Source organism: Zingiber officinale, chromosome 8A, assembly GCF_018446385.1.
Source record: "Zingiber officinale cultivar Zhangliang chromosome 8A, Zo_v1.1, whole genome shotgun sequence".
In the NCBI taxonomy this organism is placed as follows: Eukaryota; Viridiplantae; Streptophyta; class Magnoliopsida; order Zingiberales; family Zingiberaceae; genus Zingiber; species Zingiber officinale.
The window spans coordinates 95,584,167-95,656,255 of record NC_056000.1 but is presented as its reverse complement, the minus strand read 5'-3'; the positions used below and the strand labels follow the sequence as shown (position 1 = coordinate 95,656,255).

Sequence of the window (72,089 nt, the reverse complement as noted above, 5' to 3'; positions counted from 1 at the left end):
ATCGATATTATCCTACCTTTATTCGCAAGGTATTCCCTGACCAATATTAGCCTATCTTTGTTCTGAAGATATGCACCGACCGATATTGGCCTGTCCTCCTTCGGCAAGGTATATCCCGACCGATATTAGCCTATCTTTGTTCTGAAGGCATGTCCCGGCCGATATTGGCTTATTTTCATCCATAAGGTATGTCCTGATCGATATTATCCTACCTTTATTCAGAAGGTATTCCCTGACCAATATTAGCCTATCTTTGTTCTGAAGATATGTACCGACCGATATTGGCCTGTCCTCCTTCGGCAAGGTATATCCCGACCGATATTAGCCTATCTTTGTTCTGAAGGCATGTCCTGGCCGATATTGGCTTATTTTCATCCAAAAGGTATGTCCTGATCGATATTATCCTACCTTTATTCGGAAGGTATTCCTTGACCAATATTAGTCTATCTTTGTTCTGAAGATATGTACCGGCCGATATTGGCCTGTCCTCCTTCGGCAAGGTATATCCCGACCGATATTAGCCTATCTTTGTTCTGAAGGCATGTCCCGGCCGATATTGGCATATTTTCATCCAAAAGGTATGTCCTGATCGATATTATCCTACCTTTATTCGGAAGGTATTCCCTGACCAATATTAGTCAATTTTTGTTCTGAAGATATGTACCGGCCGATATTGGCTTGTCCTCCTTCGACAAGGTATATCCCGACCGATATTAGCCTATCTTTGTTCTGAAGGCATGTGCCGGCCGATATTGTCTTATTTTCATCCATAAGGTATGTCCTGATCGATATTAGTCTATCTTTGTTCTAAAGGTATGTACCGGCCGATATTAGCCTGTCTCCTTTGATTCTTTCCTCCTTTTCTTTCCTCATCGGGAGACCCATAAAACCTAACCCGTATCAGTACCCAAAGATGATGTTTTGCAAATGGGAAGCTTTAGCTCTAGAGGGCTCATAAGATTGATCCAAACCAGTAATCGAATTCCAAAAATTATTCCAATTGAATCTAGAGTCAAACCTGTGAGGGCTACCGGTAGACAATCCAAAATAATTATTGAAATTACTAAATGTCCACTGAAATTCTTGAATCATTAATCTAAAAGTTATTTTGCCAATGTAATCATCTTCATTAGCAAAGTGAACATCTAATGAACTCAAAAATGCAAGTATAAATATGAGGATATGTAGGTAAATATGTGTACATGATATCATTCCAATCAAGGGAACCAATCATCCAATCAACATCATCTCTAATCCCTAAAGTATTTAAAATAGTTGGATCCATGTACCGTGTACATACAATCTTTCTATTGACAAGAATATCAAATCTAGATTTATGATCTTCATTTCTAAAAATGCTATTGAATTCATTGTCGTTACCTTCGTCTCATGAAAGCCTCATTCCTTTGCCCTTTGTGGCCTTTTCCTTTCCCTTTTCCTTTGTTGGCTCCCTTCCTCCGCCTGATCCACCGCTTCCCTTACGAAGTTTCTTCAAAATATTAGACATATTATCAAGTTCAAATAGGGAAAGGTGTTGTTTTGTTGGAAAAGCGTGATCTTGTAGGAATAGATCTTGAAAAGTAAGATATTTGGGAAAAGAAGTTATAGATCTTGAAAATAGGAGAGGAGAATTATTGTTAAGATTTTGATCTTGATGGAGTTTATAGAGAAAAAAATGAGTTTGGGATCTAGATCTGAGAGGTTGAGAAGAAAGGTTGAAGATGAGAAGAGTTAGGGAGAAAGAAGCAGCTTGGGGATGTGGCCGAAATAGCCTAAGCACGACCATGTCTTATAGACACAGCCAAGGTCGAGTTGCTTCACATGGCCGTATAGATCTACATGGCCCAAGGTTTCTCCTTCTTGGGCATGCCCACACAGCCGTGTCAATTGACACGAGCAGTGCAGCCTTCCTCTTGGGTATACTCACACAGCCGTGTGTGGTACACGACCGAGCAATTTTTCTTCTCTGAATACCATATTTGAGTTGCAAATACAAAATGCAATTATGAAAATAAACAAAATTTCTAAGTTGAGTTACAACTAGATTTTAGTCTAACTCAAATGATAATCTCTAATATTATAGATGTTGTCCCTCGCAACAACGACAAAAACATAGTACTCAACCACAAGTGCATGGTTTCATCATCAGTAATAAAAATATATCGTATCCATAGGGACGGGTTATAACCACAAAAGATATCTCAAAGCGAATTAGCAAAACAATAAACTAAGAATTACACGTACTAAAAAGCAACTAGAAAATAGAAATATAAAAGTAATGCAGAAACAATGTTTTATGAATGTTCTAGGAGATTTAGTTTCTTTGTGATACTTATCAATGTAATATGATTTTACCAATTATATCCTCAATTGTCATGCATTTGTATGAATTCTCCGGTTATCTCCTCCAGAAAACACCGGCAAGGGACTTATATCTACACCTTAAGAAATTAAATAGTCATGATCCCTATGAAGTCCATTAGCAGGGCAGTCCTGTCACGACGCTCCTCGATCATACAACATAGAAATACATCACTAATCAATTCACATCAAGATATAGGAACAACTCATCTATCTATCCCACTTCTTTGTAGATTCATGCTTCACCCTTCAAGGTGATCCCCTAGATGTCCATTAACGGGGCTACCCTGTCACAATACCCCTCGGTCATACAATCTAGAGAATTCCTCTATAAGATCCACAAGTAATACAAACATCCAATCAAGAATGGTAATTAAATCCAAACACAACAATCCATACAAGATTGAATTGATACAAAACATAACAATATCATTGAAACAAGAAGTTGGCAAATCATTGAAATCTTACATCAATTCACATCACAAATACTCCCTCTATCCTAGAACAAGAAGATCTACTCCATGAAACAAAGGAGAAGATCCAAAGACAAGAAGATCGTAAACATTTTGATCAAAATCAAGAAGATAGAAAAGAAATGCTTATCTAGAGATGACGAGTAATCTTCGGAACCAATCCTTGCTACCGGAGTCGAATCAAGAATGGAAACATCTTTAGATCACCAGATCGACACCCTAAAGATGGAGAAAAGTCTCCAGATTGGATCCCCCCAAAGGGAGAGCCTTCCCCTTTTCAAAGAGGAATAAACACTTTATATAGAGCAGGGGATTTTGGCGCCACACGGCCCGTGTCACCGCCATGTGGACCTCACACGACCTCGGTGTTGGTTGCTACTCGGAAAATCTAATGGTTCCACTGTACAAAAAATTTTGTACAAAGGTCTGAACCTTTTCGTAGCTACCATGTGTTCTTTTAAATTAAACTCGGATCGCCTGCGGAACTTAACACGTTTGATCCTAAGTTTAATTTATTTGTTCTTTTAGGTTTAGACTTGGATCTCCTACGGAAATTAACACGTTCGATCCAAATCACCTAGGTTATTAATTCCATTAAATATTAATTTCCAAAATTGGCTTCCAGGACTGCATGGCGAGGCACATGGCCTTCTTGGATATGGGAACAACCACCACCGCCTAGACAAAGCCTTTTAAGGAAAGCTAATATTTAATTTCCTTATATAACTTTAGGTCAACCAAAAGGAACAATCAAATCACAAGGAAAAGAAAAATAAAAGAAGACAACATTGAAAACTAATTCGAAATACTAGAATCGCATGCCTCTTGTATTTGGTATTTTTACATGGAGATAAAACTAACATGATGCGGAAAACAATATTAGTTATACCTAACTTAGTAGATAATGACCTCTTGATCTTCTACCGTATTACTCTTCTAATCTCGGACGTTGTTTGGGCAACGATCTTCCGAGACGAGGACCACCAAGGCACCTTCTTCTTCCTTCCTTCAAGTTTCGGCCAAGCATATCTTCTAAACGATGAAGAACTTTTTTCACCAACCAAGCTCCAAGGGATGCAAGCTTTCTCTCCTTCTTCCTCAAGCTAGATCCGGCCACCTCCTCCAAGATCCAAGAGATAAAGGATTTCGGCCACACAAGAGGAAGAGAGAAAAGAAGAAGGGTCGGCCACACCAAGGAAGAAAAGAGGGAAAAAATAGAATAGAGTCGTTCACCCATGAAGGCACTTCTACCCCCTCTTTTATAATCCTTGGTCTTGGCAAATAAGGAAATTTTAATAAAAACTTCCTTAATTCTTTTGCCATGAAAAGGAAAATTTAATTAATTAAAAATCAATTTTATTTTCTCAATTCATATGGCCGTCCATCACAAGCTATAAACAAGGAGAGTTTTATTTAATTAAAACTTCCTAATTTGTCTCCAGAAATTTATAAAAATTTCTCCAATAATTTTAATCCCTTCATGGTTAGTAAAAAGGAAAATTTATAAATTAAAATCTTTCTTTTAAATATGTGGATAAAAAGAAAGTTATCTCTAAAAATTAAAATCTCTTTTAATCTACAAATAAGGAAAGATATCAAATCTTTTCTTAATCTTTTGTAGAAACTTAAAAAAGAGAATAATTAATTTTTTAAACTCTCCTTTAAATCATGAACATGGTTAAAAAGGAAAGTTTTCTTAAAATTTAAAATCCACCTTTTAATCAACAAATAAGGAAAGATTTCAAATTTTAAACTCTCTTTTATACATGTGGATGATTTACAAATAAAGAAAGTTTTTACCAAAAATTAAAATCATCCTTTTAATCTACAAATAAGGAAAGAGATTAATCTCTTCTCTTAATCTTTTGTATAAAGCTATAAAAGGAAATTTTTAATTTTTTAAACTCTCTTTTAAAACCATGATATCCACATAAGAAATAATTTTAATAAAAATCTTTTTTAATATTCTAGTGGCCGACCACCTAAGCTTGGGACCCAAGCTTTGGCCGTCCACCAACTTGCCTCATCCACTTGGCCGGCCCTAGCTTGGGTTCCTAGCTAGCTTGGCCGACCGCATTGGATGGGTAAGAAGGTGGGTATGTGGTGCGTATAAATCTCTATATACAAGAGGCTACTATAGGGACCGAGAGGAGGAATTGGTTTTGGTCTCCCGATGGAATTAAGTATCCCGTGTTCGCCCCGAACACAACTTAATTTCATCAATAATAATTCATTCCACTAAAGAACTATTATTGAACTACCGCACCAATCCCAAATTACATTTTGGGCTCCTTCTTATTATGAGCGTGTCAATCTCCCTGTGTTTAAGATGTCGAATGTCTACTAATTAAGTGAGTTACTAACAACTCATTTAATTAATATCTAAGTCCAAGAGTAGTACCACTCAACCTTATCTTCATGTCAAACTAAGTCACCTACAGGGTTTAACATGACAATCCTTATGAGCTCCTCTTGGGGACATTCCCAACCTAGATTACTAGTACACAGTTCCCTTCTATAATCAACAACACACACTATAAGTGATATCATTTCCCAACTTATCGGGCTTATTGATTTATCGAACTAAATCTCGCCCATTGATAAATTAAAGAAATAAATATCAAATATATGTGCTTGTTATTATATTAGGATTAAGAGCACACACTTCCATAATAACTGAGGTCTTTGTTCCTTTATAAAGTCAGTATAAAAAGAAACGACCTCTAATGGTCATACTCAATACACTCTAAGTGTACTAGTGTAATTATATAGTTAAGATAAACTAATACTAATTACACTACGACCTTCCAATGATTTGTTCCTTTCAATCTTGGTCGTGAGCTACTGTTTATAATTTATAAGATACTAATAACATGATCCTCTGTGTGTGACACCACACACCATGTTATCTACAATATAAATTAATTGAACAACTACATTTATCATAAATGTAGACATTTGACCAATGTGATTCTTATTTCTAGATAAATGTTTATACTAAAAGCTAGACTTTTAGTATACATCCTAACACTCGACATCTTAGCTCTTTGTCAGAGTCACATGGCCATGTGAGATTCACATGGTCGTGCCATGCTTTATCTCTAGATGGCTCACACGACCGTGTGGCACACACGGGCGTGCCAATCTTAGCCTTTGAAAATGTTGCACGACCATGTGGCAAACACGGCTTGACAATGCTTGGCCTCTAGAAAGGTTGCACGGTCGTGTAGATCTACACGGCCGTGTTCTGATTCTGCTTCAAAAGTGACATGGCCGTGTGAAATGACACGACCATGTCAGCCCCCTCTTCTGTTGTTGCTACACACCCGGTCTGCTCCACATGGCCAAGAACAGTTTCCTTCTTGTTCCTTTGGCATGGTCGTGTGGCACACATGGCTGGCACTGACTTCCTTCGTTTGTTGATTAGATTCGCCATGAACATCATTTCCTCTCCAAATTTGACACCTGTAGATAGAAAATACACACGAGCAGATCTCTGAATAGAGATGAGTAAATATCCTAAAGGTAAAGCAAGGAGTATGAAAATGCATAGATAAAGCATGCATAAAATATAGGAATGTATGTCAAAACATGCTAAACAAGTGTATAAAACCTACGCACATCAACCAGGACTTCGCATTCCTATGTGTCCTGTAATTCCTCCAGCTGCTTCTTTATCAGAGGAGGTACCAACTACTCCTGCGGACCCATTGCCCCTTCTTCCAGCTTTACCTTCATCTTCCACCAAGCCCCGTGCTAAAAGAACTCCTTGCAAGAGATCAATTACTTTTAGGCCTATTATAACACCCATTGAATAGGATCCTTTGTTAACGAGCCTCTCATCTCCCGACCCATTTTTACAAGATTCTAAACATCCCCCTTCCTTTTCTTCACCATTTACAGATTCCCCCAGCTCTTCCATCTTATTCAAACAAGTCCATGGATTACCATCCCAGTTTGGTCAAACTTCTACCCCTACTTCGTATGGACTACTTCAACTAAAGGGGTCACTAGGTGAATCCTGGTTACAATCTCAGGTGCATATGGAAAGAAGCACCCTATCTAAGCGTGACGATGACCACAGTCGTCAAGCTACTGCAGTAAGTTTTTACTCTAACTTCCTTATTTTATACCTATAAAATGTAACCATGCTATCATTTTATCCAGCTATATGGTCCGAGTCTACATTTTGGCAAACTAGTTGGAGATTTGGAGAGGACTAATCACACTTTAAAAGATAAAATGGAGGAATTGCAAGCTGCTTCCAACCTCCCTAAAAATGAACTCATTCAGCTACGGGACAAGGTGAAGTCACAAGCTAAGTTTACTGTTAGCTTAGAAAAGGCTTTACAAGGCATCGACCAATTGCTACAATCCCGAGAGGAAGAAAATAGAAACTTAGAGCAACAATTACAAGGGCTTAATTCTACGCTTGATGTTAAAAATGCCTTAAAGGCTAAACCTCTCTCGGATGTTGCTCACAAAACTATTCTGCTAAACCAGTTACAGTAATCACATAGTTTGGGGTCCCATGAGTTAGCCCCAGAATTGGCTTCTAAAGACTTTGCCTTGATCCAACAACAAGAAAGATTGCCAACCCAAGATTTTCAAATAAGCTCGTTCTTAAAAGAACTAGTGGAGGCTAAGGCAGAGAAAACTACTTTTCAAGGGGAAAAGGATAACCTACAATCTGAATTTCAAGCATATAAGGTTGGCGAGGATGAGTGCAGATCCTATTTAGATTCTCTCGAGTTTGGTAAGGAATATGCTAAGCGCATTGTAGGAACTCTCACCCACTCTGTTGAAGGAGTAATCCAACAACTAAGAGAGGGAGGTTGCCTATCTGAAGATCCTCCTCCCCTATTTATGGATAATGGATGACATAACCAGGAACTTCCAAAAGACCTCCTAAGCAAATTTGAGTAATCTTCGGATTTGGTATCTATGGCTTTTCATAATTTCATGACAATTGTATACTACTTGTTGTTTATAAAATGTTAATGAAAATAGATACTTACCTGTCTTTCCTTGTGTGATTTCTTTATCTTGAGAACCACCCAAGTGTTTATATAAACGAACTTTTTCAATATGTTCACCATATGTAGAGAAATTCCATAAAGAAATTATACTTGAAGGAAGTAGACCTCATAATCATTTTTGGAGTGATATAATGTTGAATGAACCTTTTCTGGTGATCTCTGGATTTATATGATAAGTTAAATATCTTGCTTATATATGAAGAATTCCTGACTTGTTTGATGAACTAGTCGGATCTATATACCCGGGAGAGATTAAACATCTATAATATATAAATGCTCCTTTGGGGTTTTCCCGATTATATGAGGGATGGGTCGGATTTATATGCTCGAGTGAGATTAAATATCTGTAATATGTATGCTCCTTTGGGCTTTGCCCGACTGCATGACAGACCGATAAGATTGGTATGCCTGAGCAAAATTAAATATCTATCATGTAAATGCTTTTCCGTGCTTTCTCGACTGTATGAGGGATCAGTCGAATTTGTATGCCCGAGCTAGATTAAACATCTGTAATATATATGTTCCTTTGGGCTTTGCTCGACTGTATGATAGACCGATCAGATTGGTACGCCCGTGCAAAATTAAATATCTGCCATGTAAATGCTTCTCCGTGCTTTCTCGACAGTATTAGGGACCAGTCAGATTTGTATGACCGAACAAGAATAAACATCTGCACAATAAGTAATGTTGATGCTAAAACCTATGGTTGATCTTGGAGAAGGTTTAAAGTCTCCAACCCCCCTTAAGGAAGCCTTTCTGGTCACTCCTTAAGGTTCCTGATCGACTGTTCAATGATTTAAAGTCTCCGGTTCCCCTTAAGGAAACCAGGTCGGTCACTCCTTAAGGTCCTCGATCGATTGTTCAATGGTTTAATGTCTCCGACTCCCCCTAAGGAAGCTAGGCTGGTCACTCCTTAAGGTCCCTGATCGACTGTTCAAGGGTTTAAAGTCTTCACTCCCCCTAAGGAAGCCAGGTCGGTCACTCCTTAAGGTCCTCAATCGACTGTTATGGTTTAAAGTCTCCAGTTCGCCCTAAGGAAGCCTGGCCAGTCACTACTTAAGGTCTCCGATCGACTGTTAAAGTTTAAAGTCTCCGGTTACCCATAAGAAAGCCTGGCCGGTCACTCCTTATGATCCCTAATCGACTGTTATGGTTTAAAGTCTCTGGTTCCCCCTAAGGAAGCCTGGACGGTCACTCCTTAAGGTCCCCGATCGACTGTTATGGTTTAAAGTCTCTGATTCCCCCTAAGGAAGTTAGGCCAGTTATTCTTTAAGGTCCCTAATTGACTGTTCAATGGTTTAAAGTCTCCGGTTCTCCCTAAGGAAGGCAAGCCGGTCACTCCTTAAGGTCCCGATCGACTATTATGGTTTAAAGTCTCAGGTTCCCCGTAAGGAAGCTAGACCGATCACTCCTTAAGGTCCCTGATCGACTGATCAATGGTTTAAAGTCTCTGGTTCCCCCTAAGGAAGCCAAGTCGGTCACTCCTTAAGGTCCCCGATCAACTGTTCAATGGTTTAAAGTCTTCGGTTCCCCCCAAGGTTGTCAGGCAAGTCACTTCTTAAGGTCCCCGATCCACTATATGGAGGTTTAAAGAAGAGGATATTACCTCTCCAAATAAAATTGCCTGCACTTTATCTGTTATTCATATTAACAATGTTTGAACAAGATACATAAATGACTTACAGGCATATTTTCTAAGTTCTATATGGCTGCAAATGATTAGCACTCCAAGGTCGTTTGAGTTTTCTCCCTTCTGTATTTTGGAGGTAATAGGCGCCCGATATAAGTTTCTGTATGATTTTATAAGGTCCTTCCCATTGGGGTTCTAGCTTGTTAACATCTCCCACAGGCTTGATGCGCTTCTATACTAGATCACCTACTTAAAAGAACTTTGGAATAACTCTTTTGTTATAATTTTGTCTCATTCTTTACTGATAGGAAATAAGCCTTGTTGCTACTTTGTCCTGTGCTTCCTCTATTAAGTCAATCTCCATAAGGCGTCGATCTATGTTGTTGTCATCATAAAGCCTTCTTCGATCAGACTCTACTTCGACTTCAATTGGAATCACTGTTTCACCCCCATAAACTAGGTGAAAAGGAGTAATTCTTGTGGCTTCTTGTTAACCTCCGCAAGTGTACGGAAAGGTCGCAAGTACTATAAAAGATTATCGTATCCACAGGGACTGGAATAAGCACTAGAAATGCTTCAACACGAGTTAGCTAAATAACTAATCAATTGGTTTTCAAAAACTAAATGTAACTAATAAAAAGTAAACATATAAATGAAAGATCAACAAACAAGATTATGGGCTATGATAAAGGAATGTTCTAGGAGTTTTGGTTTCTTTGTAAGATTCCTCAATGTAAATGATCTACCAAATCCTATTTCTCAATTGTCCAATATTTATAGAAGGTTGCCGGTTCTCCCTTGCAATATACAACCGGCCTAGACTGAAATCTATACCTAAATGTGATCAATTAGATATGAATTTATGTTGTCCTTACACGGGCATGTTCCTGTCACGAAGATCTCTCGGATAATCAACACAAAGATCATACTTCTCAACCCATAAGATATAAAGATTAATCCCTAAATCTATCCTACCTTCTTGAATTATCCTAGTTTTCCCTAAATCTTATCCCTCAAACGTCCTTACACGGGCTTGCACCTTTCGCGTGCTTCCCTCAGAAAATCTAGTGGGAGACAATCTCTACAAGATCCATAGGACTTTCAAACAATCAATCTAAAATGAGAATTAGGTCCACATCACAACAATTCATTCAAGATTGAATTGATACAAACAAGACAATATCATAGAAATAAGGAAATGAAAAATCCACAAGAGTTTACATCAATTCATCATACAAATACTCCCTCCATCCTAAAACAAAGAGATCTACTCCATGAATCGAAGAGAGAAATTTGAAAATACAAAGATTACAAGCATTTCTTGATCCCCAATCCAAGAAGAGGAGAGAAAGAAAACTTATCTAAGATGAAGCTTGGTCTTCGGATCTAATCCACGCTCCCGGAGTCGAATCCGTTGAAGATTCTCCTTTAGAACGCCCAGAAATCCTCCCAAGATTGGAAGGAAAGACCCAAATCTCGCTCTCTCCCAAGAGAGAGAAGATGCCCTTTCAAATCTTGAAGAACGGTTTAAATAGAGGTGAAGTTTGGGTGCCACACGACCCCGTGGCACACCCGTGTGAGGTTCACACGGCCCTGCCCACTCTCCTCTCTGCCAGCCTTGCACGGCCATGTGTGAAACACGGCCGTGGCAAACATCCGCCAATGGCCCCTTTACATGATCGTGTAGATCTACAAGGCTTGAACTGCCTTAGCCTCTGGAAATCTGGCATGGTCGTGTGATGTACACGGCCTACTTCCTTCCCTGCCATTGAGAACCTCACACAGTCGTGTGAGACACACGGCCGAGGCTTCTCCAGTCTCTGGAAAACTCACATAGCCGTGTGATGCACATGGCCTAGGCTTCTTCTCATGTCTGGGTTCTTCAGATCCTTGCACGGTCGTGTCAGGTTCACACGGCCATGACCACTTCATTTCCTGCTGCAGCCTTCTGTCCCGTGATCTCCACATGGCTTGGGCAACCCCCCAGAGCAGGGCAGTGTGTGGTTCAGGTAGGGCACCTTCTTCCCTTGCTTTGCTCACAGATTTTGCTTTGAACATGAAATCTTCACCAATTTCGACTCCTGTATACAGAAAATGCACAAAAGTAGATCTCCGAACAAAGAGAGTAAATATGCTAAAAAGGAAAGCTGAAAGTACGAAAATGCATAGATTATGCATGCTCAAAGTATGTGAAAGTGAGTCAAAACATGCCAATAAGTGTATACAATCTACGCACATCACACCCCCAAACTTAAACCTTTGCTTGTCCTCAAGCAAAATGTTACAATCTACATTCATATGTTCTACAACACATTCATAAACCATAATGTACTTTCCTAACTCTGTCAAAAAGTTTCACTAACAAGCATGATCATGAAAACAAAGTCAAGTATGGCTCAAGCATAAGTATCTTGTGCTCAGTGCAAAAAGTACTTAAAACCCTTCAAGTTTCAATCTATGTTCTAGTCAAGTCGTCATCAAATTTGAATTCCTAATGTTTCCAGTGATAGACAAGTAACCAGTGATAGACACTTACTTGCCACACACTTGGTTCATATTTCTCAATCAACCTAATGTTTCAAAGGTGTGCTCAATCTCAAGAGAAGCTAAGCAGTCATTTCCCCAATAACCAAACTCGATCTCAAATGGGTGACTTGCTAGATTCCACTCACGACGACGGTTTTTTATATCCCATATTCACTTTTTTTTCATTGCTTTTTTTCAATTTTTTTTCATAAGCATTTGCATTGTGCAAATCTTATTTCACAAGTGTACTTTTAGCACAAATGTTGGGATATTTTGATTTTTCCAAATGAGCTTGCATGAGTTGAGCCTCATCTAATAACCAAAATGAAGTTTGAAAAAACACCATGGAAACCAAGTACTAAACAAACAAGATGAATCATGACTATTTCAATGATATCAACCATTCAAGCATCAAGTCAAGGTGTAGTGAAAGTAAGATCCTTAAGGTCAAGCCAAAACTAAAACTCTTCTCCATAAGATACTTAGCTTATTTTATGCTACTCAAGATAGAGAAAAGAGGTACACTAGGCATACTACTAGCTTCATTTACAACATCATGAATCTAGATAATAAACGTGCTAACATTTTTCTTGAAGACAAGAAAGCATATAAGTGAAGTTTTGATGTTCTCAAGATGTATGCCACAAGATTTCAAAAGATAGTTAAATGACTATCAAAACAAGCACTCAAGCTAGACAATCGAAATAGAATGCAAAAACAAAAACTAAACATGCAGAAAACAAGCAAAAACTGAAAACTAGAATGCAAAAAGAAATTAGGTTTGACACCACCCCCAGACTCAAACTTTTCATCGTCCCGATGAAATCAATATAGTGGAGGTGGAGGTAGATCAGGAAATTTAGGCAGAATAAAAGGGAAGTAATCAATAAACCACCTTACTTCATTTCTAACAAACATATGACACTCGAACAGTTTGTCAACATCATCTTGAAAAAAACTCATATACCCCCGAAAATCTTCATTAAACTCACAATGGGTTCTATAAGAATTCATAAATTGAGAAATCTTTTCACACAATTCCCTCTCACTTTTGAAACAATCTTGCAGTTTTTTAAATTGTTCTTCTTCCATGGGTTTATTATTAGAAAGAAATTTTTCAGTCACATTAAAATTATTATGAATATTATCCAGAGCAGAATGAAGTTCTTGAAAATTAAAGCTATGAACATCACGATTGACCAAAGGAACTCTTTTTGAAAATGAATTTGACAATATTTTCGAATGTTGAATTGCTAATTTCAAACACCAATTTTCCCTAACATGAATGGTAGTGAGGTCATGATTGGGTAGTCTTAAAGGGAAATTATTCTTAATAAGAAGACTATATCCATGTTCTTCACGTCTTATCATTTTTATTGCTAAACATGAGTTCAAGTCTAATCTACAAGAATTATCAATCATTTCCAATTCATTTAAATCACACCCTAACACCAAAGAAACTGAGTTAATAATCCACCAAAAATAATAGGTGTGGTAGAGTCAGATTTTCCAAGTTTCACTAAATGTTTAAGAAAGAAATAACCTGAATTAAAATCAACATTCTCAACCATTGCCCATAAACAGTACAAATCTACAAGTCTTACTAATCCCACTTTGTCTTCTCTCCCAAATATGGTATTCTTCATGACTAAATAAGCATATCTAAAAATGGGGTTAATAATGTGAAGAGCTCTAGAATTATGAGGGTTAAAATGTGACTGTTCAGAAATGTGTTGCCAAAAGCGTGAATTTTTGAACTGAAGTAAAATTGTACACAAATCATTCTTAGGCAACTCATAACAAGTATTAAAATCACTCAACACCCATTCATAATCCTCATTAAACAGTAAAAAATTTAGTCTACCCCCACCTTGAACATTATCAACCGTTATGGAACTCAAAAATTCAAAAACGATTCTAGGATAGGTAGGATATCTCATTGTCATTAAACCACTCCAGCCTATTCTTTCAAACAACCAATTTAAATCATCCTTAAACCCTAATGTTACCAAAGTTTCATCATCCATAAATTTGGTACTTACAAGAGGGCGTTTACATAAAGAAGAATACCTAAAACGTTGTTCCTCACTAGAGAAGACAATACCAAAATCATTAGAAATTCCTTTAAAACAAAAGTTTTTCTCCTTTGTTGCAACCATCTTCTCCTTCCCTTTCCTTGTAGAAGAGGATTCCTCCATCACATTTTCCATGGTGGAAGAGATTCGAGCCTTCAAAAGGAGAATGAGAGGAAGAAATTAGAAATGGTGGCTAAAATCCTAGAGATAAGAAAAATGAGAGAGAAGGAAGAAGAGGGAACGGGGTGTGCGGCCGTGTGCCGCCCACACCCCGTGCCCTAACTCCCTTTAAGGGTGTGGACTGGGTCGTGTATCATTACAAGGCCTAGTTCCTCTTTCTCTGCACGGTCGTGTCTAAGACACGACCATACTCATCTCCTTCTCGGCTTTCCTAGCAAGGTCGTGTTCGGAACACGGCCTCAATAACCTTCTTTTCTGAAATCAGTACACGGTCATGTCAGATGACACAGCCAGTGTAGGCTTTTGCACTGGTTCCTTCACACGGCCGTGTGGTAGACACGGCCGAGAAACTCTCCTCCTCTGGATTCTTCACACGGCCGTGTCAGATGGCACGACCAGTGCAGGCTTTTGCACTAGTTCCCTCACACGGTCGTGTGTGAGACACGACCGAGAAGCTTTCCTCCTCTGGATTCTTCACACGGTCGTGTCTGGTACACGGCCACCTACCTTTTCTTCTCTGGAGACTCCACACGGCTGTGTCATGTAGACACGGCCCAAGCATCTCCCCTTTCTGCACCGTAAGCCTGACCGTGTGCAGCACACGATCATGCTCTGTTTTGCTCCAATTGACACTTCTCCTCCATTCTAGCTCCTCCCACACTTCCATGGCCATGAAGAAATCATGGCCAGCTCATGGAAGTGAAATTTCAACCTAAAAACAAAACAAAAACCAAGTAAAACACTACTAATGAAGAATTGAAACCTAGAACATGACTTAACTAAAAAGTCAATCTGGAGGACAAGGTTCAGAAAAATACAACCTTTGTTTCTCTTCCAATTTCATACTGTGCACATATTCCTTCAACCGTTGGCCATTTACCTTAATCAATCCAAGATCTTTATTCCAAATATCTACCGCTCCAAAAGGATAAACCTTTCTAACCTCAAACGGACCTGTCCACTTTGATTTAAGCTTTCTTGGAAAAAGCTTTAGCCTTGAATTAAATAATAAAACTAGATCTCCTTCCTTGAAACTTTTTCAGAGAATGTGTTGATCATGCCGCTTCTTTATTCTTTCCTTATAAGATCTAGCATGTTCATAAGCATCCAATCTCAATTCATCAAGCTCATTCAACTGAAGCTTCCTTTTCTCCCCTGCTTCCTTGAGATTCATGTTTAGATTTGTAATTGCCCAATAGGCTTTATGTTCTAATTCTACTGGAAGATGACAAGGTTTTCCATAAACTAACCGAAATGGAGTCATCCCAATAGGAGTCTTGTAGGCAGTACGATATGCCCATAAGGCATCATCTAGCTTCCATGACCAATCCTTTCGCGAAGTTAATACTGTTTTCTCTAGTATGGCTTTAATTTCACGGTTGGAGATCTCAGCTTGCCCATTAGTTTGTGGATGATATGGCGTTGTTACTTTGTGGCTCACTCCATATTTTCTAAGTAAATTCTCAAACTGTGTTTCTATAAAGTGTGATCCCCCATCACTAATGACTGCCTTAGGCACGACAAATCTCGGAAAAATTATGCTTTTAAATAATTTGATAACTGTTCTCGCATCACTTGTAGGAGAGGCTATAGCTTCTACCCATTTGGACACATAATCCACTGCTACAAGGATAAACCTATTCCCATATGAAAAGGGAAATGGCCCCATGAAGTATATTCCCCATACATCAAATAATTCTACTTCAAGTATGTAATTCAATGTCGTTTCATTCCTCCTAGTAATATTTCCAGTCCTCTGACATTGATCACATGATTGTACAAATTTCTTGGCATCTTTGAATAAAGTGGGCCAATAAAAGCCTGCTTGAAGGATTTTTGCTCGGTCTTAGAGCTCCCCAAATGTCCTCCATAAGAAGAAGAATGACAATGAAATAGGATATCCTTGACTTCTTCCTCAGGTATACATCTTCGATAAATCACATCATTGCATTTCCTATAAAGGAGAGGTTCATCCCAAATATAATTCTTCACATTTGAACAAAAAATTTTCTTTTGTTGATTGGAGAAATATGGGGGTAGGACTTCGCTTGCCAGGAAATTTACAAAATCCACATACCAAGGTATTTTAGCACTCGATATGGATATAAGGTGCTCATCAGGAAAAATATCATCAATAGGTAAGTCAAAATCTGCATCCTTTTCCTTATTTTTCCAAACTCTGGATAAGTGGTCAGCTACTACGTTCTCCGCTCCCTTCTTATCTCTAATCTCGAGGTTGAACTCTTGAAGTAATAAAATTCATCTGATAAGTCGTGGTTTAGCATCTTTCTTGCTTAGTAAATATCGGATAGCTGCATGATCATTATAAACTATTACCTTTGAACCTACCAGATATGATCTAAACTTATCAAATGCAAATACTACGGCTAGAAGTTCTTTTTCAGTAGTGGAATAATTCACTTGAGCTGCATCAAGCGTTTGACTTGCATAATGTATAGCATGTAGAATCTTATTTTTTCTTTATCCTAACACTGCCCCTACTGCGAAGTCACTTGCATCACACATTATCTCAAAAGGAAGATTCCAATCCGGAGCTTGAATTACTGGGGCTGAAATAAGGGCACTTTTAATTTTACTAAAGGCCTCCATGCATTCTTTGTCAAAATAAAATTCAACATCCTTGATTAGCAAATTTGTTAAAGGCTTAGCAATTTTTGAAAAGCCCTTGATAAAACGCCTAGAGAATCCGGCATGCCCTAGGAAACTTCTCACTCCTTTTACATTAATTGGTGGGGGTAGTTTTTCTATCACTTTTACTTTTGCTTGATCCACTTCAATCCCACGTTCTGATATTTTATGCCCCAAAACAATTCCTTCTCTAACCATGAAATGACATTTCTCCCAGTTTAACACTAAATTCCTCTTTTCACATCTTTGAAGAACTGTAGAGAGATTAGATAAACAAGTGTCAAAGTCATTCCCGTATACTGAGAAATCATCCATGAATACCTCCATAATTTTCTCTATTAAATCTGAAAAAATTGCCATCATACATCTCTAGAAAGTGGTTGGAGCATTACAAAGCCCAAAAGGCATACGGCGATAAGCAAAAGTGTCATAGGGGCATGTGAAAGTAGTCTTCTCTTGAACTTGGGGATGAATTGGAATTTGAAAAAAATCCTAAATCCATCCAAGTAGCAAAAATACGAGTGCTTAGCCAATCTCTCAAGCATTTCATCAATAAAAGGTAAGGGAAAATGATCCTTCCTCGTTTCCTTGTTCAGCTTTCGATAATCAATACACATTCGCCACCCCGTTACTGTTCGTGTTGGAATCAATTTATTTTCCTCGTTTTTGATAACAGTCATTCCCCCTTTCTTTGGGACTACGTCACCCATTCACTGTCTGAAATTGGATAAATGATACCAACATCAAGAAGTTTGAGCACCTCTTTTTTTACTACCTCTTTCAGATTTGGATTCAACCTCCTCTGGTACTCAATTGAATTTTTATAGCCCTCCTCAAGTAAAATCCTATGCATGCAAAGGGAAGGACTAATCCCTTTTATATCATCAATAGTGTATCCAATTGCTTTTCTATGCAGCTTCAACTCTTCGACCAACCTCTGTGTTTCAGACTCAATTAGACTAGCATTGATTATAACTGGAAAAGTGGAATTTGGTCCGAGGAATTCATATTTTAGAGTTGATGGAAATGACTTAAGCTCAGGTTGGGGTGATACTATTTCTGGCACAGTTAGCTCTTGCTCTATCAACTTAATCTCTTCATCTTGGGATCCTTTCTCCAAATCTTCTTCATCTTCTAGAAAAGTATCATCCCCTTTCTTCTCCTCCATTGAAACTGCTTCTTCATTGAATATTTTTAAAAGAGACTCATAACACCAAGGCAATAATACTCGAAGATCATTCTGATTCAGAATAATTCCTTTCTCCCCATTTTCCTTTTCTTCCACTGTATTAACCGTTAGAATTGCGTCATTTTGTCCTGACCAATCATTAAAATTTGATGCGATCCTGTAGATTATCCCACAGGCTTTCTCTAAATTTTTCTTAAGAAAAGATCCTCCAGAAGCTATATCTAGTTGACTCTTATTTGAGAGAGAAAGCCCTTCATAAAATAAGTGCATAATTAACCATCCCTCAATACCGTGATGTGGACATGACTGTAAAAGATATGAATATCTTTCCCAGGCTTGATGTAACTCTTCCCAAGCAAGTTGTTTAAAATTCAGAATTTGACTTCTCAAATAAGTAGTCTTCTGGGGGGGGAGGGAATACCTACCCAAGAATCTCTGTTCTAACTCATCCCAGGTTTTGATACTTTGAGATTCAAGGAATTATACCATCTCTTTGCAGCACCTTGCAGACTAAAGGGAAAGGCCAATAGCTGTATAATATCAGATGGAACATCCTCATATTTCTGAACCATTGAAATGAAGGAAGGTTTAAGCATAAAATTTCTTGCTTGAATTTCAGGGAAAACAACAGGTCCTAGTCCCTTGGCAGACCTTGGGGCTCCATAATTTCCTAACGACCTGAAAACTATTTTTGGTGTACAAAAGAAAAGAGGTACAGGAGATACAAGTTACAGTCACCGAATTCAGAAAGAATTAGGAAGGTCACGAAGGAATTTCAAAAACATAGAAAAGATCAAACAAGACGTTAGAATAAAAAATACAGAATTAGAATCACAATAGAAAGAAATTGACAAGAATGTTATACAAGAAATGAAAAACTTATAAAAACAGAATTCTAACAATTAGTTATAACTATGCAAATGAAAAGAAAAGTTATGTCTAGTCTAACTCAATTCATAATTCCTAATATTATAGCACAATCCCCGGCAACGACACCAAAAACTTGTTGACATCCGCAAGTGTACGGAAATGTCGCAAGTAATATAAAAGATTATCGTATCCACAGGGACTGGAATAAGCACTAGAAATGCTTCAACACGAGTTAGCTAAACAACTAATCAATTGGTTTTCAAAAGATAAATGTAACTAATGAAAAGTAAACATAGAAATGAAAGATCAACAAACAAGATTATGGGCTATGATAAAGGAATGTTCTAGGAGTTTTGGTTTCTTTGTAAGATTCCTCAATGTAAATGATCTACCAAATCCTATTTCTCAATTGTCCAACATTTATAGAAGGTTGTCGGTTCTCTCTTCCAATAGACAACCGGCCTAGGATTGAAATCTATACCTAAATGTGATCAATTAGATATGAACTTATGTTGTCCTTACACGGGCATGTTCCTGTCACGAAAATCCCTCGGATAATCAACACAAAGATCATACTTCTCAACCCATAAGATATAAAGATTAATCCCTAAATCTATCTTACCTTCTTGAATTATCCTATTTTTTCCTAAATCTTATCCCTCAAACGTCCTTACACGAGCTTGCACCTTTCGCGTGCTTCCCTCGGAAAATCGAGTGGGAGACAATCTCTACAAGATCCATAGGTCATTCAAACAATCAATCTAAAATGAGAATTAGGTCCACATCACAACAATTCATTCAAGATTGAATTGATACAAACAAGACAATAACATAGAAACAAGGAAATGACAAATCCACAAGAGTTTACATCAATTCATCATACAAATACTCCCTCCATCCAAAATCAAAAAGATCTACTCCATGAATCGAAGAGAGAAATCCGAAAATACAAAGATTACAAGCATTTCTTGATCCCCAATCCAAGAAGAGGAGAGAAAGAAAACTTATTTAAGATGAAGCTTGGTCTTCGGATCCAATCCATACTCCTGGAGTCGAATCCGTTGAAGATTCTCCTTTAGATCGCCTAGAAATCCTCTCAAGATTGGAAGGAAAGACTCAAATCTCGCTCTCTCCCAAGAGAGAGAAGATCCCCTTTCAAATCTTGAAGAAGGGTTTAAATAGAGGTGAACTTTGGGCGCCACACGGCCTCGTGGCACGACCGTGGGAGGTTCACATGACCCTGCCCACTCTCCTCTCTGCCAGCCTTGCACGGCCGTGTGTGAAACACGGTTGTGGCAAACATCCGCCAATGGCCCCTTTACATGGCCGTGTAGATCTACACGACCTGAACTGCCTTAACCTCTGGAAATCTGGCACGGCCGTGTGATGCACATGGCCTGCTTCCTTCCCTGCCACTGAGAACCTCACACGGCCGTGTAAGACACACGGCCACGGCTTCTCTTATCTCTGGAAAACTCACATGGCCGTGTGATGCACAAGGCCTAGGCTTCTTCTCATGTCTGGGTTCATCATATCCTTGCACGGTCGTGTGAGGTTCACACGACCATGACCACTTCGTTTCCTGCTGCAGCCTTCTGGTTCGTGATCTCCACACGGCCTGGGAAACCCCCCAGAGCAGGGCAGTGCGTGGTTCAGGTAGGGCACCTTCTTCCCTTACTTTGCTCACAGATTTGTCTTCGAACATGAAATCTTCACCAATTTTGACTCCTGTGTATAGAAAATACACAAAAGCAGATCTCCGAACAAAGAGAGTAAATATGCTAAAAAGGAAAGCTGAAAGTATGAAAATGCATAGATCAAGCATGCTCAAAGTATGTGAATGTGCGTCAAAACATGCCAATAAGTTTATAGATATCAATTCCATTATATGGAAGGGATAGATCCTCATCTACATCACTCACATACCCAGTAATCAACTTTATAGTCCACCTTGTTATAGGTGACGTTTGCCGATACCAAAGTGTTGGGTTTTTCGGGTCACAAAAACCACTTTTTACATTGTAGAAACCCCGAATCCCATGCCACTGGATCCGTCCGAAGTTATAAAATTTCGTAAAAACTTCGTGTACATGTTTTCAAGCCTAGATCTACACTAGATCTACAAGGAAGAGACTTATACCTTTGTAGCGAAGCCTTTCGCGTATCCCGCTCATCCAAGGTTCACCAGATCTCAAGGTTGTCAAGTGTACAACCCTCTATGCGTATCCACACGAACAAATCGATGGAGAGAACCTCTAAAGATGTGCTAGCAACCTTAGAGGATAGCAATGGTGGAGGAGAGGGAGAGAAGAAAGGTAGAGAGGAAGAAGAATGATGTTACACAAAGCACCAAATGCTCCAAAAAAAATGTGGCCGACCACATCAAAAGGGTTTTAAATCTCCATGGGATACCAAGAGTCACAACTCTTGGTCTCCCTCATGAGGTTGTTGGGTTTTTCGGGCTGCGAAAACCGCTTTTTCGCGTCGCGAAAACCCCGAATCTCCCATGCCACTGGATCTCGTGCGAAGAAAACTTTTCAAAAACAATACAAGTACGAGTTTACAACTTAGATCTACTCCTAGATCTACATGAAGAAGAATTATACCCTTGTTGCGTGCCCTTTTTCGTATCCCGCTCGTCCTCGGTACGTCGGATCTCGAAGTTGTCAATGTAGACAACTCTCTACACGTATCCACACAAACACACTAGGTGGAGGTGACCAAAAACCAAGGTGTGCTAGCACCTATGTGGTTCGGCCAAGGAAGGAGGAGTGGGAGAGCTAGAGAGGAAGAAGGAAGAAAATGCACACTTGAATGAAAAATTGAATTCTCATTCAAACCAAAAGTGGCCGGCCACTCTCCATTGTGTAACTCCCAAAATTGCATTAAGTGCAATTAATGTGAAGCTATTAAGGAAAATGGCTTTGTAACTTCCATGAGGTGGCACCTATGATGATGTGGAGTAACATCATTGGTCCATATGATTGCCAACTCACCAATGAGGTGGCATAAAGTCAAGTCAAACTTGACTTTTAATCTTCCTCTCAAGTCAAGTCAAACTTGACCAAATCTCTTCCATGGTTGATCGAATCCAACCATTTGATTCAAGCCAACTTAATATAATGAATCTAATTCATTTAATTAAATTGATTCAATGAGTCAAAATCTAAATTAGACTCATTGAACACATGAATCAACTTGAGTCGAACTCAAGTTAGCCCAATTAGAATTACTCTTAATCCAATTTGATTCATCAAATGAATCTAATCCTCTTGGTTCATCATATGAACCTAATCTCCATCTAATTGTCCTAAGTGTGTGACCCTATAGGTTCTTGTAACGTTGGCAATGCCCTAAACCCATTTAGGAGCATAAGTAATGAGCGGTATCTAGCAACACATCATTACTACCCAAGTTACAAGAATGTCGAGATCCAACATCACCTTGTGACTACTAATTGTGACTCCTCACAATATATGACAAGTGTCCTTCTATCCTAGACATCTAGATTGATCAATGTGAGGCATAGACCGTGTCATCCTCTAACCAATCTAAATCTTGAACTTCAAGTAGACTCACTAAATCAAATGAGCTCAATATCCTATATTGACTCATTTGGGTATGACCATGCACTTCGTGGTCTCACACTATCAAGAATACCGATGTCACTCCCGTCATATAGGAGGGATAGATCCCATCTACATCACTCACATCCCTCCGCATAATTTGTTACATACCCAGTAATCACCTTTATAGTCCACCCAGTTACGGGTGACGTTTGACGAAACTAAAGTACATAACTCCTTATGTAGGGATCTATGGTGACTTTAGGTCTAAGGACTAGTAGTCATACTAATAGCCACATGAGAGAGTATATGACACTCATATAACGATCCATGATACTTTCTCATGCCGGGTCATTCAGTATACATTCTATAATGTATACCCATGTGTCAACTTGATATCTCTATATCCATGACTTGTGAGATCAAGTCATCGAGTAGACCTACATGCTAGTCTTATTGCATTAATATTGTCCCTGAATGTTAATACTCGACTAGGAATGATTAAGAGTAGTGTTCCCTATATCATCTCACTATCGGTTCAACTAACCGATTGATATAGGTAAGAACCGTCTACTCAAGGACATTATTATACTTAGTTTATTTGGCACCAATACTGTAACGCCCACCCTTCTTACCCAAGGGCGGCGCTACGATCTTATACTACTTACGTACATGCTTTAGTTATACTATAACAGCGGAAAATTTTAAATCATTCCTTTTATTTAAATAAGCATGATATCACATATTCTGATTAGTTCGAATGTGCATATATTGATCATATAACTAAAAATATTAATTTGTCCGAATCGTTCTTGCCGAGCCACCACCACACACATCACTATCTGCTCCTCCTGCTGCTCCGTCGTTCCGAATATCCGTCCCCCATATCTGCGGTACAAGGAAAGTAAGCTATGAGCACTCATGGCTCAGTAAGTTCCTTTCCTACTCACTAAAACCGAATTCATATCATTGCATATCAATATCATGCGAGGTATCATAAGCATACGACATACAAGGGTATCATATTCATATTCATATAATATCACATGACATTATATCTAATCATCAGATAATTCAAGCACATATGTAGGCAATGCATCATGAATTTGAAAACTTATACTTATAAGTACTTGAAATTAATATCATCATTAGAGGGGATCCCGGTTTGTACCACATACATAATGCGCGCGCTTCATAGGTAGGTCCAAGGTAGCAAGTCTTGAACCCTACCATGCATACATACTAGGCCCGAGTCTTACTCCATCGACCTAGGGCATTCAGAGGCCCATTACTGACGAGGCCTGTAACGACCCGCCTTCTACTACTAGGCTATAAGGCGAATCGCTACAGTTGTACTGTGCTAAACTATACTGTGCGGAAAGCTGGGCTAATTAAAATTTTACTCTACTATAACTAAGACAGCTGATAAGAAAGGTCTAAAGACCTCCTTTGCTGGTGTACATGTGCTAAAGAGGGGAAACTAAACATCCCAACTTAGCTAGGGACTCATAATTTACTTCCCAGCTAGCTGCTGATCGATCCACGGATCGATCAGACCTGCTACGATTCTGTCCCCAGCTGGATCGGTCGGCAGACCGATCCAGGTATGTCTGGATCGGTCGGCAGACCGATCCAGGAACCTGGGAATTCTCCGGAAGCTACTGTATTGCGCTGGATCGGTCGGCTGACCGATCCAGGTATGTCTGGATCGGTCGGCAGACCGATCCAGGAACCTGGGAATTCTCCGGAAGCTACTGTATTGCGCTGGATCGGTCGGCTGACCGATCCAGGAGGATACAGTAGCATACTGTATCCGTCTGGATCGGTCGGCAGACCGATCCAGTGGCACGATCAGGCTCTGATCGGTCTGGAGACCGATCAGAGTCTGATTTCGCCCGGAAAATCAGACTTCAGCACTTTGGCGTGCCAAAATACAATCTAACGACTACCTACTGCATAATAAACTATTCTAACAACATGTAATAACATTCTAACATGATTACTGACATTTTAAAACATTCTTTCATAGTTCAATGCGTTCCAAATCTAAATTGCATGAAAATGAAAGTATCAAAACTAATAAGCTGAAAGTGCTGAACGTAAATGCTAACGAGTTCTAATGCATAATTAAAACTTGTTAGATCCCTGAGATCTTTCATTCCAGTTCCACACACACACATCCTCATCTGCATTGACCTCCAGCCTCCACTGCTAATCCACTTTTCTTTTACCTGTATCTGCAGTATAAGAAAAGTAGTATCTGTAAGCTAACGCTTAGTAAGAAACCATCTACCTCACAAAATCATGCATACGATGCAGTTATGATTTGAAAACATGCTATTCGAAAATATTTTGAACAGGCTAGCATGGCATGGCATACAATCATAGAAACATGGCATACTGAACAAGTCATGGCATAGCATACAACTAATCATAAAGCTAACATAGAGAACTGAACTGAAACATAATACTGAGCTAAACTAAACTAAACTGAAGCTGAAATCAACTCAACTAACATAACTGATTTTGAGTTTGAAAACTAGTACATAATAAGTGAAAATAATAAACATGCTGTTGGGCCCGGCAACTGTACTTGCTGTGCGCGCATCCCTACTAGACCCGGGGTTGCAAGTCCCGAATTTAGCAGGGTTTACTAGGTTGTCTGAACCTAGGGACGACTGTGGGAGTCCAACCCAATGGATATCTAATCCAGTACAGTGCCACTGAAAATAAAATACTGAAATAGCTAATACATGCTTTTTCATACTATTCCTAGGTTATCTGAACCTAGAGCTAGGTTATCTAAACCTAGAGGCGACTGTGGGAGCCCACCCATTGGATATCTAATCCATATAAGCTGAAATAAACTGAAAATACTGAATAGATACCTCTAAAGTATCTAACTGAGCTGTTACAAATGCCTATGGTGCATTTTTACTAAACTAGCTATTTTATCGAACACCTGGGATGCTCTAACTCTTCTTCCTATTAGGGAGACCACCTCTAGGCACCCGACAACATCTAACCTCCTATCTGAAGAGGGAAGACATGCCCGGCCCATCTAAAGGTGCTCAACTAAGTCCCTAATCTGCGAAGAGAGTTAAATACACCCTAGATATCGATAAAAATCCGCATACATCCTAACTAAAGTATAAAAACTCAACCGGAAGCTATTATACTGCAGGTGAGGGGTTTCTTACCTCTTGATCGTAATTTCTTACGATTCTATTCGCTAGAACTCCGGTGGAGATGATCCTCTCGACGATCCGATCACGTCTTCGCGTTCCTCTCGCGGAGAAGAACCTCTTTCGTGTTGGAGTCGTCGCCGGAAGATGAACCTAGGGACCTTGGGCTAGGGCGCCGAGAGAAGGAGGAGGAAAGAAGAGGCGGCGTGAGGTTTTGGGAGAGGAGAAAAAGTGGCGTGAGGTTTTGGTTGAGAGATTTCCAAACCAAAACTAAGTTAAAATAAACCAAACCCACTTGAACCTCCTATTTATATTAAGTGGTAATTTCCGCCCAAACCTAACATAAATATTATTGAATCCCTTTCCTTTCAGCACGGCCCTGCTGGGTTCACTGGTTTCTAACATTATCCGTAAACCGTAGGTCTCGGGTTCAATTCCCGCTTAGGCCGTTTTACGATTCTATTTATTTTTGCTACTTCCGCTACTCGGAAAATTCCGGAAAAATATCTAAAAACTCCAGAAAAATCATAGAATAATTCTAAAATAAATTCGGGAATTTTTCGGGCTTTACAAGGCCCGAGTCTTACTCCATCGACCCCGAGGCGTTTACGGAGCCCACCCTTGGTACAAATCATACAAAAATAACTTATCATGCATAACTATCATATTATGTCCCTAACAATCATTCATGCATTTCCTTTTTCATTTCTTTTCATTATGTATAGCATTTCCTATGCTATAACATATCATTACGTAACATAATTTCATTTCTTCTCATTATGTATAGCATTTCCTATGCTATAACATATCATGGCATATTACGTAACATAATTTCATTTCTTTTCATTATGTATAGCATTTCCTATGCTATAACATATCATGGCATATTACGTAACATAATTTCATTTCTTCTCATTATGTATAGCATTTCCTATGCTATAACATATCATGGCATATTACATAACATAATTTCATTTCTTCTCATTATGTATAGCATTTCCTATGCTATAACATATCATAGCATATTACATAACATAATTTCATTTCTTCTCATTATGTATAGCATTTCCTATGCTATAACATATCATAGCATATTACATAACATAATTTCATTTCTTCTCATTATGTATAGCATTTCCTAGGTTTCTTTCCCTTTTTCTTTTATTTTCCTTCATGGCCGAAACCTACCAGTCCTTAAGCTAGGTTTCTTAAATGGCCTAAAGCATGGAAAGCCTAAGTAAATATCATGGCAAAAGCTACTAAGAACATCATACACAAAATTGGATCATAAACAAGCTAGGACTCTTGTGATCTTACATGTCTTATATCATGTAACCAATTTTCTACATTCCAATTAAACATGAGAGCATTAATCAACTTTCATATCATAATATCACAGAGGTCTTGAGCATATTAATATTTTTGTTTAGGCTAATCTAAGCTATCCCTTTTATCATGGCCGAAAAACCCTAAAAAGAGTTCATGAGTTTCTAGCAATGTGAACACCCTTTAAGAAACTTTATATCCTATCATAGGAGCATGTTTAGTCTTTCTAACCCTTAACCTTTCTGGTCCGAAGCATACAAGTGAGTTTTCTTTTGGTTCCAATTAATTTCCAAGCAAGAAAACCATAGAAAGGTCCTTAGCATTTCATAGAAGGAACCTTGCACTAGTTTAGTTAGACAATAATCTTCCTAGCCTCTTTATAATATTTTTGGTTAAATCCTAGGGTTAGATACTCCTCTGATCATACATCATATCAGTATAAAATCATGGAAAAGAATCCTTCTACATAGCATAGAAAATCTTATCATGAAATGAGGTCTTGTTTAAATCATCTTAGATTTGAAAACCTTTTCTTTAGCTGAATTTTCTTAAATTCTTTCCTAGGTTTTCTAATCCTTATAAATCCGAAAATCACATAAAAGCCTTGTACCACAGGTGAGGGGAAGCTTACCTTCTTTGCTTAAGTTTCCTAGAGTTGAGAACTTGCTTGTGGACCTTTCTTCCTTGCTTGCTTTGCTCGGCACCAATGGAGGAAGCTAGGTCTTTTGGTGGAGAGGGGGAGGAATAAGAGACTTCTTCCTCTTGTGTTGCTCGGCAACAACAAGAAAGAAAAGAGGGAGAGAGTGAGGAGGAAGAAGAGGTTTCTTCCTCTTGTGTTGCTCGGCAACAAGAAGAAGAAAAGAGGGAGAGAGTGAGTTCTCGGCACCAATGGAGGAGAGGAGGAGAATGAGTTGAGGATGAAGTTGAAGTCACCCATCCATGCCTATTTATACTAAAATGAGGGGAGGAAAACTTGACTTGATTCATCCTCCTTATTTATTTCTCCTCTTTAATGATAAGAATATTCTAGAGAAATGCTTCTTGAGTTCTCTCTTTTCTTTCCTTTAATTTCTCTCTTTTATTTCCTTTAATTAAAATTCCTATCTCTCCTTTTACAATATTCACTCCTATCACACTTGGTTAACACATGCATGCATCCACAAGAGAACCAAGGATCAAATCCTTCTCCTAACATATTTTTGTACAAAATAATTCATGTATATGCATTATGCATAAATATTTCATACACATATATATTATCTCATATTCCTTCCTTTTGTTTACATTAATTCCATGTATTATAAATATAGATGATTTATATTCTCAACTTTATTTTCTTTCATAAAGTTTTAATCATCTAAATCCTTCCCATCTTAATATTCAACTTAGAATATTTACACCTTCTTTTCACTACCTTCAAACTCTCATTATCCTTACTTTCTTATCTAGGCTTTCTAGGGGTGTTACAAACTCCCCTACTTATTGAAAGTTCGTCCCCGAACTTAGAATGAAAATTTCTGCTCAGATTCCTTCTTATGTTATAGCCTAAGGTTCTTGTATCTAGGCTACCATTCATGCATCCTAGAATATCACCTACTTATCATCTTGCACCATTTTCTAGGGTATAACTTAAGGTATCCTTCCTAGGCTACCATTCATGCATCCTAGAGTATCATACTATTTTTAACACATACTTGTCATCATGCACCCTTCTCTAGGGTATAGCTTAAGGTATCCTTCCTAGGCTATTATTCATGTATCCTAGAGTATCATACTAATTTTTGCATATAAATAAATTAAGCAACTGTACTTACTTGGAGCGACAGGAAGGAGCTTGATGTGTGTGTAGTGAGCTGGCAAAACTACCACCTGTAACGCCCACCCTTCTTACCCAAGGGCGGCGCTACGATCTTATACTACTTACGTACATGCTTTAGTTATACTATAACAGCGGAAAATTTTAAATCATTCCTTTTATTTAAATAAGCATGATATCACATATTCTGATTAGTTCGAATGTGCATATATTGATCATATAACTAAAAATATTAATTTGTCCGAATCGTTCTTGCCGAGCCACCACCACACACATCACTATCTGCTCCTCCTGCTGCTCCGTCGTTTCGAATATCCGTCCCCCATATCTGCGGTACAAGGAAAGTAAGCTATGAGCACTCATGGCTCAGTAAGTTCCTTTCCTACTCACTAAAACCGAATTCATATCATTGCATATCAATATCATGCGAGGTATCATAAGCATATGACATACAAGGGTATCATATTCATATTCATATAATATCACATGACATTATATCTAATCATCAGATAATTCAAGCACATATGTAGGCAATGCATCATGAATTTGAAAACTTATACTTATAAGTACTTGAAATTAATATCATCATTAGAGGGGATCCCGGTTTGTACCACATACATAATGCGCGCGCTTCATAGGTAGGTCCAAGGTAGCAAGTCTTGAACCCTACCATGCATACATACTAGGCCCGAGTCTTACTCCATCGACCTAGGGCATTCAGAGGCCCATTACTGACGAGGCCCGAGTCTTACTCCATCGACCCCGGGGCGTTTACGGAGCCCACCCTTGGTACAAACCATACAAAAATAACTTATCATGCATAACTATCATATCATGTCCCTAACAATCTTTCATGCATTTTCTTTTTCATTTCTTTTCATTATGTATAGCATTTCCTATGCTATAACATATCATTACGTAACATAATTTCATTTCTTCTCATTATGTATAGCATTTCCTATGCTATAACATATCATGGCATATTACGTAACATAATTTCATTTCTTTTCATTATGTATAGCATTTCCTATGCTATAACATATCATGGCATATTACGTAACATAATTTCATTTCTTCTCATTATGTATAGCATTTCCTATGCTATAACATATCATGGCATATTACATAACATAATTTCATTTCTTCTCATTATGTATAGCATTTCCTATGCTATAACATATCATAGCATATTACATAACATAATTTCATTTCTTCTCATTATGTATAGCATTTCCTATGCTATAACATATCATAGCATATTACATAACATAATTTCATTTCTTCTCATTATGTATAGCATTTCCTAGGTTTCTTTCCCTTTTTCTTTTATTTTCCTTCATGGCCGAAACCTACCAGTCCTTAAGCTAGGTTTCTTAAGTGGCCTAAAGCATGGAAAGTCTAAGTAAATATCATGGCAAAAGTTACTAAGAACATCATACACAAAATTGGATCATAAACAAGCTAGGACTCTTGTGATCTTACATGTCTTATATCATGTAACCAATTTTCTACATTCCAATTAAACATGAGAGCATTAATTAACTTTCATATCATAATATCACAGAGGTCTTGAGCATATTAATATTTTTGTTTAGGCTAATCTAAGCTATCCCTTTTCTCATGGCCAAAAAACCCTAAAAAGAGTTCATGAGTTTCTAGCAATGTGAACACCCTTTAAGAAACTTTATATCCTATCATAGGAGCATGTTTAGTCTTTCTAACCCTTAACCTTTCTGGTCCGAAGCATACAAGTGAGTTTTCTTTTGGTTCCAATTAATTTCCAAGCAAGAAAACCATAGAAAGGTCCTTAGCATTTCATAGAAGGAACCTTGCACTAGTTTGGTTAGACAATAATCTTCCTAGCCTCTTTAAAATATTTTTCGTTAAATCCTAGGGTTAGATACTCCTCTGATCATACATCATATCAATATAAAATCATGAAAAAGAATCCTTCTACATAGCATAGAAAATCTTATCATGAAATAAGGTCTTGTTTAAATCATCTTAGATTTGAAAACCTTTTCTTTAGCTGAATTTTCTTAAATTCTTTCCTAGGTTTTCTAATCCTTATAAATCTGAAAATCACATAAAAGCCTTGTACCACAGGAGAGGGGAAGCTTACCTTCTTTGCTTAAGTTTCCTAGAGTTGAGAACTTGCTTGTGGACCTTTCTTCCTTGCTTGCTTTGCTCGGCACCAATGGAGGAAGCTAGGTCTTTTGGTGGAGAGGGGGAGGAAGAAGAGACTTCTTCCTCTTGTGTTGCTCGGCAACAACAAGAAAGAAAAGAGGGAGAGAGTGAGGAGGAAGAAGAGGTTTCTTCCTCTTGTGTTGCTCGGCAACAAGAAGAAGAAAAGAGGGAGAGAGTGAGTTCTCGGCACCAATGGAGGAGAGGAGGAGAATGAGTTGAGGATGAAGTTGAAGTCACCCCTCCATGCCTATTTATACTAAAATGAGGGGAGGAAAACTTGACTTGATTCATCCTCCTTATTTATTTCTCCTCTTTAATGATAAGAATATTCTAGAGAAATGCTTCTTGAGTTCTCTCTTTTCTTTCCTTTAATTTCTCTCTTTTATTTCCTTTAATTAAAATTCCTATCTCTCCTTTTACAATATTCACTCCTATCACACTTGGTTAACACATGCATGCATCCACAAGAGAACCAAGGATCAAATCCTTCTCCTAACATATTTTTGTACAAAATAATTCATGTATATGCATTATGCATAAATATTTCATACACATATATATTATCTCATATTCCTTCCTTTTGTTTACATTAATTCCATGTATTATAAATATAGATGATTTATATTCTCAACTTTATTTTCTTTCATAAAGTTTTAATCATCTAAATCCTTCCCATCTTAATATTCAACTTAGAATATTTACACCTTCTTTTCACTACCTTTAAACTCTCATTATCCTTACTTTCTTATCTAGGCTTTCTAGGGGTGTTACAAATACAAGTAAGTATAATAACGAAAATCCAAATGCCTTTATTTATATAGAATATGATACAATAAGTCCAAAATACAATCATCAAATCATTGGCTCTAGGGCTCTAGCTAACAGAGGTGGCATACACACATAAGTGGCCTTGATGATGTGGCACATCATCATTAGTCCACTTAATGCAAACTCACAAATGAGGTGGCAATGGTCAAGTCAAACTTGACCTTTCATCTTCCTCTCAAGTCAAGTCAAACTTGACCACTTCTCTCCCATGGTTGATCAAATTTAACCATTGGTTCAAGTCAATTTTAATTTAATGAATCTCTATTCATTGAATTAAATTGGCTCAATGAGTTTAAGTTCAAATTAGACTCATTTAACACATGAACCAAATTGAATACATCTCAATTAGTTTACTTTGTATTACTCTTAATCCAATTTAGTTCATCACATGAACCTAATCCTCTTAGTTCATCATATGAACCTAATCTCCATCTAATTGCCCTTTGTGTGTGACCCTATAGGTTCTTGTAACGTTAGCAATGCCCCTAAACCCATTTAAAAGCATATGTAATGAGTGGTATCTAGTAACACATCATTACTACCCAAGTTACAAGAATGTTCAGATCCAACATCACCTTGTGACTACTAATTGTGACTCTTCACAATACGTGGCAAGTGTAATTTTATCCTTTACATCTAGATTGATCAATATGAGGCATAGACCGTGTCATCCTCTAATCAATCTAAATCTTGAATCCCAAGTAGACTCACTCAATCAAATGAGCTCAACATCTCATATTAACTCATTTGGGCATGGTCATGCACTTAGTGGTCTCACTCTATTAAGAATAATGATGTCTCTCCCATCATATAGGAGGGATAGATCCCATCTACATCACTCACATCCCTCCGCATAATTTGTTACATATCCAGTAATCGCCTTTATAGTCCACCCAGTTACGGGTGACGTTTGACGAATCCAAAGTATGTAACTCCTTATGTAGGGAACCATGGTGACTTCAGGTCCAAGGACTAATAGTCATAATAATAGCCATATGAGAAAGTATATGTCACTCATATAACGATCCATGATACTTTCTCATGGCGGGTCATTCAGTATACATTCTCCAATGCATACCCATGTGTCACCTTGATATCTCCATATCCATGACTTGTGAGATCAAGTCATCGAGTTGACCTACATGCTAGTCTCATCGCATTAACATTGTCCCTGAATGTTAATACTTGACTAGAAATTATTAAGAGTAGTGTTCCCTATATCATCTCACTATCGATTCAACCAATCGATTGATATAAGTAAGAACCTTCTACTCATGGATGCTATTATACTTAGTTATTTGGAACCAATACAAGTAAGCATAATAACCATAAACAAATGCCTTTATATACATAAGAAATATGATACAATGAGTTCATACAACAATCATCAAATGATTGGCTATAGGGCTCTAACTAACACAAAGTACACAACTCCTTATGTAGGGAACCGTAGTGACTTCAGGTCTGAGGACTATTTATACCAATAGTTACATGAGAATGTTTATGACACTCATATAATGATCCATGAAATATTCTCATGGTGGGTCATTCAGTATATATTCTCTAATATATACCCGTGTGCCAACCTGATATCTCATATCCATGACTTGTGAGATTAAGTCATCCGTTGAACTACATGCTAGTCTTAGCGCATTAATATTGTCCTTGCATATTAATGTTTGTCTAGGAATAGTTAAGAGTAGTGTTCTATATATATTTACAATATATATCACTATTAATTCAACCAATTGATATGTTATAGATTAGAACCTCTTACTCTAGGACATTATTATACAAATTCATTCTGCACTAAATTGAAATAAATATAATAATCAACTTTGCCTTTTATTAATAATAAAACATGATACAAAAGGAGCCCTTTACATGATATCATAATTAGTACTAGGGCTAATACTAACATTAACTCCTATGATAATTTCTCTGTTTGTTACTTCATCTTGTCCATTACTCTGTGAATATGTCACAGAGGTAAAAGCTTGTGCGATGTCATAATCAAAACACCATTTCTTAATTTTCCTACCTTGAAATTGCCTTCCATTATCAGAAACTATTTTGTGTGGAATACTAAATCTTCAAACAATATGCTACCATAAAAATTTAATAACTGTATTTTCAGTAATTCTAGCCAATGGTTCTACTTCTACCCATTTAGAAAAATAACCAACAGCTACTAATAAGAACTTCCTCTGAGCAGGCGCAAGAGAGAAAGACCCTACTATATTCATGCCCCATTGATCAAAAGGATAAGATACTATAAAAGTCTTCAATAATTCAGTAGGATTACGAGGAATATTTTGATATTTTTGACAAGATAAACAAGTTCTCACAAGCTGAGCAGCATTTGCTTGTAAAGTAGGCTATAAATATCTAGCTAATTATATCTTTCTAGCAAGAGATCGACCTCCCATATGGCTACCACAAGAACCTTGATGTACCTCTTGTAAGATATACTGTATGCCATCTGATCCAACACATTTGAGTAGAGGACTAGAGAAGGCCCTTTTATATAGATGATCTCTAATCATAGCGTGTTGGCTTGCTCTCTTCTTAAATACCCTAGCTTGTTATGCATCAGTGGGTAGAATTCCTTGTCGTAAAAATAGAATGATAGGTGTTCTCCAATCACCCTGAATTTCTAGATTAGCTTGTTGGTCAACACAAACTACTAATACTGTTTGATCCACGGGTCTATCCAAATTCCAAGGTACAATGGCAAAAGTTAATTTAGCTAACTCATCTGCTACTTGATTATTTGTTTGAAGGATTTTCTTTACACTTACTTCATGAAATTCAGCTTGTAATTTGTTAAAGGCCTCTGTATATAGCTTGAGTCGCTCATTGCTAATTCCAAAGTTACTTGTTAATTGTTGGGCTTCCAATTGAGAATCAGAATGAATTACTACCCGAGTAGCTCCCACATGCTTAGCAGCCTGTAAGCCTACTATCAATGCCTCATATTTGACCTCATTGTTAGTGGCTCTATAATTCAATTTAACAGATAGTTGGATTCGATCTTCTCTAGGAGATATAAGAAGAATCTCAATTCCACTACCTTATTGAGTAGAAGACTCATCCACATAGATGATCCAGGTTTCCTCTGTTTCCGGACTTGGTATTTTTGTTATGAAATTCGCCAAAGCATGAGCTTTGATGGTTGCTCGAGGATGATATTATATATCATATTAACTAAGTTCGGTCATCCACTTAATCAATCTTTTAGACACTTCTAGGTTAACAAGCACCTGACCGAGAGTGTCGTTAGTCAATACGATAATTAGATGTGACAGAAAAGAAAGGAGCAACCTCGGGGCTGCTAGAACTAATCCATAAGCTAACTTCTCAAGTGTCGTATATCGACACTCTACTCCTTTTAATAAATGGGTCAAAAAATATACAGGTAATTGTGCTTTCTCTTCTTGCCTCACTAATACAGAACCAATAGCATGATCGTTGGCTGATAAGTACACCCACAAAGTTTCTCCTACTACTAGTTTAGCTAATACAGGAAGAGTAGATAAATATTCTTTTAGCTCCTCAAATGCCTTGCTGCAATCCTCATCCCATTAGAACTTAGTTGCTCGTTGGAGTACCTTGTGTTGGGATCTAGCACGCTAAACACGTGAAAGCGTAGTAGAAATTAACTGGATCCTCTATCCAGCAGATCCATGCGAAGGGAAGAAATATTGCTAAAGACAATCTATACTAAGTTACATGATAGGATTATACCCTTGATGCGTGCACACGATCTCCTAACACCTCGGATCTCCACACGATCACACGTCCGCGCCTCTATGGTATCCACATGAACAAGCTTTGTCTTTGTTTGTCTCACAAAAAACAAGACGGAGAAGAAAACACCTAAGGTTTTGATAGCAGCCTCAATAGGAGTTTCGGCCAAGAGAGGGAAGGAGGAAGAAGAAGAATGCAAAAGGCTTTTCACCTTCTCATCTACCTAAAAATATCATCCAAAATGATATATATATCCACCCCATGAATACCAAGGGTTTTGCCCTTTCATCTTCTAATCCAATGGCTCAAAATTGACCATTCAATCTAATGGTTCAATTTTGACCATTCAACTTCCTTGGTGAAATCAAGTTCACCCAATGAGTCTAACCCATTGATTCTCATGCAATTCAAATTCAATGAATCTAGTTTGAATTAAACTCAATCCAACAATTGGATCCATTTGAGTCTAACTCAATAAGTCCAATTCGGATTAGACTTAATCTAATGATTCAACACATGAACCCATCTCCATATCAACTTGTTCTTTGTGTGTGACCCTATAGGTTCTCGTAACGTTGGCAATGTACCCAAATCAACATTTAGATACATAAGCAATGAGTGACATCTAGCAAGGCATCATTGCTACCCAAGTGACGAGAAAGTCAAGATCTGACCTAACCTATCCGTGGCTATTATCTTGTATGACTTGGTCCATCTATCCTTGATATCTAGATTGATCAATGAGGAATGGACCGTGTCATCCTCTTATCAACCTTAGTGTTTCTTGATCTCTAAGTAGACACACTCAATCAAATAAGTACAATATCTCATATTGACTCATTTGCATATGACCATGATTTCTTGTGTCCTACTAATCAAGGGGCCCACAGATATCACTTCCATCATATGGAAGGGATAGATCCCATTTACATCACTCACATCCCTCCGCATAATTCATTGCTTACCCAGTGATCAACTTTATAGTCCACCCTGTTACAGGTGGCGTTTGACGATACCAAAGTATACAAATCCTTATGTAGGGAACCGTAGTGACTTCAGGTCTAAGGACTATTCATACCAATATTCACATGAGAATGTTTATGCCACTCATATAACCATCCATGAATCATTTTCATGGTGGAGCATTCAGTATATATTCTCTAATATATACCATGTATCAACCTGATATCTCATATCCATGACTTGTGAGATTAAGTCATCCGTTGACCTACATGCTAGTCTCAACGCATTAATATTATCCTTGTCAATTAATGCTCGACTAGGAATAATTAAGAGTAGTGTTCTCTACAATATCTCATTATCAATTCAGCTAATTGATATACTATAGATAAGAACCTACTACCCAAGGACATTATTATACTTATTCAATCGGCACCGAACTAAAATAAATATAATAACCAACTTTACCTTTTATTAATAATGATATATGATACAAAATGAGTCCTTTACAATCATCTCATAATTAGTACTAGGGCTAATACTAACACCTTGAAGAAGGGGATATTCCGATCAGCTCACCAAGAGATGAAGTGAGACAGGGTGAGAATCCTCCCTATCAATCTTTGGGCCTCCTTTAGGTTCTTTGGAGGAGCCATTTCTTGTATTGCTTTTACCTTGCTAGGGTTGACTTCTATTCCCCGCTCGGTCACCATGTATCCCAAGAACTTCCAACTGTTGGCCCCAAATAAACACTTGTTGGGATTGAGCTTGAGCCCATACCTCCTCAATGTCCTATAAATTTCTTCAATATCAGCACATAAACTAGAAGCACGTATAGATTTAATAAGAATATCATCCACATAAACTTCCATGTTCCTTCTAATCTGCTTCTCAAAGACCTTGTTCATAAGCTATTAATAAGTTGCTCCTACATTCTTTAAACCAAAAGGTATAAGATTATAACAATAAGTACCCTCAACAGTTATAAAGCTAACCTTTTCCTGATCTGCCTTGGTGAGCGAAATTTGGTGATACCCTTGATAGGCGTCCAGCATACTGATGAACTCACATCTAGCTGTAGAATCCACCACTTGATCTATACGAGGCAGAGGATAATAATCCTTTGAACAAGCTTTATTGAGGTCTCTAAAATCAATACATACTCGTCACTTATTACTAGGCTTAGAAACCAAGACCACATTAGCCAACCAGCTTGGAAATTGTACTTCTCGAATATATCTGGCTTCTAGTAGTTGTCCACTTCTTTCTTGATAATTTTGTTTTGACCGGCTCTGAAATCCCTTTTCTTTTGTTTAATCGGCTGGGCATCTGGGTATATATGCAGAGTGTGCTCCATAACTGTTGGTGCAACACCTTTTACTTAGGTGTGCATGCGAACACGTTAGTATTTCTAATTAAGTATTTTACCAAGTCTTCCTTGAGATCTAAAAGCCTAATCGGCAGCAATGTGAGTAGTAGATTTCGGTCGCCCGATTTGTATCTGCACCTCTTCCTTCTCCTCATATACAATAGTGGACGATTTTCATGAATAGTGTTAATATCCATCCTCTAATCTTTTCGGGCGACATTAGCTTCCGCCCTTACGATCTCCACATAGCACTTACGTGCTACTATTTAGTCTCTTTTGACTTCCCCCACTTGATCATCCACAAGAAATTTTATTTTCTGGCAGAAAGTATAAACGACCACCCTAAATTCATTCAATGCCGACCGACCCAAAATAATATTGTATGTTGATGGAGCGTCCACCGCCATGAAAACTGATTGTTGTGTCAGTATAAGCGGCTCCTCCCGTAAAGATATGGCCAATTTTATTTGACGCAGTGGTTGTACTTCATTACCTGTGAACCCATATAATGGAGTAACCATAGGCTGAAGCTCACTCGAGTCGATCTGCAGCTGATCAAAAGTTTTTTTTAAAGATAATATTAATAGAACTACTAGTGTCAATAAAAGTATGATCAATATTGTAATTGTCTATAACAACCTTAATTATTAACGCATCATCATGGGGTACTTCTACACCTACCAGATCATTGGGCCCAAAACTAATTTCTTGCCCTACCGACTTCTCAGTACTACATCCAACAACATGGATTATTAATCACCGAGCGTGTGATTTTCTCGCCCAATTTGAATCACCATCAGTGGGTCCTCCAGCTATCATGTTTATGCTACCTCGGGTAGCATTGTTGTGATTTTCTTCTTACCGGACTGATGGTTGCTCTAGCTGTACTTGATTCGACGTTTGTCCTTGTACAGTGGGGAGAGGTAATATTCCTGGTTGTTGTTCACTCGGTTGATACTCAATTTTGAGAGGATTATTCTGTCGTAGATACCGTCGGTGATTTGGGATTGGAGAATGCCGACGATAGCGGGTTCTACCGGCCTGCTAATTCTTTAGAGAAAAATAATTTTCAGTGTTGTGGATGCTGGTCCGATGACAGGTGCACCACCTTTAAGGGAAATGTGCGGAATCATCTACATATTGTACTTCTTGAGGCCAAGGCTTGGGATGACGATGGTGTGGATCCGCCCGAGGTCCTTTAGGGGGCTAGGCAGGTGCCACTTGTTGGTGCAAGTTGCACCAGAATCAAACCTAAGTTTTGATGTTGTCAAAGGTTCAAGTTAAGTCTTGTTATGATCTAACAAGTTGACTGAGTGTGCAGGATGTTTACTCAACTGGGAAAGATTTAGTTGGAAGCTAGGCAGGAGAAATCTTAGCAGATCATGGAACCCAGGTGTAAGTCCAAGAGGGTCAAGGGGACATGATGCTTGGCAGTACGATCGAGAGGTCTGGAGGACCGAAGATCAAGAGAAAAGTCCTGGGGAGCCGATCAAGGCTGAGTGAAAAGTCTAAACTAGATCTGGAGGATCAAAGTTTGGTAGGTAGGTTGGGGTAAACAAACTGGAGGAGAGACAGTGAGGTCGAGTTCCCGAAGGGAACAACGTTAAGTCACTGATCCAACTGAAGAAACTGGGAAGGTTTTCAAGTTGAGATCAAGACAGTCCTACTGTCTTTATATTACTCATGATTTTTATTACTGTGCAAATCTCTGTTTTGTAGGATATTTTGGCTAACACTTGTTTGCAGGTTAGACATGATCAGTCAACCGAACTAGAGGATTGGTCAACCAAACCAGGTCAATTCAAACTAGTAATAAGCATAGAAAAGATCAAACCAAAGTTCGATCAAACCATGATCGGTCGACCGAACCGTAAGATCGGTCGACCGAACCTTAGTGACTCAGCACTGCCAGCACCGATCAGAAGCAAAGGAAAGAAAAGCTGATCAGTCGACCGATAAAGGTGATCAGTCGACCGATCCAATCATCATAAAACAACATTAAAAGAAGATCACTGGCAGATTTCGACGAACAAGGAAAAGGCTTGTTCGGTCGACCAAAAAGATGGTTCGGTCGACCGAACAATGGGATCGGTTGATCGAACAGTGGGATTATCGACCGAACGTTCAGTACACCTATAAATGAAGGCTTGAAGTCAAAGGCTTAGCAACTTTTTCTGATCTATTCAAGAGTCCTTCTGCAAGCTTGCCGTGCTATGAATTTTCATCAGTCCTGCAAAGCTACTCCATCCGACCGAGCTTCGACTTTAAAATTCCATTGTCGGTATATTCCTTTTTGTATTGCACTTAATTCTATATGATAGTAGAGTGTTACTATCTTACATCATTGTACCTATACGATCCACTTCTCTCCGAAGGTTTCAGAAAGAAGTGTCATAGTGGTTTGCCCATCGGTGCGGTCAAGGACCGCGGGCCTTCGAGTAGGAGTTGAGCTAGGCTCCAAACGAAGTAAACAAACGTGTCTCTCTCTTTACTTTCCACTGCACATTTCTAATTTAGAAAAGTTTTAAAGCAAGCGATATTCCCCCCCCCCCCCCCCTCTATCGCTAGCATTCGATCTATCAATTGGTATCAGAGCTAGTTAGCTCTGAAATTTCTTAACTGATTTTCAAAGCAATTTTTAAAACTTTTTTCTTTTCATTTAGAAATATTTTTTTCTCTATTTTTTTCTCAAGGACTACTAATCCCAAGTCTTGGAAATATTTTTCTCTTAATTTTTTCTTGCAAGAATGATGAACTCGTATTAAGAAGGGTATAGTACTGTCCGACCTCCACTATTCAAAGGAGAAAATTTCAGTTATTGGAAGAATAGGATGGAGTGTTACTTGAAATCCGACATCGAGATCTGGTTCACAGTTTTGAAAGGTTATACTCCCCCAACAAAGGACGGAACAACACTAGAACCAGACGAATGGACTCCCCAAATGATCAAGAAGGCACAACTGAACTACAAGGCGATCAACACCATTCAGTGCGGGCTCACAATGGAGGAGTTGAACCGAGTTGGTCCCTACGACAATGCAAAAGAATTGTGGGACTCGCTAGTCAAGCTACACGAAGGAACCGACGACTCAAAGGTAAACAAATAAGATTTAATTTTAAACAATTTACTAAATATAAAAATGTTTCCTGGAGAAACGACCTCGCAACTACATGCTCGACTGAAGGACATCCTAAATGGCCTCCACCTGATCGGGCATAGTCTTGAAAATCACGACACAATAAGGTACCCTCTGAACGTCTTTCCGAGGAACGCTTTGTGGGCATCAATTGTAGATGCGTACAAAGTTTCCAAAGATCTTTCAATTCTTAAGTTAGACGAGTTATTTTGTGAATTAGAATTACACGAACAGTCTAACATAAGCCATGTCGATAAAGGTGTACCGTTGTATGCTGGTCCAAGCAAGGAGACTAAAACAATAACCAAGATCGAGTCTGAAAGTGACTCAGACTCTGACTCAACGAACGAAGAAAAATTAGTCAACATAGTCCGAAGATTGTTGATTAAGAAGAAATTTAGAAGAAGCACCAAGAAGACACCGCTCAACCAAAACCAGAACAAATCAGAAATGATTTGTTACGGATGCAACAAGAAGGGGAATTTCAAAAATGAATGCCCAAATTGGAAGGAAGAAAGACCCAAATCGACAAGACGAAAGAAGACTCTTCAAGCGACATGGGACGAGACTTCTTCCGACGAATCCGACGTGGAGAAAATGAAGCACTCGAGCCATCTTGCATTGATGGCAAGAAACGAAATTCTGACTCCGAGACTGATGACGAGCACGAGTCTGAGATCGACATCGAGTCCGACAAAAGCCACAAATCAGAAGATCCAAATATGGTAATGATTTATTCCAAGTCTAATTTACTTAAAGTAGTTAAATGCTTGTTTAAAAAATTATCAAAATATGAAAAACAAAATAACTTGTTACATAAGGTGTGAGATCTCGGAAAATTTAATTAATAGGGTTATTTGATAAATAGCCTTATAGAATTTTTCCGGAATTTTTAGAAATTTTCTGGGAATTTTACGGAGCTCGTAAGACATGTTTTGAGGGGATCAATTTCGGGTTCGGATTAAACCTGTTTGGGATACCCGTTTAAGTGAGGAAATGTTTTTAATTATAAACTTCCTTTTTCTTTTTCCTCCCCACACGCTGAACCCAACCCGATCCCTCACTTCTTCCCCGACTTCTCCTCCTCCTCCCCGGATCTACCCTCTGCTCGAAGCCGATCTCGCTTCCTTCTCTGTTCTCTCTCACGGACGATCGGCGCCGACGGGAGCAAGGCTTCAGCTCCGGCGATCACCCTCTGCTGACATCTCTTTCCCCGACCCTTTCCTCTCTCTGTTCCTCGCAAACAACTCGACGCCGACGGGGCTTGCAATCGTCTTCACCGCCTGAGGAGGAGGTCGCCGGAACCTTGCTAGAGGTCGAACAAGGAGGCGGATCCTCCTGATCTCATGTTCTCAGGTCTTCCCCGAGCCTTTCCTTCCCCGATCCTTCTGGGTTTTGCCGATCCTTTCTTCCCCGATTCGATCGCTGGCTTGAAGATGACCTAGGGTTTCGAAGGTAATCTATTAAACCTAGCTGTGGATATTAGAGCTTCGGTTTTCTTCTCTGTTTACCGATCCTCATCTTCTTGGCGGTGGAATTAGGTCACGGATTTGGAGAGGTTGGAATCAGGGAGGTGTTGTTGGATTAGGGGAAGGAATCGGATCAGACTCGTGCTAGGTTTTCCCTTGATCGGATCAGTGGACCTCCACCTCCTTGCTGTTGATTGAGGTCTCGAATTGAAGGTGAGTTCTTGTTGGAATTATGTGTTGCTTGATCAGAGATCATCATTTCATGTTGATATGTGATCTTTGTTTTGATTCCTTCTTGATCCTATTGATTCCAGTGAGGGGAGGTGAGGTTCCATTCTTGCTGTGGAATTGTGTTTGGTTCCGGCAGTAACAATCACCTCAATCCAGCATCAACAGTAGGTTCGATCTGCTCTGTTCTATTTGTGAACTTTCTGATTTCGGCAGTAAACCATCCAGCAACAACAACAACTGGATTTGAGGTAAGGAATAGGATAATTGATCTTGTTGTAGATCATGTTTCGGAGTTGAATTCTAGATGATCTTGTTCTAGATTGGAATTAGGGTTTTACTTAGTGGTTTATGTGGAGGGATTTTGATACATGTTGTAACTAGTTGTTAAATTGCGTAGATGTAATTGTGTAGAATAAATCCAATGAAATGGTTAGGGTTAGGGTAATTAACCCTAATCAACCGTTGGATTTCTAATCTAATTGGTGGTTAGGGATTAGGTAACTAACCCTAATCGACCATTAGATTTAAATTGGTAAGTTGTGATTGATGTGATTAGGGTTTTGCCCTAATTTAGTTTTAGAGATTTTATTTAGCTATTCATTTGATTTAGCTAAATAAAATATATATGTTTGTTGACACAGGACTCTGATTCGAGACGGGCGTCTCGACTTCGGATTAGGACTGGATTGTACCTTCTCTTTGAGGCGGGTACCCTTTGACTTATCTTTTGATACTGTCTTATGATATGTATAGTTTATATATAGTTGCTAGTGATAGGTGGTAGATTTATTTCTTCCCTGGTCTTAGCTAGTTGATACCTATCACATGCTTCATCTGTTAGTTGCCTTACTTCAGGATTGGATATTTACCTCTTGCCATGTATATATATGTTCATAGAGATGCATGTCTATAGTGCTCTACTCTACCGGATTAGTTGCTTTACATGTGGGATACATGCTCTTGGATTCATGATACTTACATCATTGTTATATGTGATATCTTTGAGTTTATGCTGTTTATATCATGGTTATATATATGCGTTTACCTTTTGGGCACCCGCATATATGGAGGAGGCTATGTTCAGGTATGACATACTGTAGCATCATGCACCATCCTGCATGATTGCATGCTGGGCGATTGACGACTCCATTATTGTTGAGCTCGTCGGCCGGCTACATAGGCCTGCACACAACGTGTTTCACTGCATGGGTAGTGGCACAACACAGTAGGGTGTGTATGGCAGTAGCTCTGTAGTGCTCCGCTGGTCCGCTCATGGGTAGTGTGACTGCAGCGTGGTAGCAGACAGGGATCCCTCCCCGTCATCGCGTACCGGGAGTTGAGAGCATTGCGCTCCCTCACTATGTTTGAGGTAGGAGGATAGGTGTATCCCGTCCACTCGGTCACTCATCAGGGGTAGTGACGACAGAGTGCACGGTGTCACAGCCCTACCTACTCGGTCTCGCCATCGCGTGTGAGACGGCTGACTAGCGTCAGGGGTGACCATGTCATATCGCATCATATGCACAGATTGCATTTATTGTGATTGTTGCATATTGGATGATGCACTTGGGTGACTGCATATGATTGACATGCATACAGGATACATGCGTATTTGTTCTGACTATCTTTATCTGTGTATGTCCACAGTCATTCGCCCAAGCCTCGCAGGTGAGTACAGTTTATTTCAGTTATGCATTTTCTTATTATTCTTGCTGTAAACTGTATTACATGCTTCTGGTTACTCATTACAGTTTATTCAGCTATGCATACCTGTTATATTGTTAGGAGACTGTACTGTAGGTCCTATGGTTTAGGAGACTGTACCTTAGGATATTACTGGTAGTTATATGTTGCTGTACATATCTATTGGATTACCTGCTGAGTTCTTTGAACTCACCCCGTTGTTACTATTTTTCAGGTTGAGGCCGTCAGGAGAGATTCCAGTCGCTAGCCCCATTATCGCGAGGATTTCCTTTGTCGGATTATATTTTGCTTTTGCATCTTATATACTTGTATTGTGGGTTTGTATTGTGGACTTTACATTGCACATTCGGGTTTGCTACTTTTGTTTTCCGCTGCGGTTGTATTTCCATTACTTCGTGGATTTGTTTCTTCGTTGTAGTGGAGTAGGCTGTTTACATATATCTTCGAGGTTCTATATCGTCTTTCTTTATTAAACTGCGTGGATTGATCATATATTATATCTGTGTGGAATGTTGATATAAACTGCGTGGTTTGTTTCTTATTTGTATTGTATTATTCCGGCCGTGTGTGGCCGAGGTATAGAGATATATGTATACTGAGCTTCATATTGTCCGCCGTACAGGGGAGATGCTGCCGAAATTTCTTCGGACAGGGACTACCTGGGGCGTGACAATTTTTGGTATCAGAGCTAGGCTCACGATACTTGCTCTTCGTTTTGGATTTTCGAGGTTTATCTGATACCAATTTTTGGTATCAGAGCAGTTCTGATACTGGTTCTTACGAGTTTTGCGTGTGTATCTGGATATTTCGGTATTTCGGATTGTACGGATTTCCGTCGATTTTCTCGTTTCGGAATTCCGAGGCATTTTGACGAGGTTTTATTGGTTCTATTTGGGGCTAAGCAGCGACAGGATATCTCCAGACGGCAAATAGGTACATTAGGTAATTTTGCAGTTCTTGTACCTGTAGTGATATCTGGGTAACATTTCTTTACAGATATGCCACCTACACGTGTACCCAAGGCGGCCACGTAAGACGTTAGATTCTCCCGAGACGAGTCTTGAGAGAGGTCCGCTGAGCCGAGCCGGACTCCTCAGTCATTGTGGGTACGCTCACGATCGGATCCCGATAGTTCCGGCGTCGAGGTACCTACCTCGTACCACCGGTACCACCGTCGGCATATTCAAGACCTCCCCACCACCGCAGAGTGACACCTACGCACTACCAACACATACCGATTACTACATATACCGACCAGCAGCCATGGGTTACTCCTTATCCCACCGTACCTCGATCGCCCCTACTTATGCCTACTCAGCAGTTCCACCAGCAGTACCCATCCCGGCTTCCGGCCTATCCCTCAGTACCACCCATAGGACCAGCTCCAGTGGTTCTACCTAGTTCCGCAGCGATTCCTACTGACCTAGTTGCGGCACGAGCACGGATCCCAGCTTTAGCAGAGTCGATGAAGAGTCGATTCACATTATTCCGCGGGGAGACTGATCCGAGCATAGCTCAGTCCTGGATTGAGACTATAGAGCGGACATTCTTTTATATGGCCTGCTCCGAGTGGGAGAAGGCCGAGCTAGCTGCTTACCACCTACGAGATGGGGCAGAGATCTGGTGGGACACGCAGCGCTCTATCATAGGCGACCAGCATATTACTTGGACGAGATTTAGGGAGGCATTCGAGAGTCAGTATTTTCCCCGAGCATATCAGATGGCTCTTCGGCAGGATTTTCTTTGTCTTCGACAGAATAACCGCTCAGTGATGGATTATAATGCCGAATTTAATCGGCTGGCCAGATTCTGTCCTGAGTTAGTTGCCGATGACAGATCTCGTATGCTTCAGTTTGTCCAGGGACTGGACGGGCATCTTCAGCTGAAGATGTCTGGTTTTGGTTGTTCATCATACACCGAGACACTGGATAGAGCTCTCATGATTGAGTCTACTCATCAGAGAGTGAACGCAGACAAGAAGAGGAAGCAGACTGATCGGACTGCGGGACAGATTCAGCAGCCACAGACTACTGGACAGCAGCAGAGCAGTCGCACTCAGACGGGTCAGAGCACTTCTGGGTCATCTGGCCGACCCCAGAAGTCAGGACGATCTTCATCTGGATGTTCCCGGTCTACTCAGCGGAACCGGACACGGTCCACCGGTGATCCTCACTGTACCCGATGCGGATCCCGAGATCACATGGTTTCTGCTTGCTCCTTGGGACAGTCAGTTTGCTATTATTGCAAACTGCCTGGCCACGTCATCCGAGACTGTTCGCTGAAGACTCAGCATGTAGCTTCCGGGATTTCTATTCCAGGAGGACAGTTTGGTCAGTCCGAGACTCAGCGAGGTGGACCGAAAGCCCAATCTTCGCATCGGCAATAGAGGACAACCCCTCCTGCAACAGCTGTATATGACATGCACGAGCAAGAGCATTTCGATGTCCTTGTGGAGAACCCCACGGTATTTCGCCTTAGTGTTCTCCAGTACTATTCGTCAAGAAGAAGGATGGTACTCTGAGGTTGTGCATCGATTACAGGCAGCTGAATGCAGTGACTATCAGAAATAAGTACCCCTTGCCACGGATTGAGGATTTATTTGATCAGCTTAGAGATACATCAGTGTATTCCAAGATTGATCTGCGGTCTGGATATCATCAGCTGAGAGTTAGAGATTCTGATATTCAGAAGACAGCATTTCGCACCAGATACGGACATTATGAGTTTTTGGTAATGCCATTTGGGCTTACCAATGCTCCTGCAGTATTTATGGATCTGAGGAACCGTATCTTTCTGGAGTACTTAGATCAGTTTGTTATTGTATTTATCGATGACATATTGATCTATTCGCGTTCCGAGGAGGAACATGCGCAGCACCTTCGCATTGTATTGGAGACTCTTCGACGGCATCATCTATATGCGAAGTTCAGCAAATGTGCATTTTGGCTATCCTCAGTTGGTTTTCTGGGACATGTGGTGTCTAGTCGAGGCCATGATGTGATTTGGGTAATCGTTGACCGATTAACCAAATCCGCACATTTTATAGCGATCCGGAAGACTGATTCTCTGGATCGATTAGCAGAGTTATATTGTCGAGAGATTATCAGATTGCATGGAGTTCCTTTGAGCATCATATCAGATAGAGACCCACGGTTCACGTCTCGATTCTGGCAGAGTCTGCAGCAGGCCTTGGGCACACAGCTTCGTTTCAGACAGATGGGCAGTCAGAGCGGACTATTCAGACATTGGGGGACTTGCTGAGGTCTTGTGTCATGGACTTCGGAGGCAGTTGGGAGGACCACCTGCCATTAGTGGAGTTTGCCTACAACAACAGCTATCATTCGGCTATCCAGATGGCACCATTTGAGGCGTTGTATGGTAGGCCTTGCCGGACACCCACCCTCTGGGAAGAGGTTGGGGAGGCTCAGTTGGTAGGACCTCAGAGAGCTCAGCAGGAGGTTCGCACTATCAGACGGAGGATGTCAGAGGCCCAGGACCGCCAGAAGAGTTATGCTGATCAGAGACGGAGACCCCTGGAGTTCTCCATTGGTGATCACGTATTTCTTAGAGTTTCACCCACAAAAGGGGTGAAGAGATTTGGTCTTCGAGGTAAGCTAGCTCCCCGATATATTGGACCATTCCAGATCTTGGAGAGGATTGGAGCAGTAGCTTACCGTCTGGCGCTACCACCATCTCTAGCTGGCATTCACGATGTATTCCACGTATCTATGCTGAGGAGATACGTATCCGATCCGGCACATGTTCTGTCAAATATATCTGTTCCTATTCAGCCAGATGTTACTTACGAGGAGGTTCTGGTACAGATTCTGGACCGTAGAGAGCGTCAGCTGCGGAACAAGACTGTCCGACTGGTTAAAGTCGGATGGCAGCATCATTCTGACGAGGAGGCTACGTGGGAGCTGGAGGATACGATCCGAGCTCGATACCCCCATCTTTTTACGTGAGGTACGTGGGTTAGAGTTCCTTTCAGCATTTATACTGTTTGGTTATATTTTAGTGTTTGCTGTTAGTTATAGCGAAATTTGGGGACCAAATTTTTATTAGTAGGGGAGGATGTGAGATCTCGGAAAATTTAATTAATAGGGTTATTTGATAAATAGCCTTATAGAATTTTTCCGGAATTTTTAGAAATTTTCTGGGAATTTTACGGAGCTCGTAAGACATGTTTTGAGGGGATCAATTTCGGGTTCGGATTAAACCTGTTTGGGATACCCGTTTAAGTGAGGAAATGTTTTTAATTATAAATTTCCTTTTTCTTTTTCCTCCCCACACGCTGAACCCAACCCGATCCCTCACTTCTTCCCCGACTTCTCCTCCTCCTCCCCGGATCTCCCCTCTGCTCGAAGCCGATCTCGCTTCCTTCTCTGTTCTCTCTCACGGACGATCGGCGCCGACGGGAGCAAGGCTTCAGCTCCGGCGATCACCCTCTGCTGACATCTCTTCCCGACCCTTTCCTCTCTCTGTTCCTCGCAAACAACTCGACGCCGACGGGGCTTGCAATCGTCTTCACCGCCTGAGGAGGAGGTCGCCGGAACCTTGCTAGAGGTCGAACAAGGAGGCGGATCCTCCTGATCTCATGTTCTCAGGTCTTCCCCGAGCCTTTCCTTCCCCGATCCTTCTGGGTTTTGCCGATCCTTTCTTCCCCGATTCGATCGCTGGCTTGAAGATGACCTAGGGTTTCGAAGGTAATCTATTAAACCTAGCTGTGGATATTAGAGCTTCGGTTTTCTTCTCTGTTTACCGATCCTCATCTTCTTGGCGGTGGAATTAGGTCACGGATTTGGAGAGGTTGGAATCAGGGAGGTGTTGTTGGATTAGGGGAAGGAATCGGATCAGACTCGTGCTAGGTTTTCCCTTGATCGGATCAGTGGACCTCCACCTCCTTGCTGTTGATTGAGGTCTCGAATTGAAGGTGAGTTCTTGTTGGAATTATGTGTTGCTTGATCAGAGATCATCATTTCATGTTGATATGTGATCTTTGTTTTGATTCCTTCTTGATCCTATTGATTCCAGTGAGGGGAGGTGAGGTTCCATTCTTGCTGTGGAATTGTGTTTGGTTCCGGCAGTAACAATCACCTCAATCCAGCATCAACAGTAGGTTCGATCTGCTCTGTTCTATTTGTGAACTTTCTGATTTCGGCAGTAAACCATCCAGCAACAACAACAACTGGATTTGAGGTAAGGAATAGGATAATTGATCTTGTTGTAGATCATGTTTCGGAGTTGAATTCTAGATGATCTTGTTCTAGATTGGAATTAGGGTTTTACTTAGTGGTTTATGTGGAGGGATTTTGATACATGTTGTAACTAGTTGTTAAATTGCGTAGATGTAATTGTGTAGAATAAATCCAATGAAATGGTTAGGGTTAGGGTAATTAACCCTAATCAACCGTTGGATTTCTAATCTAATTGGTGGTTAGGGATTAGGTAACTAACCCTAATCGACCATTAGATTTAAATTGGTAAGTTGTGATTGATGTGATTAGGGTTTTGCCCTAATTTAGTTTTAGAGATTTTATTTAGCTATTCATTTGATTTAGCTAAATAAAATATATACATTGTTTGTTGACACAGGACTCTGATTCGAGACGGGCGTCTCGACTTCGGATTAGGATTGGATTGTACCTTCTCTTTGAGGCGGGTACCCTTTGACTTATCTTTTGATACTGTCTTATGATATGTATAGTTTATATATAGTTGCTAGTGATAGGTGGTAGATTTATTTCTTCCCTGGTCTTAGCTAGTTGATACCTATCACATGCTTCATCTGTTAGTTGCCTTACTTCAGGATTGGATATTTACCTCTTGCCATGTATATATATGTTCATAGAGATGCATGTCTATAGTGCTCTACTCTACCGGATTAGTTGCTTTACATGTGGGATACATGCTCTTGGATTCATGATACTTACATCATTGTTATATGTGATATCTTTGAGTTTATGCTGTTTATATCATGGTTATATATATGCGTTTACCTTTTGGGCACCCGCATATATGGAGGAGGCTATGTTCAGGTATGACATACTGTAGCATCATGCACCATCCTGCATGATTGCATGCTGGGCGATTGACGACTCCATTATTGTTGAGCTCGTCGGCCGGCTACACGGGCCTGCACACAACGTGACCACTGCATGGGTAGTGGCACAGCACCCAGGGTGTGTATGGCAGTTGCTCTGTGCTCATGGGTAGTGTGACTGCAGCGTGGTAGCAGACAGGGATCCCTCCCGTCATTGCGTACCGGGAGTTGAGAGCGTTACGCTCCCTCACTATGTTTGAGGTAGGAGGATAGGTGTACTCCGACAGCATCCCGTCCACTCGGTCACTCATCAGGGGTAGTGACGACAGAGTGCACGGTGTCACAGCCCTACCTACTCGGTCTCGCCATCGCGTGTGAGACGGCTGACTAGCGTCAGGGGTGACCATGTCATATCGCATCATATGCACAGATTGCATTTATTGTGATTGTTGCATATTGGATGATGCACTTGGGTGACTGCATATGATTGACATGCATACAGGATACATGCGTATTTGTTCTGACTATCTTTATCTGTGTATGTCCACAGTCATTCGCCCAAGCCTCGCAGGTGAGTACAGTTTATTTCAGTTATGCATTTCTTATTATTCTTGTATTACATGTTTCTGGTTACTCATTACAGTTTATTCAGCTATGCATACCTGTTATAGTGTTAGGAGACTGTACTGTAAGTCCTATGGTTTAGGAGACTGTACCTTAGGATATTACTGGTAGTTATATGTTGCTGTACATATCTATTGGATTACCTGCTGAGGTCTTTGAACTCACCCCGTTGTTACTATTTTCAGGTTGAGGCCGTCAAGAGAGATTCCAGTCGCTAGCCCCATTATCGCGAGGATTTTCTTTGTCGGATTATATTTTGCTTTTGCATCTTATATACTTGTATTGTGGGTTTGTATTGTGGACTTTACATTGCACATTCGGGTTTGCTACTTTTGTTTTCCGCTGCGGTTGTATTTCCATTACTTCGTGGATTTGTTTCTTCGTTGTAGTGGAGTAGGCTGTTTACATATATCTTCGAGGTTCTATATCGTCTTTCTTTATTAAACTGCGTGGATTGATCATATATTATATCTGTGTGGAATGTTGATATAAACTGCGTGGTTTGTTTCTTATTTGTATTGTATTATTCCGGCCGTGTGTGGCCGAGGTATAGAGATATATGTATACTGAGCTTCATATTGTCCGCCGTACAGGGGAGATGCTGCCGAAATTTCTTCGGACAGGGACTACCTGGGGTGTGACATAAGGAAATAGACCACCTTAAGCAACAAGTTAACTTGAGTGACTCTACTAACCGAGTTCAAGCCGGAACTTCAATTCAAGTTGAAAAGCTTGAGGAAGAAAATTCCGATTTGAAAGGTCAAGTCGAGTGACTCAAGAAAATGTTGAAAATGTTTGAATTGGGATCCGAGTGTCTAAATATGGTACTTGGATCGCAATGAGCCGTGTACAACAAATCAGGACTCGGTTACAAACCCAAACAAACAAACAAATCATACTTATCTCTAATCAGTCAAAATGTTAGAAGTCAAATCCAATCATGGGTTCAAACAAAACTTTTAACCAAACAAATTGAACCAAATCTATACTTGGTCCCTAAGAGTCAAATCCATTACTTAGATAGACCTTATCTAAGCGATGACTCAGGGGGAGCAAGTAGAAAAACAATACAACCAACTTGATTAACCAAACTCAACACTTAGGATTCAGTTTATTTTCTCCTTAGAATGGTTAGATAAAAAAGGCTTACCAAACCCTACAACATAACATCGGAATGGATTGGGATGATAGTACGTCAAGGAAACTTTGTCGAAGGCATGTCTAGGCTGAATATGAAATTCTACCTGGTGCACTAGACTTAGTGGATCTGACCGAAGCTACCCCAGTCAAACATGGGCTAGTAGACCAAAATTTAGTATTAAGTTTTTTGGGCGGGAACAGTTTGGAAAGTCTTCAGCAAGTGGTCCACCATTGATACACAAGAATGTCATATGCCTCGCCACTGAACTGAAAGCTTTTCCTTATGAAGCCTGCTTGATTAACCCAGAGCTAAGTTTGAATCTAACATGGGTTCAATAACCTTTTCCAAACCTAATTAAATTTCAAATCTAACTAATTATCAAATCTAAATAAATTTCAAACCTAATTAAATTCAAACCTAATTATCAAACCTAATTAAATTTCAAACCTAATTAAATTCAAACCTAATTAAAAACCTAATTAATTATCAAACCTAATTAAATTTAAAACTTAATTCCAAACCTAATTAAATTTAAAACCTAATTAAATTCCAAACCTAAATATTGTTTAAAAAATATTTTAAAAACTTATTCAAAAATATTTTAAAAACTTAAAAAAATTATTTTTTAAAATTTTGTAAAATTAATTTTAAAAAATTAATAAAAATTATTTTAAAAAAAATTTAAAAACTTATTAAAAATTATTGTAAAAAAATTATTTAAAAAAAACTTATTAAAAATTATTAAAAATTATTTAAAAATAAATATTTTTAAAAAAACATTATTAAAAATTACAAAAAAATATTTTTTAAAAATAATTATTTTAATAAAAAAATTTATTAAAAATTATTAAAAATTATTTTTAAAAAAAAATATTTTATACACTTATTAAAGATTATTTTAAAAAAATTATTATAAAACATAATTAAATTTTTTGAAAAAAAAAACTTAATTAAAATTTTTTTAAAACTTCATTAAAACTTATATTAAAACTTAATTAAATTTTTTTTATACTTTATTAAAACTTATTTTAAAACTTAATTAAAAACTGTTTTAACTTAATTAATTTTTTTAAAAAAACTTAATTAAAAACTTTCTTAAAACTTATTTAAATAACTTAATTAAAAACATTTTAAAAACTTTATTAAAACTTATTTTAAAACCTAATTAAATTTTTTTAAAACTTTATTAAAAATTATTTTAAAACTTAATTAAAAATTTTTTAAAACTTTATTAAAATTTTTTTAAAACTTTATTAAAATTTATTTTAAAACTTAATTAAAAACTTTTTTAACTTAATTAATTTTTTTTAAAAAAAAACTTAATTAAAAACCTTTTTAAAACTTTACTAAAACTTATTTTAAAACTTAATTAAAAACTTTTTTATAACTTTATTAAAACTTAATTTAAAACTTAATTAAAAACCACTTTAAACTTTATTAAAACTTATTTTAAAACTTAATAAAAAACTTTTTTAAAACTTATTTTAAAACTTAATTAAAATTTTTTTAAACATTATTAAACTTATTTTAAAATCTTAATTAAAAACTTTTTTAAAACTTTATTAAAACTTATTTTAAAACTTAATTAAATTTTTTTTTAAACTTAATTAAAACTTATTTTAAAACTTAATAAAAACTTTTTAAAATTAATTAATTTTTTTTAAAAAAAACTTAATTAAAATTTTTTAAACTTTATTAAAACTTAATTAAAAACTTTTTTAACTTAATTATTTTTTTAAAAAAAACTTAAATAAAAACTTTTTATAAACTTTATTAAAACTTATTTTAAAACTTAATTACTTTTTTTTAAACTTTATTAAAACTTATTCTAAAACTTAATTAAAAACTTTTTTAACTTAATTAAATTTTTTTAAAAAACTTAATTAAGATCTTTTTTAAAACTTTATTAAAACTTATTTTAAAACTTAATTAAAAACTTTTTTAACTTTATTAAAACTGATTTTAAAACTTAATTAAATTTTTAAAAAAAAACCTATTAAAAACTTATTAAAAATTATCTTTGAACTTATTAAAAATTATTTTCTAAAAACTTAATGACTTAATTTAAAACTCTTAAAACTTAATTACTTTTAAACATAATTAAAATATAAAAAAAAAATTGTGTTCCGTCGACCGAACAAATTTATCGAATTGACCGAACTAATGTTGAACAGGTCAATGATACTTAAATTGTTATAAATTAATCGGTCAACCGAACCGATTAATCGGTCGACCGAAAATAATAAATTCTCATCCGTTCAACTGCTCTCGACCTACCCTGTATCTGTGCCAAAGTTAATTTATCGGTCGACCGAATGTCTACTTACTGGTCAAAAGGACGAGGAATTAAGGGATCGATCGACCAAACCCCTTATCGGTCGATCGATCGACCTCTATAAATACAGGTTTCGGCAAGCCGAAAGCCTCATCCCCCAAATCTCTTTTCTTTGCTTTCTTTCTTCAATAAGAAGTTCTTCTCGCCAGTTTCAGTTTGTCTAGCAGCCCGACAATGCCTCGGTAACCATTTCTTTGTTCTAAATCTTTTAAAATGCTTATACACAATTATTTATTGCTATTTTTTTTATATATAGTGAAAAAACTACAGCTATTGCACAACGAGAGGCTAGCTCTCTTAATCCTAGTCAGGACGCTAGGTTTTCTACTGAAGAGTTAAGGCAATCTTTTCCAAATAAAAAATTTAAGGTGATAGGTACTCGTTGTCTAGATCTCAAATTCTACCAAACCTTTTGTCCTGAAGCCATAGAGATCAATCAACACTATCAACATGATAGCATTATCTTTTGTAGACATGCATACAATCCTATTCTTTGTTCAGAATTTTACCACAACTTGTGCGAGCTTGATCCTCATCACTATAGGACTAGGGTCGCCACTAGAGGGATGCTCTTTGATCTGGATATGTTTCTTAGGTTTTTACAAATACGACCCTCAGTTAATCATATCATTTTCAGTGCTTCTATTCCAGATCCATTATCTGCTCCATTTGCACATCTTACTCTTGATATTATTATTGTTGACTTCTTTGAGGGACCACGTCCTAAAAAGATGTCTACTGTACCACTTAGTACGAAAGACACTCCTTTTTATAAGATGGTTGTCTCCTGCATTCATCCCCTGTCATCTAGAGATCAGGGTATTTTACGACCACTCCATCTTTTTCTGATGTATGCATTACGACATAAACTAGAGTTTGACTTAGGCTACTAGGTGTTCCGATCCATTATCTATTATACGGGGTATAGTACCTCGAATAAAGTTCATATGATCCAGTGTCATGTTCTTACTGCCTATATTGCTTCTCTGGGTGTGGGGGTTCATCGGGGTGAGTTGATTGAGTTATCAGATTTTGATCTTGTCAGGGTTAGGCAGTTGTCCTTGGCTGGGATTAAGACTAGTGACGAGGGTCTTGTGTATAAACGGACTCATCCACACTACATTCCACCGGCTGTCGAAGATCCTATTGCTGAAGATGATCCGGTCCCAGTTACTGCACCTCCTCCAGTATATATTGATCCAGGTTTTGCCATGACACCCTACTTTGATTTTCCTTTGAGCAGTTCATATGCTCCTCCTCCTCCAACTAGTGACTTCTTTACTCGTCTGTAAGATGATATTTTTAGTCAATTTAACTGCTTGGAAAAAAAATGGATGATCAGTACAACTCTCTTCAGGGGCAAATTGTAGATTTTCGTCAAGAGATGATGGATAGTACTGATGCTTTAGAGAAGGAGCAGCGGAGGATCTTTGACTATTATCGAGATGATGAGGATGAGATGAGTGATTTTAGGATCTGTTGCTTATGACTTATTATATCTATTGATTTGGATTATGACTAAGTTTAATCTTAAGTAATTTTTAGTTAGTAATGTCTTTTGGTAAATTTTATAGAATAGTTTTTCTTTCATTTTGAAAATTATTACTTAGTTTATTTTTTAAAAAATATTTTTGTGAAAATCCCTCCTTCAAAAGTATGGTTTTCAAAACTATTTCAAAGATATTTTCTTTTTTTGGAGTAGCCTAGGTACTACCATAGAATTGCATGATCCTATAGATCTAGGAGCCAACATCTCACAAGCACAGTAGGATCCCTTGTTTGATAACTTAGAATGGGTGAGATGCTTAGGTCTTAGCCCTAGATTTCAGATACTTATGTCAGTGCATCGCTATAAATCTGGGCTTTAAACAACATACATGAATCAATTTGGGTTAACTAGCTAGTAAAAACCTAGTTAGTACTAAATACTCAAATTGACCAACCTGAGTCTATTGCTATTATCTTGTGGTAGTTATCTATGTACAAAGGTTGGACATTTCATTATAAGGACATTTTTAGTCTTTTTGCCCATGCTTGGACTTTTAGGTTGTTATCAATTCTAGGGGGAGCCTTGACCTATGCATTTTTCAAAGTTTTTGAAAATCCTAATTTTTAAAATATTTATATTTTTACACTTAGTAAAATTCTTTCATATTTTTCGACTTTTAAAAGTGTTCAAAATTATTTTTGAAAATCCTTTTCAAATTCTTTTTATAAACATTTTACCTTGAAAGTTTGTTTCAGAAATTTTAACTTAGTAAAATTATTTTACTGGTAAAACTTTACTCTCTTCAAAATATTTTACTTAGGAATACTTTTCAAAAGTTGGTCTCTTTAATATTATTTTTTAGTAAAATTTATCTCTTTCAAGGTATTTGTTTAACTTAGGAAAATTATTCTTTTCAAAATTATTTTATAGTTTTTCTTTAACTTGGTAAAATTTTTAAAATTATTTTATCCTATTTTTGAATGTCAAAATTACCTTTTCATTTTCATATAATTTTTGGGCACTTAGTTAAATTTGTTATACATTTCAACCTTTTTTGGTTTGTTGGTCTTCCCCTATTTTTGATGTGTGTCAAAGGGGGAGAGATAATGAATTTAGAGGGAGTTGTTTAACTCAGCAGGAGAATTTAAAAATCAAATTGCCTGTTTATTTAATTGTTGCATATTTTTAACTTAACTTTGAACCTTGGTTTCCAAACATCAAAAAGGGGGAGATTGTTGGTGCAAGTTGCACCAGAATCAAACCTAAGTTTTGATGTTGTCAAATGTTCAAGTTAAGTCTTGCTATGATCTAACAAGTTGACTAAGTGTACAGGATGTTTACTCAACCGGGAAAGACCTAGTTAGAGGTTAGGCAGGAGAAATCTTAGCAGATCGTGGAACCCAGGTGTAAGTCCAAGAGGGTCGAGGGGACCTGATGCTTGGCGGTATGATCGAGAGGTCTAGAGGACCGAAGATCAAGAGAAAAGTCCTGGGGAGCTGATCAAGACTGACTGAAAAGTCCAAACTAGATCTGGAGAATCAAAGTTTGGCAGGTAGGTTAAGGTAAACAAACTGGAGGAGCGATAGTGAGGTCAGGTTCCCGAACGAACAATCTTAAGTCGCTGATCCAATTGAAGAAATAAAGAAGGTTTTCAAGTTGAGATCAAGACAGTCCTACTGCCTTTATATTACTCATGCTTTTTATTACTATGCTAATCTCTGTTTTGCAGGATATTTTGGCTAACACTATTTTGTAGGTCAGATATGATCGGTCGACCAAACCAAAGGATCAGTTGACTGAACCAGGTCAATTCAAACCAGTAATAAGCACAGAAAAGATCAAACCAAAGTCCGATCAAAGCATGATCGGTCGACCGAACCGTAAGATCGGTAGACCAAACCTTAGTGACTCAGCACTGCCATCACCGATCAGAAGCAAAGGAAAGAAAAGTCGATCAGTCGACTGAACAAGGTGATCAGTCGACCGATCCAATCATCATTAAACAACATTAAAAGAAGATCTCTAGCAGATTTCGACGAACAAGGAAAAGGCTTGTTCGGTCGACCGAAAAGATGGTTCGGTCGACCGAACCATTAAATACCAGTAAATGTAAAAGATCGAGCCAGCTTCGGACTTCGACCAGGAAGGAAGAGAGCGGGTTCGGTCGATCGAACAATGGGATCAGTCGACCGAGCGTTCAATACACCTATAAATGAAGGCTCGAAGTCAAAGGCTTAGCAACTTTTTCTAATCTATTCAAGAGTCCTTATGCAAGCTTGCCGTGCTACGAAATTTTATCAGTCCTACAAAGCTAGTCCATCCGATCGAGCTTCAACTTTAAAATTCCATTGTTGGTATATTCCTTTTTGTATTGCACTTAATTCTATAAGATAGTAGAGTGTTACTTGTTGGGTTTTTCGGGCCGCGAAAACCGCTTTTTCGCGTCGCGGAAACCCCGAAACCCTGCCACCGGATCCGTGCAAAGAATAAAATTTCGAAAACCTATGAGTACGAGTTTCTAAACCTCGATCTATAGTAGATCTACAAAGAAGAAAGGTTATACCCTTGATACGAAGCCCTTCGCAATCCCGCTCGTCCTCGATTTGCCGGATCTCGAAAGTGTCAAAGTAGACACTTCTCTATGTGTATCCACACAAGCAAGAAATGGAGAAAAACATCTAAGGACGTGCTAGCAACCTTAGAGATCAGTAATGGAGGAGATGAGAGGGAGAGAAGAGAAGAGCTTGAGGAAGAAGAAGGAGTGAATGAGAATGAATGAATACACCTTGTGTAACTCACACACATGTAACCTCCCAAAAAGTGGCCGGCCACTTTGCTTCTAAAACTCCCATGGATTATCAAGAGCCAAGTCTCTTGATCTCCTCCATGAGGTGGCATTTGGTCAAGTCAAACTTGACTAAATGAAGAAGCCTTGATGATGTGGCATTGGTCAAGAAAAAGTCAAGTCAAAACTTGACTCTTCATCTTCCTACTTAAGTCAAGTCAAACTTGACCACTTCTCTCCCTTGGTTGATCTAATCTAACCATTGGTTCAAGTCAATTTTAATTTAATGAATCACTATTCATTGAATTAAATTAATTCAATGAGTCTAAGTCAAAATTAGACTCACTTAACACATGAACCAAATTGAGTCCAACTCAATTAGCATAATTTAGATTACTCTTAATCCAATTTGGTTCATCACATGAACCTAATCCTTTAGGTTCATCAAATGAACCTAATCTCCATCTAATTGCCCTTTGTGTGTGACCCTATAGGTTCTTATAACGTTGGCAATGCTCCTAAAACCATTTAAAAGCATAAGTAATGAGCGGTATCTTGCAACACCTCATTACTACCCAAGTTATAAGAATGTTGAGATCCAACATCACCTTGTGACTACTAATTGTGACTCCTCACAATATATGACAAGTGTCCTTCTATCCAAAACATCTAGATTGATCAATGTGAGGCATAGACCGTGTCATCCTCTGATCAATCTAAATCTTGAACTCCAAGTAGACTCACTAAATCAAGTAAGCTCAATATCTCATATTGACTCATTTGGGCATGGCCATGCACTTCGTGGTCTCACTCTATCAAGAATATTGATGTCTCTCCGGTCATATAGGAGGGATAGATCCCATCTACATCACTCATATCCCTCTGCATAATTCATTACATACCCAGTAATCGCCTTTATAGTCCACCCAGTTATGGGTGACGTTTGACGAAACCAAAGTACATAATTCCTTATGTAGGGAACCATGATGACTTCAGGTCTAAGGACTAGTAGTCATACTAATAGCCACATGAGAAAGCATATGACACTCATATAATGATCCATGATACTTTCTCATGGTGGGTCATTCAGTATACATTCTCCAATGCATACCCATATGTCAACTTGATATCTCTATATCCATAACTTGTGAGTTTAAGTCATCGAGTTGACCTATATGCTAGTCTTATTGCATTAACATTGTCCCTGAATGCTAATACTCGACTAGGAATGATTAAGAGTAGTGCTCCCTATATCATCTCACTATCGGTTCAACTAACCGATTGATATAGGTGAGAACAGTTTACTCAAGGACGCTATTATACTTAGTTTATTTGGCACCAATACAAGTAAGTATAATAACCAAAACACATGCCTTTATTTATATAAGAACATGATACAACAAGTCCATAATACAATCATCAAATGATTTGCTCCAGGGTTCTAACTAACATTACTATCTTACATCATTGTACCTATACGATCCACTTCTCTCCGAAGGTTTCGGAAAGAAGTGTCATAGTGGTTTGCCCATCGGTGCGGTCAAGGACCGCGGGCCTTCGAGTAGGAGTCGAGCTAGGCTCTGAACGAAGTAAACAAACGTGTCTCTCTCTTTACTTTCCGCTGCACATTTCTAAATTCGAAAAGAAAAGAAAATTTTTAAAGCAAGCGATATTCACCCACCCCCCTCTATCGCTAGCATTCGATCTATCACCACTGGATGTACTGCTGTCGGAACTGGCGTAAAAGTGTTAACATCTTTCCTGTGGCCAGTTTGGGCCTCCTCCACATTAATGAACTCCGAATCCTGCTCGATTAATATGTCAAAATTGGTAGGATGGTTCCTAACCAAATCCTTAAAAAAGTCATTGTCATTAAGCCCCTTAGAGAAGGCACTTACCAAGATCTCCATGGTGGCTAATGGAACATCAATAGCTACTTGGTTGAATCTCTTAATATAAGCCCTAATAGATTCTTTATGTAACACCCACTAAGCTTTTAAGATAAATATGAGAATGATGAATTTGCCTTAGAAAAATATTAGTAGAATGTTGAAGCAAAAAGAAATAAAATGAAATAAAAAGAAGAGGAGGTCAAGGATTGAACCTTGAACCTCTTATATTATAATTTATAGAATTAATTAGTAGAAACCAATTAGGATAGAGAGAAGATAATGATAGCAAGGAAAGGGAATGCATGATAAAGATAGGAGTAAAGATCTAAGAAGAGAAAAGCAAGAAAAGAGCAAGAGAAAGGCAACTTGCCTTCCTCCCTTCCTCTCTCTTTTCCCTCTCTTGCCGTGACCTTAAATGGAGAATTAAGGGGATTCATTCCCCCTTGTTTCATCATGAATGATGAGAATAAATTATAAAATAAAATAAATAAAAGAAAATAGAAAAAAAGGCTAAGGGAGAAGGAAAGCAAAAACCAATTTTGCTACCTCTTCCCCCTTAACATAAAAGAGAGTATGTAAAGAGGAGATTTTATTTTTCTCTCATTTCTCTCATTCTCTCCTCTCCCTCACTGAACCCTCAGTCCCCTCTCCTCCATCTTCGGCCCCAATCCAAGGTTTTCTCCTAAGAAAGCCTAAGATACAAGGAGGACTTAGCAAGCGAATCAAGGGAAGGGAACTAGAAGAAGAGGCTACTTCTTCCATCACCACACCTTAGATCCACAAGTGAAAAGGATGTAAGCTTCTCCTCACCTATGGTACAAGGCATTTTATGTGCTTTTTGGATTTTATGAGGATTAGAAAACCTAGAATAGAATTTAAGAAAAATTCGGCCAAAGAAGAGTTTTCAAATCTAGGAAGGTTTAAACAAGTCCTCATTTCATGATATTTTTTCTATGCTATGTAGGAAGGTTTTCCTTCATGTTTTTATACCTATATGATGCTTGGTCACAGGAGTACCTAACCCTAGAATTTCAGCCAAAAATATTTTAAAGAGGTTAGGGAAATCATTGTTTAACCAAACTAGTACAAGATTCCCTCCATGAATTACTAAGGGTCTTTTGTTGGTTTTCTTGCTTAAAAGTTACTTGGAACCAAAAGAAATCCACTCATATGTTTCGGCCAAGAAAAGAGATTAGGGTTAGGAAGACCTTTAAATTTAAGTAACCATGTTTATATGATAGAATATAGAGTTCTCTTAAAGAATTGCATGTTGAATATTGCTAGAAATTCATGAACTCTTCATTAAGATTTTCGGTCATGATAAGATGGATAGCTTAGAAAAGCTTAAACAAAATTTTAACATGCTCAAGACCTCTGTGATATTAAGATATGAAAGTTGTTTAATGCTCTCATGCTTAATTAGGGTATAGAGAATTTAGTTACATGATATATGGCATGTAAGATCACAAGGGTCCTAGCTTGTTTATGAACCAAATTTGTATATAATGTTCTTAGTAATTTTTGCCATGAAACTTACTTAGGTTTTCCATGCTTTAGGCCACTTAAAACCTAGTTTAGAGATTGGTAGGTTTCGGCCATGAGGAAAAATAAAAGAAAAAGGAAAGAAACCTAGAAAGCCTAAGACACAATTCACATGTATATTTATTATGCTTGTCTTTATACATGCTATGAAACTTGTATGACTTCCTATGCTTTTAGGCTATTTGAAGCAAAGTTAAACACTGATGAGTCTCGGCCAAGTAGGGTTTAAATGACCTAGAGGCCTTAGAATTGAAACCAATTGTGTTAAAAATGCTTCTTATTGAAATATGATAATATGTTGATTGAGTCACATGCTTGTATAATTTTTCCATGACCTAAATGGACCATTGTATGTTTCAGCCATGAAGGGATAGATGCCCTAGAAACCCTAGAACAAAAATTAAATATGCTCATATCACTCTACATGAAATATGATAAGTAGAAAGTCAAAGTTCTCATGCTATATGTTGTTTAATGACCTAAAATGAGGCTAGGGTAAGTTTCGGCCATACCCATTGTATGATGCCTTATTATGAATTTATACATAATGTTAGTTCAAGTTCACATGCTTGTATGCTTGCTTTTTGCCCTAATGAATACTTGTTAAATTTCGGCCATGACATATGTTAAGGGCTTGAAGAACTTATGAACTAGCTCAAATATGCTTACTATGTTACTTGGAAAAAAAGGCTATAAATATGGTTTAAGGTTTCCATGCTTTCATGACATTTGGGACCTTGTTTCACACCTGATAGGATTCGGCCACATGAAGTTTAGGAACTTGGAGAACTTAGAAACCAAGTTATTCATGCTTATAATGCTTCCTATGAAATTGATGTGATGATAATTTAGGTTCCACATGCTTGGAGGTTATTTTTACCTAAATTGAGATCTAAAGGGGGTTCGGCCATGATAAGAACGCAAGGGATTAGGAAGCTTAGAACTCAAGCTAACTATGTTACCATGTTTCTTATGATAGTATAATCACATGATACACCCTTATGCTTAAACATGTATGCTTGTGATTTATACTTTCCATGATATGATATGTGCTTAGAAATATGCATGCTTTGATGATATGCTATGTGCTTAAAATATGCATGCTTTCATGATATGCTATGTGGATAGAAATATGCATGCATTGATGATATGCTATGTGCTTAAAATATGCATGCTTTCATGATATGCTATGTGGATAGAAATATGCATGCTTGGATGATATGCTATGTGCTTAAAATATGCATGCTTTCATGATATGCTATGTGGATAGAAATATGCATGCTTTGATGATATGCTATGTGCTTAAAATATGCATGCTTTCATGATATGCTAGGTGGATAGAAATATGCATGCTTGGATGATATGCTATATGCTTAAAATATGCATGCTTTTCATGATGTGCTATGTGGATAGAAATATGCATGCTTTGATGATATGCTATGTGCCTAAAATATGCATGCTCTCATGATATGCTATGTGGTGAAAATATGCATGCTTTTATGACATGATGTATGCCTAAGTGATGCATACTTTTTATGACATGATGTATGCCTAAGTGATGCATACTTTTTATGACATGATGCATGCCTAAGTGATGCATACTATTTATGATATGATGTATGCCTAAGTGATGCATACTTTTATGACATAACGTATGCCTAAGTGATGCATACTTCTATGATATGCTATGTGACTAAATGATGCATTTTTATACATGCTACTTTACTTTGTAAGGCTTGTACCAAGGGTGGGCTCCTAATCAGCCCCTAGGCCTTTGGTTGTGTGATCCAGGCTAGTAAAAACAAAGGGATGGGCTCCTTAGGACGCCCCTACGTCTATGGCTGTGTGATCCGGACCTAGTTCCTAGTATGATTCAAGACTTGCTACCTTGGATACTTAGGTAGCGTGCATATTTACGTGATTTATCTATATGTGGTACAAGTCGGGGGCCCTGATTATGTTGATATTATGTTCAAGTATATATGTAAGAAGAAATGGTTTTAAAGATCATGAGACATACAAATGTTTTTCGGATACATGTTTTTCAAAATCATATTGCATATACCTTATGATCATGTTGTGATGATGCTATGATTTATGATATGCCATGATTAGATACGATTATGTTATGTTTCATGCTATGCTTTAAGAGCTTAATATGCCATGCCACCTTATGATGATACTATGATATGCCATGATTAGATATGATTATGTTATGTTTCATGCTATGCTTTAAGAGATGATATGCCATGACTAGTTATGATTTTGTTATGTTGCATGATATGCTTAAAGAGTTTGATATGTTATGTCATGACTAGTTGAGATCATGTTAAGTTGAGACATTCTTTGATCATGTGATGATTTTTGGTTTTAGTGAGTAGGAAAGGAACTTACTGAGCCATGAGTGCTCATAGCTTACTTTCCTTGTACCACAGATAAAGGAAAAAAAGTTGGATGAGCTAAAGGAGCAGCAGGAGAGGCAAGGAGATGTGTGTGGCAGTGGCTAGGCAACCAAATAAGAACCTGCTTTAAAAACTTTTAAAGAACTATGCTTTGGTATCATGAATTGTAGTACCGTATGTGTGACTTGATGTTATGTTTCTACTAATTTTGATATCATGTTATTGATGCCATGATAGTGTAGTTCAGATTTGATGAAAAGAAAAACAAAAAAAAAGTTTTTATTAAACTAAGAAAATTATTTTAAGTCTTCCGCTATTTTAAAAAGAAAAATTTGTACATGGAGTATCGTAGCCCCGTCCCTTAGGGTTAGCAGGGAGGGCGGGCGTTACAGGTTGGTATTAGAGCCAAAGTTTTTGCCAGCTCACTACACACACATCAAGCCTCCGACCTGCCGCTCCAAGTAAGAATGTTTATGCTTAATTTTATATGCTCATGCTTATTTTCTTGTGTTATATTATTTGCTTGATTTATTCTTTGAATTTCTTATATTGCTTACGCTTAAATTTCTTGTTATATATTAATGCTTTATTTGCTTTATTGCTTGTGTCACATTATTTGCTTGCTATTTATTTCTTTGCTTTATTATATTGCTTATGCTTTATTTATGATGCATGGTTGCTACCTTATTCTTTATTTTTAGTCATAGTTTTAGACTAGGATTGCATCTTGGTAGGTTAGGAATAATACCAGAACAATCTCACAAATGGATAGAAACAAACAAAACAGTACGTTAGATTGGCTAAAAAAAACGATAACCTCTTACACTAGTCTATTTGTCATTATTTAGATCAACATGGTTAGGACACGCAATGCCCGAACCGAGGGGACATTGACCCCACCAGACCTGACACAGGTAGTCGCAGACCTCCAACATCAGATCACAGAACAACAGCAGCTGATCACTACCTTAATGGGTCAGCAAGGCAACCCAGTTACCCCACCGACAAATCAGAATACACTACCAGTTATACCTACAGCCGCACCAGTACCCCCGGCAGCCCCTACTCCGATGGTCCGACAAGAGGCCTATCGGATTCAGTGGCAAAGGCTTAAGCCGGATGCATTATCGGGAAACTGCGAACCATGGGATGCGCAAGCCTGGCTCAAGATCGTGGAAAGCATAATGGAACTACTGGACTGGCCTAAACACGAGAAGGTCAAATGCGCGTCGTTCTGCCTTACCGGAGATGCCCGGATGTGGTGGGACCGAGTAAAAGAGAAAAGGCAAATAAACCAGATGTAGTGGACGGATTTTGAGACAGAGTTCTTAGAAGAATTCTTCCATATGCAAGTGACCAACAAGCACTATGACGAGTTCACTGAGTTCCGGCAAGGTGATCTGTCAGTTAACGAAGCCGTCAAGAAATTCAACTGCCTAGCACGTCTGTGCCCAGAACTGATCCGTACCGAAAAAGAAAGGGTCCGGTTAATGTTAAAGATGCTCCAACCTGAGATAGCTCTGAACGTAGCCGGTGGAGTTAATAGACTGCAGACTGTAGAGGAGCTAGTCAGCAGTGCCCTGATTACAGAGCACTACCAGAAAGCAATGAACTAGGGCAAGAACCAAGCACTGACCGGAGGACAAAAATCGTACAATACCAGAACCGACTGGAAAGGAAACTCAGGTGGAAAGAGGAAACAGTGGAACAACACAAAAGGTGGTCCGGCCAATAAGCAAACTAAATACCCTCAATGTACCACTTGTGGAAAAATGCATTCCGGAGTATGCCTCCTAAGCACCAGGAAGTGCTATAGCTGTGGAAAGGAAGGTCATCTAGCGAGAAATTGCCCAACTCAGCCTCAGGCACCACCTCCGCAGAACTTTCAGAACAGGAGTGCCCCCGCACAGCTTCACCAGATGCAAGCTGCCATAGAAGGGACTTCAATCAGCCAAGGAAGATTGGAAGCCCCTCCCCTTGTGACAAATGCCAGAGTCTACTCCCTTACCCAGGAAGACGTGGTGAACACCTCTACTGTCGTCACAGGTCAGCTATCTAATTTCAGTCAGTATGCTAGAATTTTATTCAATGCTGAAAGTGAACTGATGAGGGAATCCATCGAGAAACTGAGACATGTTTCATATCCGTTAGTTGAAACCATGTCCGGACGACTCTCTACCCTCACCATAACACCAACGTTATTTGAGAACATGTTAGAGAAGCAAACCAGGGACCCGAGCCTTCAAAGAATTAAACAAGAGACCGCAAAAGGAAAGAATGACGGGTTCCGTATCGCAGACGATGGAATATTATACCTCAGGGATCGATTATGTATTCCAGAGGATCCAGAGTTGCGAAAGAAGATACTGGAAGAAGCCCATACAACGCCTTATGCAATGCACCCGGGTTCCACTAAGATGTACCAGGACCTGAAAAAGAAATTTTGGTGGTCCGGTATGAAAAGAGAAGTGGCTCAGTACGTCAGTACTTGTCTGACCTGCCAAAGGGTAAAAGCTGAACACCAGAGACCCGGCGGATTACTACAACCTGTCCAAATTCCAGAATGGAAATGGGAAGAAATCTCCATGGATTTCATTTCAGGTCTACCCAGGACGACAAACGGATATGATGCTATATGGGTGATCGTGGATAGATTGACGAAGTCTGCACACTTTTTGGCGATCAAGATGACTTATTCAACTGAACAACTAGCTCAGATATATGTTAAGGAAATTGTCAGATTACATGGTATCCCTAAGACCATTATTTATGATAGAGACGGACGTTTTGTCTCGCACTTTTGGGAGTGCGTTCAGAAGGCCCTCGGCACGAAGTTGTTGTTTAGCACAACCTTCCACCCACAGACTGATGGGCAGACTGAAAGAGTAAATCAAATATTGGAGGATATGTTAAGAGCTTGTGCCCTGGACTTCAAGGGGAGCTGGTGCCGATATTTATACCTGGCAGAATTCGCCTACAATAATAGCTACCAAGCTACTATTGGAATGGCACCTTACGAAGCTCTATATGGGAGGAAGTGTAGGTCCCCTATATGCTGGTATGAGAGTGGTGAAAAGAAGGAAATGGGGTTCCGAACGGAACTTATTGATGACACCACCCGAGCTATACAGAAGATCCGCCAACGAATAGAAACTGCTCAGAGTCGGCAGAAGAATTATGCCGATAAACGGCGCAGATTTGGTATTCCTTAAGGTATCCCCCATGAAAGGGATAATGAGGTTCGGAAAGAGGAGCAAGTTAAGCCCACGATACGTAGGACCGTACCGGATTTTAGAAAGAGTGGGCCAAGTCGCATATAGACTAGAACTACCTCCAGACATGGCAGTCATTCACAATGTGTTCCATGTATCGATGCTCAAGAAGTGTACTCCTAGCACAGATCAAGTAATTGAGCCACAGTCGGTACAGGTTCAAGAGGACCTAAGTTACGAAAGTAGACCTATTCAGATCTTGGACCGAGAAGTCAAGAGGTTAAGGAATAAAGAAATACCCTTAGTAAAGGTTCTATGGCGGAATCAACGATTTGAAGAAGCCACCTGGGAACGCGAGGACGATATGAAACAAAAGTACCCAGAGCTATTTTAAAGTTTGAGGACGAACTTTTTAAGAGGTACGGGGTACTGTAACACCCACTAAGCTTTTAAGATAAATATGAGAATGATGAATTTGCCTTAGAAAAATATTAGTAGAATGTTGAAGCAAAAAGAAATAAAATGAAATAAAAAGAAGAGGAGGTCAAGGATTGAACCTTGAACCTCTTATATTATAATTTATAGAATTAATTAGTAGAAACCAATTAGGATAGAGAGAAGATATTGATAGCAAGGAAAGGGAATGCATGATAAAGATAGGAGTAAAGATCTAAGAAGAGAAAAGCAAGAGAAAGGCAACTTGCCTTCCTCCCTTCCTCTCTCTTTTCCCTCTCTTGTCGTGACCTTAAATGGAGAATTAAGGGGATTCATTCCCCCTTGTTTCATCATGAATGATGAGAATAAATTAGAAAATAAAATAAATAAAATAAAATAGAAAAAAAGGCTAAGGGAGAAGGAAAGCAAAAACCAATTTTGCTACCTCTTCCCCCATAACATAAAAGAGAGTATGTAAAGAGGAGATTTTATTTTTCTCTCATTTCTCTCATTCTCTCCTCTCCCTCACCGAACCCTCAGTCTCCTCTCCTCCATCTTCGGCCCCAAGCCAAGGTTTTCTCCTAAGAAAGCCTAAGATACAAGGAAGACTTAGCAAGGGAATCAAGGGAAGGGAACTAGAAGAAGAGGCTACTTCTTCCATCACCACACCTTAGATCCACAAGCGAAAAGGATGTAAGCTTCTCCTCACCTGTGGTACAAGGCGTTTTATGTGCTTTTCGGATTTTATGAGGATTAGAAAACCTAGAATAGAATTTAAGAAAAATTAGGCCAAAGAAGAGTTTTCAAATCTAGGAAGGTTTAAACAAGTCCTCATTTCATGATATTTTTTCTATGCTATGTAGGAAGGTTTTCCTTCATGTTTTTATACCTATATGATGCTTGGTCAGAGGAGTACCTAACCCTAGAATTTCGGCCAAAAATATTTTAAAGAGGTTAGGGAAATCATTGTTTAACCAAACTAGTACAAGATTCCCTCCATGAATTACTAAGGGTCTTTTGTTGGTTTTCTTGCTTAAAAGTTACTTGGAACCAAAAGAAATCCACTCATATGTTTTGGCCAAGAAAAGAGCTTAGGGTTAGGAAGACCTTTAAATTTAAGTAACCATGTTTATATGATAGAATATAGAGTTCTCTTAAAGAATTGCATGTTGAATATTGCTAGAAATTCATGAACTCTTCATTAAGATTTTCGGCCATGATAAGATGGATAGCTTAGAAAAGCTTAAACAAAATTTTAACATGCTCAAGACCTCTGTGATATTAAGATATGAAAGTTGTTTAATGATCTCATGCTTAATTAGGGTATAGAGAATTTAGTTACATGATATATGACATGTAAGATCACAAGGGTCCTAGCTTGTTTATGAACCAAATTTGTATATGATGTTCTTAGTAATTTTTTCCATGAAACTTACTTAGGTTTTCCATGCTTTAGGCCACTTAAAACCTAGTTTAGAGATTGGTAGGTTTTGGCCATGAGGAAAATAAAAGAAAAAGGAAAGAAACCTAGAAAGCCTAAGACACAATTCACATGTATGTTTATTATGCTTGTCTTTATACATGCTATGAAACTTGTATGACTTCCTATGCTTTTAGGCTATTTGAAGCAAAGTTAAACACTGATGAGTCTCAGCCAAGTAGGGTTTAAATGACCTAGAGGCCTTAGAATTGAAACCAATTGTGTCAAGAATGCTTCTTATGGAAATATGATAATATGTTGATTGAGTCACATGCTTGTATAATTTTTCCATGACCTAAATGGACCATTGTATGTATCGGCCATAAAGGGATAGATGCCCTAGAAACCCTAGAACAAAAATTAAATATGCTCATGTCACTCTACATAAAATATGATAAGTAGAAAGCCAAAGTTCTCATGCTATATGTTGTTTAATGACCTAAAATGAGGCTAGGGTAAGTTTCGGCCATACCCATTGTATGATGCCTTATTATGAATTTATACATAATGTTAGTTCAAGTTCACATGCTTGTATGCTTGCTTTTAGCCCTAATGAATACTTGTTAAATTTCGGCCATCACATATGTTAAGGGCTTGAAGAACTTAGGAACTAGCTCAAATATGCTTACTATGTTACTTGGAAAAAAAGGCTATAAATATGGTTTAAGGTTTCCGTGCTTTCATGACATTTGGGACCTTGTTGCACACCTGATAGGATTCGGCCACATGAAGTTTAGGGACTTGGAGAACTTAGAAACCAAGTTAATCATGCTTATAATGCTTCCTATGAAATTGATGTGATGATAATTTAGGTTCCACATGCTTGGAGGTTGTTTTTACCTAAATTGAGATCTAAAGGGGGTTCGGCCATGATAAGAACCCAAGGGATTAGGAAGCTTAGAACCCAAGCTAACTATGTTATCATGTTTCTTATGATAGTATAATCACATGATACACCCTTATGCTTAAACATGTATGCTTGTGATTTATACTTTCCATGATATGATATGTGCTTAGAAATATGCATGCTTTGATGATATGCTATGTGCTTAAAATATGCATGCTTTCATGATATGCTATGTGGATAGAAATATGCATGCATTGATGATATGCTATGTGCTTAAAATATGCATGCTTTCATGATATGCTATGTGGATAGAAATATGCATGCTTGGATGATATGCTATGTGCTTAAAATATGCATGCTTTCATGATATGCTATGTGGATAGAAATATGCATGCTTTGATGATATGCTATGTGCTTAAAATATGCATGCTTTCATGATATGCTAGGTGGATAGAAATATGCATGCTTGGATGATATGCTATGTGCTTAAAATATGCATGCTTTTCATGATATGCTATGTGGATAGAAATATGCATGCTTTGATGATATGCTATGTGCCTAAAATATGCATGCTCTCATGATATGCTATGTGGTGAAAATATGCATGCTTTTATGACATGATGTATGCCTAAGTGATGCATACTTTTTATGACATGATGTATGCCTAAGTGATGCATACTTTTTATGACATGATGCATGCCTAAGTGATGCATACTATTTATGATATGATGTATGCCTAAGTGATGCATACTTTTATGATATGACGTATGCCTAAGTGATGCATACTTCTATGATATGCTATGTGACTAAATGATGCATTTTTATACATGCTACTTTACTTTGTAAGGCTTATACCAAGGGTGAGCTCCTAATCAGCCCCTAGGCATTTGGCTGTGTGATCCAGGCTAGTAAAAACAAAGGGATGGGCTCCTTAGTACGCCCCTACGTCTATGGCTGTGTGATCCGGACCTAGTTCCTAGTATGATTCAAGACTTGCTACCTTGAATATACTTAGGAAGCGCGCATATCTACGTGATTTATCTATGTGTGGTACATGGCGGGTCCCTGATTATGTTGATATTATGTTCAAGTATATATGTAAGAAGAAATGGTTTTAAAGATCATGAGACATACACATGTTTTTCGGATACATGTTTTTCAAAATCATATTGCATATACCTTATGATCATGTTGTGATGATGCTATGATTTATGATATGCCATGATTAGATACGATTATGTTATGTTTCATGCTATGCTTTAAGAGCTTGATATGCCATGCCACCTTATGATGATACTATGATATGCCATGATTAGATATGATTATGTTATGTTTCATGCTA

At 38.3% G+C, this 72,089-nt stretch overlaps 2 long non-coding RNA genes across 3 annotated transcripts; both read left to right on the top strand.

Moving 5' to 3' along the window:
- The first annotated feature begins 42,153 nt into the window (after window positions 1–42,153).
- Window positions 42,154–44,796, top strand: LOC122009865. 2 transcript variants are annotated; one of them, XR_006119675.1, is made up of 4 exons: window positions 42,154–42,571; window positions 42,658–42,798; window positions 42,900–43,064; window positions 44,735–44,796. It is a non-coding gene; the product is annotated as an uncharacterized LOC122009865 (long non-coding RNA). The 2 variants fall into 2 exon arrangements; XR_006119676.1 differs by lacking the exon at window positions 44,735–44,796 and adding an exon at window positions 43,458–43,517.
- Window positions 44,797–48,989: 4,193 nt separating this feature from the next.
- Window positions 48,990–50,176, top strand: LOC122009866. The gene is made up of 4 exons (XR_006119677.1): window positions 48,990–49,226; window positions 49,313–49,453; window positions 49,555–49,719; window positions 50,116–50,176. It is a non-coding gene; the product is annotated as an uncharacterized LOC122009866 (long non-coding RNA).
- The last annotated feature ends 21,913 nt before the right edge of the window (window positions 50,177–72,089 follow it).